Source organism: Lolium rigidum, chromosome 3, assembly GCF_022539505.1.
Source record: "Lolium rigidum isolate FL_2022 chromosome 3, APGP_CSIRO_Lrig_0.1, whole genome shotgun sequence".
Taxonomy (NCBI): Eukaryota; Viridiplantae; Streptophyta; class Magnoliopsida; order Poales; family Poaceae; genus Lolium; species Lolium rigidum.
Genome location: NC_061510.1, coordinates 306,977,589 through 307,034,789, shown reverse-complemented (window position 1 = coordinate 307,034,789; position 57,201 = coordinate 306,977,589). Strand labels below are relative to the sequence as shown.

Below are 57,201 nucleotides of genomic sequence, written 5' to 3'. Positions count from 1 at the left end.
GCTTTGCGGCGTTCCAAACCTTCCGAGATGAGCGGTGATGGCGGCCAGAACTTCAACCCAGGTCGTGGCTCTTTCAGCCACGGCCGGGGTGGTTTCCAACCGCGAGGAGGCTTTGGTGGTGCGGGGCGTGGCGCTTTCGTTGCGCGCGGACGCCATGGTTTGCGAGGCAGGGGAGGATATGGTGCTGGACCTGGATATGGCTTTGGCGGAGGCCGGGCGGGACAGGCTAATACCATGAATCCCCATGGCCGTAACTATGGGCGTGGTGATGTTGTTGGAGCGGCCGGCAGATCTGGTGGTCATGGTGGTCAGGATGAGAATTGGGAGGCCGGTCCTAGCAATTATCAAAGGGGACCTAGGTATGGATTTGGTGCAAATCAGAGATGGAATAACAACAACAATGGTGCTCGCGGGGGCTACCAGAACCGTGCTGCTCCACATGGCGGAGGGGCGCGTGGTGGTTTTGATGCAGACTTTCTTCAACAAACAGTGCAAGCGGTGGTAGCAGCTGTGACTACGGCGCAGAAAGTGTCAGAGGCTGCTAGTGTGGCTCAGGTGCAAGCTACTCCACCATTAGAGCATGTGGATGTTAACCGTGAGGAGGTGGTGCCGGTTGCGGTGCCTACTGCTGGTCAGGAGCAAACGGTGGTTGCACCGCAGATGGTGGCTGATCCTCAGATTGTTGCAACAAAGGGAAAGGAGGTTGAGGGGCCGGGCCCTTCAAAGAAGAAGAGAGAAGAAAAGTCAGGTTGTTTCAGGTGCAAACAGCCAGGACACTATATAGATGACTGTCCTACACCCTTTTGTGATCTATGTGAGTCTGTTAATCATACCACTGCTTCTTGTCATCTTTTGCATGCACCTAAGCCCACTGCGATTTTGCATGGTTATGCTAATGAAGGCCTCATGTTTTTTGAGCTATCCTGTGGGTCCTTTAAAGCCAAAGTAGAAAACCCTAAATTAGCTAAGGTTACTGTTGATGGGGATGCCATGACTATTCCAGAGATTATAGAACTGATGAAAAAAATAGTTCCCCATGAGAAATTTAATTGGGAGGTTTTCCATCTCAAAGATAATATTTTTAGAGTCAAATTGCCAAGCAAGCAGGAAGTTCAGAGATTGAAGAACTTTGGTACTTACATTTGCACAGACAGGGAATCCTGTCTCTCTTTTGATGTTTGGTCAGTTCTAGAGGATCCTCTTTATATGTTGCCAGAGGTTTGGGTCAGAGTCTCAGGGTTGCCTTCTGATGTGATTACAGACTATCTGTCTCTATGGGGAGTAGGTACTCTGTTTGGGAAAACATTGGACGTGGATATGGCATACACTCGCAAGAACAAAGTTTTACGCATCAAAATTGGATGTTTGGATAGTAGACTTATTCCTGCTGATTGTGATATGTTCATTAGGAGGGGCTTTTTCAAACTCAAATTTGAAGTAGAAAATGCTCAGGGGACCCAAGAGGACAACATGTTTCAAGGTAACAATGGTAATGATGGCAGTGGTGATGCTAAAGATGGTGAAGGGAATAATGGGGATGACAGTGCTATGGATATGGATCCTAAGAAAAATGAGGCCGAGGATATATCGAGTAACAAAAGGATTGTTGAATCTAAGGGAGATAATGGAGGAGATGGTATGCAAGAGCAAATTGAGCATTTTGAGTCTATTCAAATTGGTTCATATAGTCTCAAGTATTCTCCTTCAGGTAGCTCTTCTTTTGACCCAAATATGAACAATTTGCATACACCATTTAATTCTAATAGTAACCTTGGAAATATGACAGAAAATGACAAGCTTTGCACTGATTTTAATGCAGATTGTATGCATGGAGGATCTGCCTCGGGATTGGCCCCAGCCAGACCTCGGGATCAGCGTGCTGCTGTCGCTGTGCAGGACAATGTCTCTGCACAGGATCTCTCATCCGAGCAGGCGAGACAGCGTGGAGGCAGCCAGCCGCAGCGCGACACGTCGGGGTCACCTACTGGGCGCGGCACAGCGATGCGGGACCGGCTGCCGCTCCGCCAGTCGTTTGCTGCCGCGTGGCCGTCGGCTACTGGAGGGAGTGCCCCAAGTGGGCTGACGCCCTGGTCGCCATGTGCCCTGGTCGGCCAGGTGCACATGGAAGCTGGATCTTCTGCGCCAAGTAAGGCCACGCCGGGTTTGCCTGCTGCGTTGCCTTCGCCTCAGAAGATCCGCCCGGAGGTTTTGGAGGGACCCGGCCAGCTTTTGCACAGGACAAATGATCAGGATCAAATTTCTGCCAAGGTTTGCCAATCATTGGAGATTCCAGGGGGATCTTCTATGGCTGCTAGTGCTGTAGCTTTTGGTATGGAGTTGCCCTTACCAAATTTTACATCTCATGATTTTGTTTGCTCTGAAATTTCTAATTCAGATTCTGAGTTTTTTGAAGTATCTAATGTTGCAAATTTATGTGATTTAGGTTTGCCTAAGTCTTTTAATGAAGGTAATAAGGATTTTGCGATGATGAATGTAACGAAGGAACAGGGTGTAGGTATACATGGATCGATGGGGATTGCCTCATCTTTGCAACCTCATGGTGAGTCATCTACATCCTCACATCCTGAATACTCATTGTCTCTGATTGAAAAGGACACTGAGACACATTATATCTCTACAGAGGAGGTTATTGCTTTTTGGGGGTATTCCAAAACCTTCGGCTGGGTTGCGGTCAAGTAATAGGTTGGGTGGTCAACCTAATGCGGATATGCCTCTAATGGAGAAGGCCATGAAGAATGCGCAGCTTTATGAAGATTCTTCTAACTCAGGTAAAATAGCAATCTCCAAGTATTCCATTGTTAATATTGCGGATGTAGACATAGTTAAGAGAGCTGAGAAGTTAGGTGTGTCATTAGGAGTTTCTCAGGAAGAAATTAATCAATCGATTAGAGGAATTAAAATGGTTGAAGAAGAGAGAATTTTAACTATTTTAAAGAAGAATGAGAATGAGAGAGAAAATAGAGAGGAAGGGTTGGAGACTCTTGTATTGTCAAAAGTATCCACCTTATGTGAGGATTTATGTGAAGATGATGACATACCTCTGGATTTTGATGTTCAATTGGAACATCTCAAACCAGTGGTCAAGGAAAAAAAATAGACAGAGAAAAGTATACGATACAAGCAATATTCGTAAAAGTACTAGGAAAAGAATTAAGAAAAAATTTTCATGATGCAAAATTTAAAAGGAATTTGTTGGAATTCAGGGGGTTTTGGTGATACTGCTAAACATCTGTTTGTGAAAGAGGCGATTAGAGAACATAAGTTAGACTTCATAGCCTTATTGGAGACTGGAAGATCTAATTTCTCTATTCCTTTTCTGAATCAATAAGCTGCGGGTTATAATTTCTCCTGGTTTTGTTTACCACCACACGGTCGTTCGGGGGGTATTCTAGTGGGAATAAATTCCGATACTCTTAATGTGTTGAAAGTAAACACAGGTGATTTTTGTGTTAAGATGCATATTAAATGTAAGAGAGATGGTTTTGAATGGATTCTGGTGCCGGTTTATGGGGCTGCCCAAGACGTGCACAAAGCAGAATTTTTGTCGGAATTAGTGCGCACCTGCGAATCTGAAACACTACCTATGTTGGTAGGGGGTGATTTCAACATTATTCGTAACAGAGAAGAAAAAAATAATGATAACTTCAAAGCGCGTTGGCCTTTTGTTTTTAATGCAATTATTGAGCATCTAAATTTAAGGGAAATTGCTCTAACAGGAAGACAATATACTTGGGCAAATAGGCGAGATATACCTACTTATGAGAAGTTAGATAGAGTTCTAACATCGATAGCATGGGAACAGAAATTTCCTTTGGTTACGGTTAGAGCTTTAACTAGAGCTGAGTCAAATCATACCCCCTTACTTATTGATTCAGGGGTGAAAGCACACCTGGGTAATCAAGCTAAATTCTCTTTTGAGTTACATTGGTTGCGTCAAGAGGGTTTTTTTGACATGATATCAAAGGAATGGAACTCAGTTCTAGATGAAGCTAGTCCAATGGAGACCTGACTAAATAAACTCAGACATATAAGAAGATACCTTAAGGGTTGGGCTAAAAATCAAAGTGGTAAGTATAAAAGAGAAAAAGAAAGATTATTAAATATCATTGAGAGGCTTGATTTGAAAGCAGAAACAACTTTGTTGAATACAAATGAAAGGGATGAGCTTAAAAAAGCAAACGAGATTCTGAATAAATTAAGAAGGGAAGAAGAGGCCAAATGGGCACAACGAGGGAAAGTTAAACATATTCAAGAAGGGGAAATAATACGAGATACTTCCACTTGATAGCTAATGGTAAACATCGTAAAAAAAGATATTTCAATTAGAACAGCAAGAGGGAACTATCGTTGGGGAAGATAATTTGAAGGTGTATATCACTGAATTCTACAAGAAATTGTTTGGTGCACCGGCACCAACCAATATCTCCCTGGTTGCAGAGGAATTTCAGGATATTACACAAATTTCACCTATGGAGAATGAGATCTTGACGGCACCTTTTACTAAAAAGGAGGTCTTCGAGGCAATTTCTCAGATGGAATTGAATAAAGCTCCTGGCCCTGATGGATTTCCAGCTGAGTTTTATCAAAAAAATTGGGATGTTATAAAAAAGGACTTGATGGCTTTATTTGCTCAGTTTAGTCATGGGGACTTGCCTCTTTAAAAACTAAATTTTGGAGTCATCACTTTATTACCCAAAAAGGAGAATGCTGTTCAAATTCAACAATACAGACCTATTTGTTTGTTAAATGTTTGTTTTAAGATATTTACTAAAGTTGGCACGAATCGCATCTCGGGGATTGCCCCTAGAGTCATCAAACCAACCCAATCTGCGTTTATGCCGGGAAGGAACATTTTGGAAGGGGTTGTGATCCTTCATGAAACAATTCATGAGTTACATACTAAAAAATTGGATGGAGTGTTATTTAAAATCGACTTTGAAAAATCTTATGATAAGGTGAAATGGCCTTTTTTGCAACAAACTCTGAGGATGAAGGGCTTTGCGCCTGAATGGGGAAGAGTAGTCCAACAGTTTGTTCAAGGGGGTAGTGTTGGTATAAAGGTGAATGATGATATTGGTCATTACTTTCAGACAAATAAAGGTCTAAGGCAAGGGGATCAGTTATCCCCAATGCTTTTTAATATTGTAGTGGATATGCTTGCTATCTTAATTGAAAGGGCAAAACAGGATGGTCAAGTAGGAGGACTAATTCCGCATTTGGTTGAGGGAGGTCTCTCTATACTACAATATGCAGATGACACCATTCTTTTCTTGGAACATGACCTTGATAAAGCGGTTAATATGAAATTAATTCTATGCCTTTTTGAAGAGTTATCGGGTCTTAAGATTAATTTTCATAAGAGCGAGATTTTTTGTTTTGGAAAGGCAAAAGAGGATGAGGCTCAGTATAAACACATCTTTGGGTGTGATGCTGGACAACTCCCCTTTAGATACTTGGGTATCCCAATTCATTACAAAAAACTTAAGAACTCGGATTGGTATCCGGTAGAAACACGGTTTGAGAGTAAATTAGGATGCTGGAAAGGAAAGTTACTATCCTATGGAGATAGGTTGGTTCTTATTAATTCAGTATTAACTAGCTTACCGATGTTTATGTTGTCCTTCCTACAAATACCTGTTGGGGTAAGGAAAAGATTGGATTTCTATAGATCCAGATTTTTTTGGCAATCAGATGAAAACAAAAAGAAATACCTCCTAACAAAATGGAATATTGTGTGCCGTCCCAAAGATCAGGGGGGTTTAGGTATTGAAGTTCTTGAAATTAAAAATAGATGTTTACTGAGTAAATGGCTCTTTAAACTTCTCAATGAGGATGGGGTATGGCAAGAATTGCTACATAACAAATATCTTGGACATAAGTCGTTGTCGGAGGTTCAAGCCAAGCCCTCTGATTCTCCTTTTTGGAAAGGATTGATGGAGGTGAAACATGATTTTTTCTCAAGGGGCTCTTTCAAAGTAGGTAATGGTATGACCATCCGCTTTTGGGAAGACATCTGGTTGGGAACTACTACATTGGCTCAGCAATATCCTTCATTGTATAACATTGTCCACCATAAAAATGTCACTGTGGCACAGGTGCTTGCTCAACCACCTTTAAATATTACTTTCCGAAGAGTGTTGAATGGTAATAAATGGACTGTATGGCTACAATTATGTCGGAAACTAATAGCGGTTACTTTGAAAGACGAGGATGATAAGTTCTGTTGGAATTTGACATCTAACGGGGTATTTACTGTCAAGTCCATGTATGAAGACCTTATGTGTGATCATACCCCCTTCTTGCGAAAATATCTATGGAAAGTCAAAATACCCCTTAAGATTAAGATATTCATGTGGTTCATGAGTAATAAGGTTTTGTTAACAAAAGATAACCTAGCTAAACGCCAGTGGAATGGGTGTACAAAATGTGTATTCGGTGGGGAACAGGAGACCATTCAACACCTGTTTATTGATTGTCCGTTAGCTAAACTTTTATGGCGTACAGTAAATTTCACTTATGATCTTCCACCTCCTACCAATATTACCAATATGTTTGGTAATTGGCTTAAAGGAGTAGATAGAAAATCTAAGGCGTTTATCCGAATTGGGGTGTCTGCCTTATGTTGGTCTATTTGGAGGGTCAGAAATGATATTATCTTTAATAAAAAAGTCTATTTTCATTTCTTGCAGGTTATTTACATGGTCTCCCATTGGGTCCAGCTTTGGGCTCTACTATCCCCGGAGGGATTGCGGGATACCATGGCTTCTGGATGCACACGTCTTCTGATGGTCGCTCAGGATATCTTGTGCCAGGCTGGTTGGCGGCATACTAGAAGACTATGTTGAGTTGTAGTCGTAGTATGCTTTTCTTTCGGTGGTTGATTCTTGTATCAATCCTCGAGCATGTGTGATTTGTAAACTATACTTTTGGATCTTTTTAATAAAGGGCCGTGTGCATCGTCATGATGCAGAAGCCGGGGTACATCCCCATTTCGAAAAAAAAACCATGAAGTTGGCAATAATGCATCTTAGATCGGGTCTAGTGGGGTAAATGACATTATAATCCTCGTCCAATTCATAGTGATTGTGTAGCTGCTAATTTTCTTAGTGCATTAGATGATATTTTACTATACTTATATAGTTCTCATATAGTAGACTAAAGGACTTCATAATCCTCACCTAGTTCATCGTGATTGTTCACTTTTTGTTCTAAGTGTGTTAGATGATGATTTATCATTATTGTGTACTTGTTTTTCTAAGAGTCTTATACAATGATAGTTCATCATGATTGTGTACTTGCTGTTATGAGTTTGTTAGATGATGGTTCATCGTGATTGTGTACTTGTTATTCTAAGTATGTTATACAATGATAGTTCATCGTGATTCTGTGCTTGTTGTTCTAAGTATGTTCCATTAGATGATGGTTCACCATGATTGTGTACTTGTTCTTCTAAGTGTGTTATACGATGATAGTTCAGCCTGATTGTGTACTCGTGTTCTAAGTTTGTTGGTAGATGATAGTTCAGTGTGATTGCGTAATTGTTGTTCATAATGTGCTAGAAAATAATTTAAGAATCCTCGTTCATGTATGGCATCAAAATACACTTCCACGACGTACATTTTTGCCCTGAAAATACAGTAGTGGCGTGTCTCACAGGTGTCTCCGTTACTAGTAGCGTCCCGGGACATGCCACTAGCAACTGCTACTAGGGGCGTAGACGTACCGTCACGACACTAGTATGTCTGTTAACATTTGTGTGTCAATTTGAGACACGCCGCTAGCTTATGGCTAAAATAGTGGCACATTAGCAACATGCCAGAGGTGTCTCCGTTACTAGTGGCTTTCCAGGAGACACCACTACCAACTGTGACTAGTGGCGTGGAGGTACTGATAAATCACCAATACGTCTGTTAATAATGGAATGTCAATTTGAGACACGCCCGTAGCATATGGGTAACTACTGGCACGTTAGCAGTACGCCACAGGTGTCTCTGTTATTAGTGGCGTTTCGGGACATGCCACTAGCAACTGTTACTAGTGGCGTGAAGGTACATACACGACACCTTCATACTAGTGTATCCTTCCCACAACACTAGTTACTAACTAGAATATACCCCGTGCCTTGATGCGGCAGTTTTTGTCTTTTATAAATGGTTGGAAACAACATGTACACCAAAAGAATGAAAGAAATGGAGATGAAATTGAATTGAAAATCTTGAAGCTAACATTTTGGATGTTGTAGAAACACAATGTAGCTGCATGTTTGTATTTAGTTTTTGGTCACGAAGCAAGTGTTAATTTTCTCTATAATCTCCTGTTGAAGACCAAAATCTCAATCCATTACGAAAATGTCTAGCTTCCATAAAGTAAATAGTAGAAGTCTAGTATAATTTGTTGGAATAGAAACAAAGCAGATCCTATTATATATAAAACTTATATTGATCAGAGGGTTGCTCATGCGGGAAAGAGATTTATCCGTAAGCCATTTATACCTGAGCATTTCTCGGGCCGGGCCGACCACAGCCCGACGTGCAAATTCTTGGCCCAGGCCCGGCCCGGCCCGGCCGTCGGGCAGGAAATCTTGGCCCAAGCCTAGCCCATCACAGGGAAAGCCCATCGGGTTGGGCCGCTTCACTAAATCGCACAAAATCAAGGCCCATGCCCGGCCCGGCCCAGCCATCGGGCCAGAAAATCAGGCCCGGCCCAGAGGCATGGTCGGGTCGGGCTTGGCCCGGAAATTTCGAGCCAGGCCGGGCCAGGCCAACCAGGCCGGGCTGCCCATGGCCTGGTCTAAAGCCAATAAGAAAACTTCAATAATCAGAGAAGATATCATATATGATATTAAATCAAGCGCAACATACCATTTATTCAGCTTGTACCAGTGAGTAACAAAGAAAAACTATTGTTTGCTTAGCTTCCATCAATGAGCAGCAAAATAAGGGTGCCAATATATTAGTAAATCGATAATCAATCATTCCACTAATATCGTTTGTTAATTTGAAAGAACTGCACCATTTGTACCTGTAGGAAAGAAAGACAATGCAATGGAAAACCCCATACGATTCAACTATCAAGTGAATTTTTCTTTCACATACGCACCATAATCAACCCAGTTTTTAGGTTGTCTACTCCAGGACGAAATCTTTGTTAAACACATCTCGTGTTAGAACTTTATGAAGCACTTACCAAACACAAAAATATGAAAGAAGGAAGATTACATTAGAAGACAAAGGAAGATTGAGAGGTCAATAACCATATGAGTTGGATCACGTGAGAAGGCGGAAGAATTTGCTTCTCTAATCACAATTACTTCAGTTCGAATGGACAAAGAATCCTTACGAAGAAACTGGGGATCCAGTGCGTTGGAGCGTATAGAACTTTGTGGAACTCTGGCCGTGGCGATCTATAGTGCAAGCCGGCCTCTGGCTGCAGCAATCTGCGATGACCGTATCCAGTGGAGTAGACCTAGAGGTGGGTGACACAGAATGCATGCCGTTTGCGTTGGTGCAATGAAAGAGACAGAGGTGTTTTTGCCTTGGTGCCCTGGAGACCTAGTTTGCAGTGCGTAAACAACAAAAATAGGATTATATGTAGCCAATAGCTTTAGAAAAGGAGATGAGAAGGCACCAGCTGGCTGAGTAAGAGACGAAGACTGGTCAAGTTTGTGGAAGGTGAAGCCAAGGCGTTCAACTCCAAAACAATTAAAAGTAAATATGAGAATTGGATGAGGTGGCAGTAATATGCAGACAAACCTGATGATGTGGATGGCTTGCATGTTGAGAGAATTACTTTTAGTGGGTTAGTTTCTCCAATTTAGATATTATAAGATATCAGCTGCGCGATACTAGTGGCGTGTCGATACCACGTAACTAACATCGATTGAGCCACACTAGTTGTAGCTATTTCTGTATTGGTCTCTTGCTCTCGAGTGTTCAGGCCGGCATCGCCACCGTAACATCGAGGAAGCCGACATGTTGATGTGGTTGAAGTGGGGGCATGACTTCATTATTCTAGAGCAGGAAGTTATCCCTCCCGAGTTTCTCGGTCAGCGAATTGGATTGGGGACTCGTGCGAGCAAGGGAGGAGGTCGAAGCATCGCTATACATGGTGGAGGAAGGAAGACATCAATCAGACTTATAGGATTGGGTGTTCAGCTACAACTCAAAGGGAAGCCGTCGGTACTCATATATAGTCCTTGTGGGAATTAGTAGATTAAATATATAAAAAATGCGAGAGTAACGGGGATTACTTGGAAAATACATTCATGCCCATGGGTGCCAATCACCCCATACATCCAAAACAAAATACAGTAATACAAAAATGTTTAAAAAATCTGAATCCTTTTGGGAACTCAAGCTGATCAAGTATTGTACTTGTATAAAAAATATTTCGCGAGGGAATTACTAAAATTGTATCTTGGGTAACAAAGACAAAATTCAAAAGCCACATATCCATATACTATTCACACTTTATTCGTCATGATTTTTTCTTTGCCCGGATACCATGGAAAATCATCGAGCCCCAATATTTTTATACGAGTACAATATTTGATCATTTCTTGTTTCTAGAACAAAAGGATTTTTTAAATATTTAAAATTACTACGAATTTTGGGGTTTATAGGGTGCACAACACCCATGTGCCAAAAATTGGTGCCCACCGGTTCTGATATATTCCGGGAAAGCTAATAGAGCTTTCCATAGAAATTAGAACTAGTGTTATTTGGAAGGGAGAAAAAGGCCGAGGCCAACGCCCAGCAAGTAAAACAATTACATCAGATTACAATCGTGTTAAATTGATACGATCCTATCTCTGGCCAACCTTTCAGTACAAGCCAAGTATGTTAGGTACAACAGAACTGATACACAATCCTAGCCAAACGTACAGCTAGTTTAGCAGTGGCCATGGTGTACACGCGCTTCTGTAGATAATCACATCTTAGTTTTATTTTATAACAACACGCTTGAGCCTCGCGTGTCTTCAATCATTAGGAGAGAGATAGACATTTTTGAATTACAAGAGCTCAGATCACATACCATCTGGTCTCACACTCCACACTCGCCCGAAACTAAGAGCATCTCTATTGTAACTATGTATTGTAGATGTCGTATCATAAACTAGTATCATACATATAATACTAGTCTATGATACATGACTAGATAACCATGGCGTCGATCTCCTTGCGCGAGGTGCTGCAGAGGCCCTCTAAATAAGAGCACTGAAGGGTGAGGTGCTTGATAGTCTCCTCTTCTTGGCCGCATAAAGGGCAGAACCACTGAGAGTGCTGCAGGCCTCTCTTAGCCCGTCTATGTGATGTCCAAAGGCGATTCTCCATTGCCAGCGACATGTGAATCTGATGCATCAAGGGGGGCCCCAGCAGCCCAGAATCATGTCTTGTTTTTGCTCTATGCTCAACAGCATTATATTCGCTTACAGTGAACTATAATGCTTATATAATCTGCTACTACTATGTAAGACAGAAGCTACAGAATCTTACTTATTCCTTTTGTGTTAAACAAAAGCTACAGCGCGCCCCATGTGGACACCCCATTGAAATTTGGAATTAGGCGCAATACTTTACCCATACTTTATATGATTTTGTCGTCAGTACGGTGCACCAGTCACCGGAGTCGATGCTTATATGGTCCTACGTACGAATCGGAGTCCTCCATCAAACCTGCCTCAGCCTTCCCTCGCTAGCTCCCGTATTTTCCAAAGTCTAGACCACAAAGCCTTTGCCAGAGTCCATGTACCCTTCCTGTGAGGCGCCGCTTCTGCTCACCAAGGAACACGATGAGAAGGGGCGATGGTGGAGGGAAGCCGCGGAGGAGTCCGGCCGGTTGGTGGCTGTGGCACTGCCCATGATCTTCGTGGCGCTGCTGCAGTTCATGATGCAGCTCATCGCGACTGCCATGGTGGGGCACCTCGGCGAGGTCGAGCTCGCTGGTGCGGCCATGGCCAACTCCCTCAGCATAGTCACCGGCTTCAGCATCATCGTGAGCCCACTCTATGTTTTCCCCTTGCATATTTTCCTTAGTTGTTTTTTCGGATGCGAGTAGCAATAGCAAGCGAACACATCCTGAAGATGCAGCCCAAGCCCCAAAGGCAGCTTCACCGGCACATGCATATCAGCAGGACGATATATGATGTGGCTGGCGGAAGGTGTCGTTCCCCTTACATCGTGTGTTGATTGTAGTTGCGGCAGGAGTTCTCATGTTCTCATCAGGGTTCACTTCGGGTGAACTGTGTCGCCAAGGTCCAATTAATTTGTCACTTTTTGCATATCAAAAATAATAACGAGTATTAACTAATTATTCGGCTGGCTACTGCATAATTGCCACAGCCTACAAGCAAATACTCGTCCAACATATGCTAGCTACTAGCTAATTTAATTTTTTTTTTGTTTTGTCTTGTTTAATTCCACAAATATTGCGGAATTTTCAATGTTTTTAAAAATATAGCGACATTGGCCTGGTTGACCCCTACCATGGTCTTTCGGGCTTGGCGAACCCAAAAGATTGGGATTCCATTAGGCCCGCCAGCCGACAACCCTAGTCGGGCTAACCGAACCTGGCTAGGCCTGGTCGGGTTGGCTTAACCTGACTAGTTTCATCATTGTTTAAATTGTTTTTCGTCGTTACCACTTCGTAGGAGGCAGCGATGCAGGGGACTCGCGATGACGACGAGAGGGAGAGGCACATGTGAGGAGCAATGAGTAGTCACATTTTGGTTGATGCTAGCATCGATTCCCTCAAAAAAGAAAGAAAAGGCTAGCCTAGCTTTTGTATGCTATCTCTATACAATACATTACCTGAATGTTTTTTTCCAAAAATCCACCAATCTATTAATAAACATTAATGGTAGTACACATAATTTCAAAAGTAATAAAAATTACAAATAAATTCTTGAACCAGCTAGCGAAGACTACAAGCATCCCAACTCTCATGCCTCCTTGGAGTAGATCCACCTACATCCGCGGTAGCTGTCCTGTGGAGGAGATCCTCTTCTTTAAATAACCGATTGTAGCACATAATAATTAACCTGGCTCCTTGGGCAGATGGTAGAGTTGATGCTAGCTAGTAGTTTGATCGGCAGTTCTTTTGCTTTTCTTTTTACGAACTACTGGGCAGGTCTACATAACTCTCGAGCTGGTGTTGCCAGTCTCCTTCAACTTGTTGCTGGTGCTTCTGCTGCTCCACCGTTGTCTGATGGGCAACCTGGAGGAATTTTCCGTTTGACAGATGCTACTATGACTGACCCTGCGGAAGACGATATGGAAACTGGTGATGGAGAGGGCACATAGTTTGCTCCAAGAAAAAGCTGCTCCTGTTGATAGTCCTTCTCCCCGCGCTGGTTGCTTGGTTACTTAGTTCCTGTGCCCTTCCCTGGATGAAGTTAGTTTTTGGCTGGCGATCTGGCTGATAGCCTTTGGTGGTTTCGTTTGGCTATCTGGTTACAAAACAGTTTGTCTTGTAATAGTTTCCGTAAAAACGGTAGCAGTAGGCGGCGATCCCCCCCCCCCCTCCCCCGCTTTTACTTTCTGCCTTTAGTTTTTCGTCTCTTGAACATAACTGTCGTATGCCGTTTTCGTTATCTCCATGGTAATGAAAATGGACCTTGTGAGGGGTCGCTTGAAAAAAAAGTTTGATCGGCAGTGCATTAGTCTGGTTCATCTAGGCCAACCAGTTTCAGTGGGGTTAGGCCAGCCCGACCGCTAGGCCTGGCCCAAGGAATCTGGGCTTGTCGAGTTGGCCCAGACCGAAACCTACTTTGGGATATAGTTAAGCGGATAGAAATTCAGATCGAAATAACAATGCAATCCGAACGACCAAAACCAGAAATTAAGATAAAAAAAATCTTGGCTATGTGTTAGTTTAAACCATGTATACCCTAATAATATCATTATACGAAAAAGTTGCATGTTCTTGCAAAAAATGGAATTGTTGCCCTCCTTTCGCAATCCATCGTCGTTACTCTTGACACTTTTTAGCACTATCTCTGCACTTTATCCTACTTTAGCTTCGAATTATTCCTGAATAATATGTATATTATTCGTTAGTTCATTACTGATGCAATTTTTCTTCAGGCAGGACTGGCATGTGCTCTGGAAACTATTTGTGGGCAGGCCTATGGAGCAGAACAGTATGATGAGTTGTCCTTATACACCTACAGGTCCATCATTGTACTCTTTCTTGTGAGCGTGCCCATCGGTATTCTATGGCTTTTCATTCCCGAAGTGCTTGCTCTCATAGGCCAGGATCCACAAATAGCAAATGAAGCTGGAAAATTTGCATTATGGCTTATCCCTGGTTTATTTGCCTTCAGTCTTTCTCAGTGCTTTACGAAGTTTCTGCAGTGCCAAAGCTTGGTCTTTCCTATGGTTCTTAGTTCCTTGATCACAATCTCCGTATTTATTCCTTTGTGTTGGTTAATGGTTTATAAAGTTGGCATGGGTTCTTCTGGAGCTGCTTTATCCGTCACAATCTGCGATTGGGTTGAAGCGATTGTTCTCTGTCTTTACATTAAGTATTCACCTTCTTGTGAGAAAACACGAGCTCCAATCTCGTCTGAAGCTTTTAGATCGTTCGGCAGTGTGATGCGTTTGGGTGTACCGTCCACCCTTATGCTTTGGTAAGTAAATTGTTTTTCCCGTGTTGTGTATTCTGGGCACCTAAAATTCATCCTATATATGAGTATTCTATACCATTTTTTCGAAATGGAGATATATGTTAGAGTACGTCATGGGCCTGGGCCCGTTAGTCTTATGGTTTGCTTAGGGGTCAAGTAAGCCTTGCTTAGGGGTCAAGTAAGCCTTGCTTGGGAGTCAAGTAAACCTCTCTATATAAGGAGCGGAGATGTATCAATCTAATCAAGCAAGAATTAAGAAGGAAATCCCTTCCCTCTTGCCACCGGTCGTGGGCAAGGCCCCCGGCCGGCCCTCTCGCACCATCGCAGCCATCTCTCTCCCTCCCAAACTCTAGCACCACCATAACATTTGGTATCAGCTTTCCCGGGTTCGATCATGTCCAGCCCTCCACCGAGTTCTTCCCACCCACCGCCGCCGCACTCCGATGTCCCCACTGTTCTCTCCCCGGCGGAGATCAGCGCAGCCCTCCGCGATCTCACCACTGCTGTCCAGGAGATCCGCCTCTTCCTAGCCGATCCCTACGGGCTGCTGCAGTCCCCGCTGCCGCTGTCCATCATCTCCGGGTCGGGCCATACCTCGGCGCCGGGGGTCCCTCTTCGCCAACAGCCAGCCGCCTTCTTCCCCACCGGGACGCTACAGCAACAGCAGCTGCTGCCGCCGCCACCAACGCCACCGCTGCAGCTGCTGTCCTCACCGTCGCTGTCGTTCGGTGGGCAACTGCAACAGCAGCAGCTGCTGCCGTCGCCACCAACATCGCAGCAGCGGCTGCTGCCGCCACCAACGCCGTCCCTGCCTTTCGGCGGTGTGGGAGCGACCTTGGCCCCGGGCTCTACATCGACACCGCCCGGGATGCCCTTCCACCAGGTCTGTTTCCCTCCGTCGCCGTCACCGCTTCCGGCTTGGATCGCTATCCGCCACGTGTCGGCGGCGGTGAGGCTGCAAGCTGCTGCGCGCGGCCTCCTTGTGCGTCGGCGTGTGCGGGAGATGCGTGATCTCGCAGCCTGCAGCTCCTTCAAGTTGCGCTTCATTGCGCAACGGACCTCGATCTCGTCCGCTGCGTCGGGGATCTTGGGCGTACGGTTTCCCCCACGGGCGGCGGACATGCTGTTTCTCCCGCGGGCAGCGACCTCAAAGTCTGCGCCATCGATAGTCATCCGGCGGGGAGAAGGCATGGTGTCACCGACAGGAGCGCACCGCGTAGCACCACTGCATTCCGTCGCCGGCCGCCGCACGGGCTCCTTTTGCCCCGCTGGTTTCCATGGGATCCAGGTGGCTGTACTAGTGCACGTCCGACGGGCGGATGGTGTCCACTTTATGTTCAGGGGTCAACAATAAAGCGTCCCAGTCCATTTCAGGTTGAGAGTAATAAAACAAGCCGAGATGTAAAAGGCTCGTTTTTAGGTGTTAGGTTTGTGTTGCGTCGAGTCATGGTTTGTTTAGGTTGCAGCTCGAGGACGAGCTGCGTGTCCAGTGGGGTGTAGTGTTAGAGTACGTCATGGGCCTGGGCCCGTTAGTCTTATGGTTTGCTTAGGGGTCAAGTAAGCCTTGCTTGGGAGTCAAGTAAACCTCTCTATATAAGGAGCGGAGATGTATCAATCTAATCAAGCAAGAATTAAGAAGGAAATCCCTTCCCTCTTGCCACCGGTCGTGGGCAAGGCCCCCGGCCGGCCCTCTCGCACCATCGCAGCCATCTCTCTCCCTCCCAAACTCTAGCACCACCATAACAATATAACCCCGGCTTTGCATCGTGATGATGCACAAGGCCATTTATTAAAAAGGGTTCAAATTCGGTAATGTTTACAACTCCAACATCGCCAAGAATTAATACAAAAAAAACCAGGGAAAAAAGCAAAACATACTATGACTACACATCAACATAGCTTCCTAGTATGTCGCCAGCCAGCATGGCACAAGATATCCTGAACGACTATCTAGAGCCGTGTGCATCCAAAAACCATGGCATCCCGCTGTCCCTCCGGCGAAAGGAGGGCCCAAAGCTGAACCCAATGAGACACCATATGGATAACCTGCAAGTAGTGAAAATTTTTTTTGTTAAAGATAATATTATTCCGACCCTCCATATATACCAACGTAAAGCAGAAAGCCCAATCCGCATAAAAGTCTTAGATTGTCTATCTACTCCATTCAACCAGTTATCAAACATATTAGTAATATTGGTTGGAGGCGGAAGATCATATGTAAAATTAACCGTACGCCAAAGAAGTTTAGCTAAAGGACACTCAATAAAAAGGTGTTGAATAGTCTCCTGGTCTCCGCACAAAACACATTTCGTGCACCCATTCCAGTGACGTTTAGCTAAGTTATCTTTAGTTAACTCAGGACCATGTTACTAAAAAATCACATGAAAATCTTTATCTTAAGGAAAACTTTAACCTTCCAGAGATACTTTCTCCGAAAAAAGGGTATGGTCACTCATAAGATTCTCATACATAGACTTCACCGTAAACAAGCCATTGGATGTCAGACCCAGGCAAAACTATCATTCTTTTCATTCAAGTTTACCATCAACAGTTTTCGATATAATTGTAACCATGAAGTCCATTTGTTACCACTCAACACCCTTCAGAAAATAATATTCAGAGGGGTTTGAGCTAACACATGAGCTACTGTTACATTCTTGTGATGTACAATATTATACAAAGACGGATACTGCTGAGCTAACGAAGTTTTTCCTAACCAGGTATCTTCCATTACCCACTTTGAAAAAACCTATAGAAAAAAACTCCTTCTTGACCCCCATCAATCCCTTCCAGAAAGGATTATTCTATACCTATGTACTCTTCTTTCTTGTTTATGTGACATTGAATGGTCTCGGGTAAACAACTTTTGGATTTGTTAGCCAACTTTTGACATTACCTGGACAAAAGTGCACGTTGGTGTAAATGTACTATGTAAGTTTGAAGAAAACTATAAATTTAGTATGTTTAGATCTCCTACTAATTATAATCCTTTAGTTGAATTTAGTGGAAGTGTGGACATGCAATTTTAAATAAAATGCAAGTTCTTTTGATAGAACCTAAACCTACATTATGTCAGAAACCAAAAATATGTAATAAGGTAAAACTAACAAGCTACCACTAAACAATATGATAAGAGAATGGATAGAAATAACCAAAGTGGCACAAACACGATATCTTATCCTCCTAGTTCAAATCGTCATAAAGATTGTTGTAAGCCTCTTTGGGAGATGGTGGGACACAATGTGCCATCAGTCACAATGGCAAGGTCTGCCATCGGCACAGGCCCTGAAATGGTCCAAATGGCAGGTCTGGGTGTCGGTACAGGTCTTCCCGGAGGGGCTGGATGGCGGCCGCGACACGAATTCTGGGACTCGCGGCAAGAAATCTGGTCGTCGGCACAGTTTGTTTCTGGGCTAACGGCCGTTAGCCCTTCGCCAGGCCCACCTTGCCCTGTGCCGACGACTAAGTCTGGCTGTCAGCATGGCCGCTATGCCGACGGCGACAGTTGTGCCGAGACCAGATGATGCCGACGGCGGTGTGCCGACGGTCTTCCTGGCCGTAACGGTAGATCTTGATGTATTCTGTAGCCTTCACAAGCTTTTCAGGGGAAACCCAAGAGGTTGGATGCTTCCGTACTACTCCAACCTTATAGGAGCCCCCACACATCTAAGAGTAACAAGGCTCTCTCAAGAAAAAATTAAGATATCCGATCCTACTTTTACTTGACAATACAAAAAAAAAATGCAACCATGAATATGACGAAATACACCCATACCTAACAGGCTGTAACCTCACATTGACCATCAAACAAAAATAAATCCTAACTTGGATTATAAATTTAGTTGTATTTATTGATTTTATATCCGCACTACAAAAGGCACGTATATTTACTTATTCAGTCTTTTTTGTGGCAACATTAGTTATTCTTCTAGAAATTACATACTACCTCCATTTTAATGAATAAGAGGCACGCATATTTCAAGACAAACTTTAACTGACAAAAACAAAAACGGGATCTTCATTATATTGTACACAATTAGTATAGTTGGATTCATATTGAAAAACACTTTCTAAAGATGCTAATTTTGTACCAGCGATCTTTATATACTTAAGGTAATTCTTGCTTAAAAAAGACACGGAAAACAAGGGGGCCTTATACATTGGAATGGAGGGAGTATGATTAAAGATGTCTCCCGCACAAGTAACTATTATTTAGCATAATATTTATGGTGAAAATTAACAGAACCATTTTAATTCTAAATCGCATGATACAAATTATATATAAGCATAAAAAGATTTTTTCGACGTATTCATGTGTTGGCGTCGCCCTCGCATTTGCAAGGGCCATCATACTAGTTTGTTATTAACATCAAAACCAGTTAGAGGCAAAGATGCACTTTAACCTACATTCCTAAAATAGTAAGGTTTTATGGAAGATGCAACCCCTGTTCATGTGAAGGTTGCGAAAATTTCACCTCAGTTAAGCTTCAAATTTTGTTAAGCTTCCAGACATTAATCTAACTTTTCTTGAGCACAGCCTTGAGTGGTGGTCTTTAGAGCTGATTGTTCTGCTTTGTGGGATCTTACCAAATCCAGCACTTGAAACTTCTGTGCTTTCTATATGGTATGTATCAGTAGAACTTGTAACTAAGATATCCTTGCATCATGTGTTATGACGCTTACCAAAGTAATGTCCCTTTCAACAGCATATCTGGGCTACTACTGTTGAACAATATCCCTTTCGGTCTTGGAGCAGCTGCAAGGTACTTGTTGCTATCATCTTCCCATTTTATAGCTGTTTCTACCGAATTTCTCACGCTAACAATGTAAAATCAATGTCCCAGTGTGCGTGTGTCAAATGAACTAGGTGCTGGCAACCCAAAAGGGGCTCGGTTGGCGGTAGGTGTTGCATTGTCTTTTATAGCATGCTCAGCGGTCTTGGTGAGCACAACACTTCTAGCACTGCGCCACTTCATTGGAATTGCATTCAGCAAAGAGGAGGAGGTTATAAGCTATGTCACCCGAATGGTACCCTTGCTCTCCATTTCAGTTATTACAGACAGCTTCCAGGGAGTCCTTTCAGGTACGTACCCATGTCTCTGGCGACATCATAAGGTAAACTAGATGAAGTGATCCATCCTAATCTTTCAGGTGTTGCTCGGGGCGGTGGATGGCAGCATTTAGGGGCTTATGTTAACCTGGGCGCCTTCTATCTTGTCGGATTGCCCGTCGCTCTCTTTTTTGGTTTTGCAATGCAACTAAGAGGGATGGGGTTTGTGTTTGGCATGATAGCTGGTGGAGCCACGCAGGTCATTCTCCTATCTGTGATTACTGCTACTACTGATTGGGAAAAGATGGTAAGTTCTTTCTCTATTTTAAGCCATTTTTTACTCATTGGTTAACCAAATCGAATGTGTAGTGGTCAATAAGATGGTTTTTTCTTGTTTATTTCATCTTTTTCTTGTTTATTTCATGCCATCAAGAGAATGCGAAATATTGGTGTATTTCTAATTGTCTGTTAGTTTATCTCTAACAGTAGAGGTTGTGCGTTCCTAAAATGACGGTGTTATTAAATTAAACAAGAAAACATGTGAGCAAGATAAGATAAGATATATGGTGCAGCAGAGAAATTTTCTTACTTTTTCTTAAAAATAGACCATCTATTAACAAACAAAACACAAATATCTTTTTCTTTTCTGGTTTCTCTATTACAACTCATCAATTATTACACATGGCATTGTAAGATCCCAGGGTTGTACACTCCTGGGCGGTTTTTATAGAGGGGGAAGGGGATGTGTTGGCTGGCGTTAACGCTGATGCGTGCCCCTTCGACCGAACGCGTCAATGTCGCTGGCGCTGAAGGCAATCATGCCATTAACACGACGCAGAAGGCGAGGAGGAAGAAGACGACCGGTCCGTAGCAGCTAACAATGTGGCCCACGACGATCGGGTGCTTCACGCGTTCTCGTAGCATCCTCCTTCGTGCCAACACGCGGCCATCCGGAGCCCCAAGTGAAATTGAGGGCCACACCGGCACCCAAATGAAATTGGGGGCTGGCTGGGCACGATTTTTAGCGCCAGCGCCCCCCATAGCCCCTTAGGGGGCCTTTAGCCCCACCCCCCCTCCCCCCCCTCCCGAGTAGAGATGCTCTAACAACGGTTCACCGGTTTGGATGGGGGTCACCGGTTTTGGAAGGGATGAAGCAGGTAGAGACGAGGATTTAGGGTGTGTTCTTTTTTGCGAATGATTTAGGGTGTGTTGAAATGTGTCGATTCCTGCAAATATGGAAAGCACAAAATCTTGCATCCGACTATCCGCTTTTGATGATTAGGCCTCTTAAAGAATAATTTATTTGATGTGGCTCCCGTGTGTAAGAATGGGCTAGAAAGTACTCATGGGGCTAGGCGTGGAGGCATTGCCAGCTCGATTCCCGCGCACGATCACCGCTCCATCCAGGATTATGACTGGGAGCTTGGTGGCCAAGACTTCGGGATGCGTGATCGTGAGCTGACATGGTGTTCTGCTTCATCCAAGACACGCAATCGTAGAGATGGGCGAGCCTTTTTTGGCAAAGTCCGGGACCGCGATGGTGACTGTGATGGGAAGGACGGCTAGAGTAGAGGCAACAAGAGGTACGCCACCAAGGGGAGGCACAATGGCAGATTTGGAGGTGCGAACTCCTACATGGTGGGTCGTGCCTCGGAGAAATTGCGATATGATGCCCGCCTCAGGGTCGGTGGCCCTATCCGTTTTTCATGTCAGAGTCTAGTGTGCCCACGCACTCCTCCTAAGGTGGTCAACACGACTACAGCTTTCTTTCCCTGCTTCGGGTTATGAGGAACTATGATGATTAGCTCGTTGGATCTCTATCTCTCTCACTCTTATCCTCTTTGTCTTTCTCTTAGGGAGGCAAAGGCGATCTCTCTCACCGGGGGTGGCCTTTCTCTCTTTTCTAAGGACATGGTCCTCCTGTTATAGCTAAAGGGGATACCATAGTTGCTTAGGATTTTCTAAGCACTCTCATGGGCATCGATCCACAGCGTGATGGGCCCTGATGGTACATAGAGGCTGGCTTTCTACCTTGATCCCCAAGCTTTATCCCCTTTTTGTTCTGAAGGTGTGTCGCCATGGCATGCAACTTAGGGGGCCACTCTACACCAACCTAGGTCTAGTCCTCCTTCAGTTGTAGCTAAGATAAAAATGTCCTTCCTCTGATCCTTGTCTTGTTGTATCTACACTATGGGGGAATGCTTACACATGCTCATGGTTGGTCATTTCCATACCGCGTCCGACACTGATACGACGCAACCCCGTCCGATCCTATCACGACCAGTCCAAGTCGTAAAGCAACTATGATTGAATCATGGTTGACGCAACCCTCCCCACGGTTCGGAGCGAATTGTCATTGATGACGCAATCCTCCCTAGGATTAGGAGCGAATCATCATTGATGATGATTCCTTAATGGAAAAGGTGCTACGTGGTCCGATCCTATCACGACCAGTCCAAGTCGTAAAGCGACTAGGATTGAGTCATGGATGACGCAGCACTCCCCGGGGTTTGGAGCGAATAGTCATTGGTGACGCAATCCTCCCCGGGTTTAGGAGCGAATCATCATTGATGACGATTCCTTCCTAGAAAAGGTGCTATGTGGTCTTGTCGGGCGGGGGGCTCGTGACTCTTTCACATGGCTGGTTGGCCTTCTCCTCATCTTTTCGACGGCCTTGAGGAGGATCTTTGTAGCTCCCTTGGCGGGGGATATGCTTGGCGGCCCACAGTTAGTCTATCCGAGGAAGCATGGTTTCCCCGGTAATTATCAATGCCGCATCCAAGTACTAGTCAGTTGAACCACGTGTGGGGAGGATTCAACGGAAATACGTCACACAAAGACACAAAGAATACTTGTAACGGCAATCCTCAATGTTGAGCCTTGGGCCTCGTCCAAGCCAGCTTGGGACATTGATCTGGTATTCTTCTGGATGTATGACTGCAAGGAAATTTTGGCCTACACAAGTTGCTTGCTATTTTTTGTGTTGCCAGTGATCGCCAACATTATCATCCATCAAGTGTTGATATAGAGAGTAAGCTCTTGTAGAATCATCATGGTGGATACACTTAAGAAAATGCATGTCTTCAGATCCTACACATACGATTATCCCCAACCACTTACATTGTGTAATACCCATGGCGCACAAGCAAAGGGGACAAATTACATTGCCCGTAACATTCTAAGACCGAGACAACTTCAGCATCAAGCAATGCATCTTCAAGGTGGAATATTTTCCAATGGTATCCAATGCATTTCTTGGCATGCCTTAGATTGTCCAGTATACAGGCATAAAATCAATACCTACATGATGATTAAGTGCTCGGTTCCCAATGGAGTGATAACAGTCAAGGCCTTGCTTAGACATGTGATGGAGTGTGGTCGTCGTATCTATGAGACGAGGATGATGCCGCATAACCATAACAACACATTGTTGCAGGATCTAAGAACAAAGTCAAAGACGCCAACATGATGGAGGCTGAACACACAATTGCGCCTTCTAAATATGGACGTGCTCACCCCACAGATCATGCCAACATGGGGGGTGAGAGGACCCTGTGAGAAGGCATCAACATCGGATTCTTGGGGGATTTTTTTTAATGTTGGCGCATGAGTGAAATAGTTTCTTCCCATCAACCTACACACTTTCAAGCAATGCTACCATCGGCCTCTCCCGAATTTCGGACATAGCTCATTGATGCTAGCAACATTGGCACCAGAAACACGACCTATGTGTGTGGCTAAATAACTGAACCTCCTAGCCAAGTCTTCACTGGTGCTAAGTGGAATATCAAGGCTCGAGCGAGGAATATACGTGGACAACTTAGGCCTCTCACAAGTTGCATGGAAAACCTCTGAAGAGAAGAATCGCTAGGTCACCAGAAGACAACACTCAACATTTATCGTTATTTAGGAAGTGTACATAATACATTGTACACTGGTGGACTGCGCATACAGGAGACCCAAGGTCCAAGGACAACGACCTAGCATGGGATGTTTATGGTTGTGCATGTCACGAAGGAAGGGAGACACTATCTGCGTCAAAAACTAGAAGCTACATACCCAAACCCATTGACGTGAAGCAGCTCAGTCACCATGATGGATTGCCCCGAACCCTCTTATAAATGTGAAATATAAGCCCCTTAAATTTATATAAAAAGAGGTACTACCCTCGTCATTATTCTTATCGAGTCATCCACACTTCGATAAAAAGCGCCATTTGGTACCAACGAACACTTCTTTCATGGATACCCTAGGGCTACACATATGCACACTACCTTCATGAAAAGCAAGATTTTTCGTTGTATATAGCAGCATCAAACTACACCTGCGCCCACCTGAATGGATGGAACTAAGATGTGCAAGGGCATCATGCCCCTCATTATATGCTGCCCTACTCACTACGTAGAGGGGACGTGAAAGACCATACATAGCATTGTGCTTCTTATTTATACAACCGGCCTCGGTGTGGGCCTAATCACACTCTGTGATGCCAGGTTATCCGCTCATTGCACCATCCACTGTGTTAGGGGGAGGGGCCCAACAAGCCACCTAAAACCCATCTCCGACATTACACCTCATTAGGGCAACGAATAATTTCCCAAAACCCGAATGATAATCCATATTAACCTCCATAGCTCACCTTTGATCCAAACTTGTTGACCCGATCCAATACCGAACAAATAAACTCTCTTTCAATCTTCGAAAGTGAGATTGCCATGGCAGCGTGTAAAGAACCCCTTATCACTAACAACGATAACTGAGGTGGCATTGAAAGGAGAAACAATCATTGGGAGCATGCATAATAGTAGGGTAATGATGTCAAGAAGCCAACACATTCAAGAGGAGGTGGAGTAGGATCCAATATAGGAAATCATGAGAGGGGGTAGGAGGGAAATGGCAGCGACAATGAATTTGGTTTCATGAAGAATAATAGACATGTTGGTTCGGTAAGGGCTACGGTGGCTAAACATCATGGTCAGAGAAGTGACCCAAGTGTGATGCAAGTGATGAATCTTTTTCTATCCTGCTGTAGGGGATGAACCAAACAGTTATCAATAGTGTGGCTAATGCTATGCCAAGGAATGTGCCATCCTTCATAAAGATGGGTGAAAGTTAATTATAAACCTTGAAATCATGGTACTAGTGGGGATTCAAATCTAAACGTGAAATCCTTGAAATTAACATCATGTAGTACTTAATACCACTGGCCAATCTCGGCCATGAACCAGTTTTGTTCACCGGGAATATAGATATCATACACTTCGGACATGTTTCCTCCATGTAACTAAGTCAATCATTCTCTCGGTCCATCACATCTCTATCCTTCCAAGCGCCATCAAACTTCTCACCCCAAACTACACCTCTTCTTATCCCTATCCTCCTTGCAGCACCACCACCAAGTTTCCCAAACCCTCCGTGCTCCGCTTTTGTCCGCTCAAAGCTAGTGCCATGTTGTCGAATCTACTTCTAGCCATTTACTACCATGGAATAATAGAGTATTCGGCTCCATATGTCTGAACTCTTAATCCAACATGACAACAAGGATGGTAATGTTGTTTTGCATTGAAGGTTTTCAAATCAAAATTCCAAAAAATAAAATGAGCACCTCATTTTATCAATGATATATGATGATATTCAACCCTCAAATTTATGACAAATAAATGCGACGAGTTTAAACTTACACCAAAAACATTGAGGATGTCCCTTATAGTGATATTACAGTCATGGACTCCGAGGAATCACACCTACGCACACATGTCGTCATCCCATGCTCCTATCACCTTGCGTTCTCTCTTCCCGATCCGCGTAGGCCCATGCCACATTGCTCGCTTTTGTCATTGCCCACCGCAGCTCTACATGCGCCATAATCGTCCTCCTCCATGTGCGATGATGAACGTGATCTTGAGACATTGGGGAAGGTTATAGTGAGCATGTTGCTCCCTTTTCTCTATTCCCTCGCCCACATTTGAGCCTGCCATGCAAGCACTATCAGCACCAGGATGCAACCATGCCACCATGCCACCATGCGTAGTCGGGAAGAGGGTAGCTACTTTCTGTTCCATGTCGCTCCTTTCATCATGATTTTGAGTGATCCTGCACGTGTCTCGCACCACTTGGGTGAGGATGAATTGGATGCAAAATCCTGAGGCACATGTCTCGCTTTGGTCGGTCGGTGGTGCTATGGTATCGATGGTGCGCCTCTCCTCCATGGATCTAGATTGAATAAATGATATTGGCGAAGGCAAAAAAAACTGGGAAGATGACAAAAAAATCTCAAGAGGGATACGGGAAAAGGAAGATTGATATGACATATGGACCCTACGACCAATGAGAGCAGCAGTTGATCTCAAGTGGAATCTTCTTTTCCTGAGACACAAACAAGTATCTACTTCTATAAGGTCTGGATTGTTAGGTTCCGGAAATATAGGTGACAATTTAATTGATTCGAAGTTGATGTTTGATTCCAAGAAAGCTCTATAAATTGATGGTTTAAAAAACACTTTACCATGTAACGATTGGATAACTACTAGGATGTATTTAATCCACATAGTTAAAGTGTTAATCCATGCTGAGTAAAACGTCACGCCATGAGGGAAATTCTCTTGTAACTGTTAGCGTATATAGTAGTTCTATTACTTTTGTACCCTAATTGTATTGTACTCTAACTCTTGGCCTTTGGCCCATTATATAAACACCTGGAACCCCACGTATTACCGTGAGAGGCTTCCCCCAAACCCTAGCAACCTTTCTACATGGTATCAGTTTGATCTCTCCCGATCCAAAACCTAGCCGCCGGCTTCACCTTCCGCTGCACCCCACGATGGCCCTCAACTCCACCTCTGGAGCCATCGTGTCGACCACCGCGGGCGCTGTGTCTCCCGCCGGTGCTGCCCGCTCCGTCTCGCCCGTCGTCCTCTCCTTTGACGCTGGGAACTACACCAAGTGGGCGATCTACCTCCGCGCCTCGCTCAGCCGTGCTGGCCTCATCGGCCACATCGACGGCACCACTCAGGCCGCTCCAACCGACGGCGCATGGATGGCGGAGGACTACACCGTGCTCAACCATCTGCACGCGGCCATTGACGAGGACGTCGCCGATATGGTCCTCGCCAGCAACCAGACAGCCCGCCAGCTCTGGCTGGCCATCTACGAGCTCTTCTCCGCCAACAAGGCCAGCAAGGCGATCTACCTCGACAACGACTTTCGCCAGCTGGTCCAGGGCACGTCCTCCATCACCGAGTACTGCCGCCGCCAGAAGCAACTCTCCGACGCCCTCGCCGACAACGACTCCCCGGTCTCGGCCCGCGCGCTCGTCCTCAACACCCTGCGCGGCCTCGGGCCTGGGTTCTCCTCCGCGGCTACCGTGATCTCCATGACGGACCCGCTGCCCACATTCATCCGTGTTCGGAGCATGCTCCTCATGGAGGAGATGCAACAGGCCAACGTGGCTGCTAACGCCGCCTCCACTGCACTCGTCGCCCAGGCCATGTGCCCGGCGCCTCCTTCTCCAACGTGCACGGGTACCGCCTGTCAAGGCGGCTCGTCCAACTCCGGCCGAACTCGCAAAGGCAAGAAGAAGACCGCCACAACCCAGGCTGCTGCGCCCTATCGCGCGCCCAACCCTGCGCCTACGGGTCCCTGGTTCTGTATCTCTCCTGGCGCTGGACAGTGGCGCCCTCCTACGGGCGCTGGCATCCTCGGTCCCCGTCCTCAAGCCTACACCACCATCAACGCGCCCATGTTCCAGTCCGCGCCCTCGACCTCCACATCGACATCGCCTGCCTGGGACAATGCCGGCCTCATCGCTGCCCTCAACTCGTTGTACCAGCAGGGTGGCTGGGTCATGGACTCTGGCGCCACGTCTCACATGACGAACGACGAGGGTAACATCCAGTTCTCCGCTCCTCTATCTTCTCCTCACTTTGTCACTGTTGGGAACGGTACCTCTGTACCAATCTCTTCCTATGGCTCTACCTCTTTCCGCTCTCCTTCTGGTCATGTGTTTCGACTCAACCATGTTCTTCTTGTCCCACGTTTAATTCGCAATCTCCTCTCTATTCGCAAATTCACTCGTGACAATTCATGTTCTGTTGAGTTTGACTCCCTTGGTTTTTCTGTGAAGGACCTGAAGACTCGTCGCGTGATCCTTCGCTGCAATAGTGAAGGGGATCTCTACACGTTTCCTGGCACCCCTCGTCGAGCACCACCCACCACCGCCATGCTTGTCTCCACCAACGCCGATCTCTGGCACCAACGACTTGGTACCCCGGTCACGATGCTATGTCGGCGCTCCAGAGTCTATCTTTTATAAAGTGTAATAAACTTCGGCGGCCCCATGTATGTCATGCTTGTCAGCTCGGCAAACATGTGCGCCTTCCGTTTAGTTCGTCTACTTCTGCGTCTAGTGCCAAGTTTGAGTTGATACATTGTGATTTGTGGACATCACCAATTATTAGTAATTCTGGTTTTCGATATTACATTGTTATTGTCGATGATTATTCTCACTTTTATTGGTCCTTTCCGCTGCGACAAAAATCTAGCGTTTCCAGCATTCTTGCTAAATTTTTCGCCTATGTACGCACTCAGTTTGGTACCACCATCCGTTCTATGCAAACGGACAACGGCACCGAGTTCCTCAACTCTGTCGTTGATGACCTTCTTGCCCAACACGGCACCACTCTTCGTCTGTCGTGTCCTTACACTTCTCAACATAATGGCAAGGCTGAGCGTGCCATTCGTACCATCAACGATACAATGCGCACCATCATGTTTCATGCTCATATCCCTGAGAGTTCTTGGGCTAAAGCCCTTGCTGCCGCGACCTTTCTCCTTAATCGTCGTCCTTGCAAGGCTATTGGGTCAATGATTCCTTACACGCGTCTGTATGGTCGCCCTCCCAAATATGACTCGTTGCGTGTCTTCGGATGTCTATGCTATCCCAATGTTGCATCTACGGCTGCACACAAACTTCGCCCTCGCTCGGTCCCGTGCGTGTTCCTTGGCTATCCGTCTCAACACCGTGGTTACCGCTGCTTTGATCCATCCTCCGGGAAAATTATAATCTCTCGACATGTTGTTTTCGACGAAGGTGTGTTTCCGTTTCAGCTTGCAGCATCTACTTCGGGCGTGTCTTCTGCCACGCCCACACAACGGCGGCTGGACTTCCTCTTCACCGACATACGGGCGCCAGCCCCGCTCGTGCCACCAAGCACGTCCGCACGCTCGGCTGCTTCTCCACCCGTGGCAGCGGGATCGCCTGTCGCTGCCCCGCGGCAGCCACGGCAGCCTGCCCCGGCCACTTCGTCTGCCACGGCAGGGCCTAGTGCTCCCGCGCCTACCTCGCCTCGCTCGCGAGCCCCTGCCCGGACCGCGCCTTCTGCACCCAAGACGACACGCTCTGGCCGTGTGTCTCGCCCCGTCAATCGCCTGGATATTTCTGCTGTGGACTCCGTGGCCACGCCCGTGCCCACGACATTCCGACAAGCAATGCAAGATCCTCTCTGGCGCCAAGCAATGGCTGAAGAACACCAAGCTCTCCTGGACAACAAAACTTGGTCTCTTGTTCCGGGTCCACCTCAGGCAAATGTGGTCTCCGGGGAGTGGATTTTTCGTCATAAGTTTCACTCCGATGGCACCTTGGCTCGCTATAAGGCTCGTTGGGTTCTTCGTGGGTTCTCACAGCGCCCCGGTCTGGACTACGATGAGACTTTCAGTCCGGTTGTCAAACCCGCTACGATCCGTCTAGTTCTTCAGATTGCTGTTTCTAGTTCATGGCCGATTCGACAGCTTGATGTGAAGAACGCCTTTCTTAATGGTTACCTGGTTGAGGTTGTCTACTGTCAGCAGCCTCCTGGCTTTGTTGATCCTGCTCATCCCGATCATGTTTGCCGTCTGCACAAGTCCCTCTACGGTTTGAAGCAAGCTCCTCGTGCCTGGTACCAACGATTTGCTGCTTATCTCTCCACCATTGGCTTTGTTGCTTCTGTGACGGACACATCACTATTTGTTCTTCGGTCTGCTGCTGACACCGCCTATCTCCTACTGTATGTTGACGACATCATAGTCACTGCATCATCATCTGCGTTTCTGCAGCATCTTCTAGACAAATTACATAGTGAGTTTGCTATGACTGATTTCGGAGACCTACACTTCTTCTTGGGCATTGCTGTGCGTCGCTCTTCTACTGGGTTGTTTTTGTCTCAGCGCCAGTACGCTGTTGATCTCCTTCAACGGGCTGGCATGTCTGATTGTCATCCATGTACCACACCGATCGATACTCAGGCTTTCTGACATTGAAGGTGAGCTCATCACTGATGCTACGGACTACCGGAGTCTTGCAAGTGCTCTACAGTACCTCACTCTGACGCGTCCGGACATTTCATACGCGGTACAGCAGATATGTCTTCATATGCATCCTCCCAGACAGCCACATCTTGCTCTTGTGAAGCGTGTTCTACACTATGTTCGTGGGATATTGGATCTCGGTCTTCATCTGACCGCGTCCTCCTCTACAGCTCTTACAGCCTACTCCGATGCTGATTGGGCTGGATGTCCTGATACATGCCGTTCTACTTCGGGGTACTGCGTATACTATGGTGATAGCTTGATTTCTTGGTCTTCCAAGAGGCAGACTAATGTTTCTCGCTCTAGTGCAGAAGCTGAGTATCGAGCCGTGGCACACGTGGTTGCTGACTGCTGTTGGCTACGCCAACTCCTGCAGGAGCTTCATCGACCCCTCAGTTCTGCGAAAGTTGTCTTCTGTGACAACGTCTCTGCTATCTACATGTCCTCTAATCCGGTGCAGCACCGCCGCACCAAACACATTGAGATCGACATTCATTTCGTTCGCGAGAAGGTGTCCCTTGGGGAAGTTCGTGTTCTACATGTTCCCTCTGAGCTTCAGTTTGCTGATGTGATGACAAAGGGGTTGCCGACTGTTACCCTCCAAAACCCACCGACGGGCAATGGCTAAGCAACACGAAGAGCCGGGAAGCTCCCAGGGCCGCTTAGTGGACCCTGGCACCTCGCGTCGTCCCGCAAATCTTCCAGCCATGTCCTGGCGGTTGCTAGGGCGTGCCACCCGACCTAGACCCGATCGGGAAGGTGTTAGAGTGCTTCGATTGTTCCTGCATGGTAGACACGTAAACATTAAATACGAGCCCTATCGGCTCATCATGTTTCCCTGTGGATCGGCTCAAGGAGCCGATCGCCCCATGTTTCACGTTGGATTTACAATGGCATGGGGATCCTGCTTGATCAGAACAAAGCTAAAGCGATCCACGACAGTTTAGGGTTTTCACCGCATAACCGGAACGTCCTACGTGTGATCGGGCCTACCAGCTACGGAAGATGATGCAAACTACCCCTACGAGAGGCCTAAAAACCAACATAACGTTGATTCCCGGAACATCCCTTGCAGGACGGTGAACAACACCTAACGCACTACCGGATCGTCCGACCCCAGCATAAGGCCTAACTATGCAGATATTAAACTAATCCCTGCGGAGCAAGGAGCAACTATAACGGATCGGATCTACTTAGTAACGAACAAGCAAGATGCTGCCCTTACACCTGGTGTCGAGGGACGGCATTGCCACGCAGATATGCACGCGAAAGCATCAATGCAAGCCCCTAGACACCTAAGGATAAATAGTACTGCTCGCCATCAACAAGGCTTCAGCACGAGCAGTACAAGGTAACGAATAAACGTATACTGCCTAGATCGCTAGATGCGATCTAGGCAGCATGGTGCTTACCCGGGAGAAACCCTCGAAGAAAGGGGTGGCGATGCGCCTGATTTGTGTTGGTTGAACGATGATTGTCCCCCTTTTCCGATAACCCTAGATACATATTTATAGTCCAAGGGACTTTCTAATTGAGGCGTGCACCTAACCGTGCACGGGCCAGACTCTATCTTTTTAATTCTAAACACGATATGATCTAATAATATTACAGATACACGGGCCATTTAGCCCAACTCTTAGCGCAAGGCCGCTTCGAAGATACTCCACGTGTACGTCCTTCAAGCCCATCTTCACTTGCGGCCCATCTCCTGATTTGGCCAAAATCGGGTGGTAACACATGCCCCCTGGTTTTGATAATGATAATTGCAAAACCCTCTGTCTCCTTCGAAGGGTCATGTCGCGGCAGAGCAGAACCGTCGCAGTATTCTTCATCACGACTCTTGCCTTCTCAACTTCTCTGCACGGTTTGACGGCTCTGGCACCACGTCCTCGGAAACTGTTTAAGCATTAAATCGTTATATCCCCTTTTATTTGGCCACTTCCTGTAGTTCCCTTCTTCATCCTCCTCGGACTAGTACTTCCAAAAGCCCTCCTCGGCCAACATGTCTTCTTCCTCTTCTTCTCCCTCATCGGGTCTTTCCACCCAATCCTCCACTTCTCGCGAGCCGACGCCGGAATGGGACCCGCAGGAGGCCCATGCGGCCAACATCCATCGCGCCATAGCCGACGGGGACGAGTCGACCCACGACTCCTCCGTCTGGTCTGAAGATGACCAGTCCCTAACGAACGGGGAGAGCGACCTTCGCTTCCTCGCCATTGGATCGTCGGAGGAGGGAAGTGACGACGACGGCTTCTCCTGGGATGGTCCCTCCTCCGCTGAGGAGGTGAAGGAGGAGGAAGAGGAGGAGGACGATGCCTCCTCTGACGAGCCGCCGGCCAAGCGTCTCTGCCCGTGGCCGGGCAACATGAGCGACTTCGACAGCGACGACGCCGACGCCGACGAAGAGGACGAGGACAATGAAGGTCTCGCCGGAGGTCGCTACAGCAGCGACGAAGAACAAGCCGGGAGCAGCACCGACGGCGGCGACGGCGACGACGAGGGCAGCAGCGGCCCTTAGATAGGATAGAGCTAGGAGTAATAGATTAGGGCAATGTATCCCTCCAGCAGCTCCTTTTGAGAGTAATCAGCTCCTTCTTGTAAGCAATCCCCTTTCATCAATGAAGAATTTCTTCCAATTTGATTTTTTCGATTTTCCACAAGTTGATTTAGCCGATTCTCCCTCAACCAATGCTTAATAAGCCGATGTCAACGCATCGGTCCTACGTAATCCATCCTTCCATTCCTCAACTGATGACTTTGAGACCTGGTAATCTTCAAGAATTCATCATTTGTTGAAGAAAGTCGCGGCGAAGGATCAGCCAATGATATCCCAATCGGCTTCCAAAACAGAATATCCGCCAGACCAGCTGCCCCCCGAGCCTCAGTCAAGGCGAGATTAGTGGTGAGGATGCGCAGATCGACCAAAGGGCCTTGTAGATAGTTTGAGGCAGGCACTATGCAGAACCAGCCAAACTTGCCCCCATTGATTACCTTCCCTCCGCTGAAAGCCGATGTTGTAGATGAATCACCAACAGCTTAACTGATGCTTCTGACAGTACTGCCGAATTCGCATCTTGAACATGCAGCTGGTAGCTCTGGCGTAATTGTACTAGAGTCGACGTCCAAACATCGGCTATCGCTGAAATCCTTCGTACTTCCTCGATTTTTACTAGCCGACTAATTTCTGAATCGGCTCACCTGGGTACATTTTCGCGGCCTCGTACACCTTGTACCTTTTGTGTATATGCCCCCCGAGCTCCTTCAATTCAACAATGCAGCTTCTGGCGAGAATATTGAGGTCGTTACCTTAGTCAAGCCTCTGCTAGCACTGCTACACTTGAAGACTCGCAAACGAAGTTGAAGGTCCTCGCGGAGAAGACCTAGGTCACCAAACGGTTGGAGAGTAGAGCCTCGCCATGTAACTTTGAGACTTCCTCACCAGGCCTCTTCTTATAACAGCTCCTTGAGTCGATGGCCGTGCATCGGCTTTGAATTCTTAAGTCGATGTCCGCGCATCGGCTGTGCTCAAAATTTCTGAATTTTCCATTTTTTGGATTTTCCATTTTTTACGGCCGATTTGTTTACCTATCGGCCCCCATATTTGAGCTGTTCCGCTGGGCATTTGATATCTACTCCGAGCTTCGTATCCTCGTGTCTCATCCATCTATGTGCCCCCCGAGGATTCTGTCAAGTAATTGATGGTATCGGCTCTTCAGGCATCTGTTGGATCAATGCTGAACACAGACAAAGGGATGTTGAGGATAATTTTGGCCGATTGCCCGAATCGGCCTCCCTTTCCATTGCAATGTTTGACGATGGTTTGCAACTTCTCGGATTTCCATTGTAGCTACGTGGCGTGCTGGAGATAAGATCCTTTGCTTTTCATTTTTTGAGGGCCGACCTCAGGGATCGGCCTTGCCACGTATGTCCAATGTCTTGGACCTGCTACTCTGTTAGGCCCACGGATACCATTTTTGTATCAGCCGATGCCTCTGCATCGGCATCAGCCGATGCCTCTGCATCGGCTTTCGCCTGTTTTGGGCGCCATACTTTCTTTGGCGGGCGCGCCTTCGTTTCCAATGTTTGCTGAATTTTCACGGCCAGATCGGGCCGTGCTCTTCTCAACGTGTACAGGTACTATGCCTCGGCTTCTTCCAGGTTTCACAGCCGTTGCACTCTACGCTTCTGAGAATGGCTGAGTCCATCAGGGAACCACCTTGGCCGGTGATACCTATCTTCTTCTCCATCTGACTCCTCGAAGTCTTCTTCTTGAGATGACTCAGCTCGCTTGTTATGAGGTGGGAGAGGTCTTAGACGCTCGAACACTGAAACTTCGTTTGTCCTTCTCCTTTGCTGTTTGCATTCTGGGCAGTTCTCGATTGTTGGCAATCGGCTCATTCCTGAGTCCCAGCAATGTTTGAAGAAGGGACAGTCCCAGTGCTTATCCATGTTGTCTTGCTCCCTTGACCTCCCTCTAGCGCGACGTTCGTACCCGTCGTTGCTTCCATCATACTGACGATACCTTCTGGCTGCATCAGACCGACGATATCTTTCATCGTCTTCGCCGTGGTGCCGACGTCGGTCGTACTGCTGCTCATATTTGTTGAGGAGGTGCACGGAGAGTGGGCGCTGATACCGTATGCTTCTCACCTCCTCCTCAGTTAGGTACCGTCTATCATCATCTTGGGGCCGGTCGCGTGGAACGGCTTCCTCTTTATCCTTGCCACGAGAGTGGCTGCTCTCTGCTTTATCTTTGCCATGGCGGATCACAAACCCTGCCATATTGACATCAAAAGAGAACCCAGGCTCCCTTATGGAGTGGCTTAGGTCCACCATGTTGACGTCCGGAAACGGACGCATGTCTACCTTCATGGCAAACTGTCCGAAAGTTAATCGGCCTGATTCTATCGCCATCTGAATTTGTGAGCGTAATACTTTGCAGTCGTTGGTGGCGTGCGTGAACGTATGATGCCATTTGCAGTATGGCCTTTTGTTCATCTCTTGTGCCGTAGGGATCTTGTGGCCTTCAGGGAGCTTCAACTGTTTCTCTTTCAGCAGTAGATCGAAGATCTGTTCAGTTTTGCTCACATCAAAGTCCAATCCTCTTGGAGGTCCTAGCGGGTTCACCCATTTGCAGGACACAGGTACTGGCGTCCGAGTCCACTCGGCTACTGCGACTTCCTGATCTTCCGCAGGATCTTCATCCTCATCAGCGTTGACCAGGGTTATCGCGCGCTTGAACTTGTCCTGGTACAGTTCTGGATGGCGCTGTTCATATAAGGTCAGCCTACTGACCAGGTGCGTCAACGAGTTGTACTCCACTTGGAACGTCAGATCCTTGAATGACGCTGCAAGGCCTGCCACGGCCAGCTCGACTGCTTCTTTCTCGGTTAAATGAACCGAATAGCATCGGTTCTTGACAGTTCTGAATCGCTGAATGTACTCAGACACTGTCTCTCCTCGCCTCTGCCGAACCTGTGCTAGTTCGGCAATACCAGCTTCAGTAGCTTCTGAATGATATTGGGTATGAAACTGTTCCTCCAGCTGCTTCCATGATTGTACTGAATTCGGCTGCAGCGAGGTGTACCATCCAAAAGCTGGACCGGTGAGGGATTGCGAGAAGCACCTCACCCGTAGCTGATCCGATGCCGAAGCCATGCCCAGCTGGGCCAAGTATCGGCTCACGTGCTCGATGGAGCTAGATCCTTCGACCCACCGAATTTGTTGAAGTCCGGAAGCCGGTACTTAGGTGGTAGTGGGATCAGGTCGAACTCATTGGGGTACGGCTTGGAATAGCCGATTATCTTCTTCTTCGGCAAAATGCCGAACCGATCTCTCGGGACTGCACTGATCCGATCTGCGGTGGAGGTAGTGGCAGCTCGAGCTTTCCTGGACCGGTGCGAGTGGTATACTTGGCTAGCCACGCCTGTTTCTCAGCTTCCGCTCCCAAACTCCCCGCCTGCCGCAGTCGTTCCTCTCCGCCGGAACAATAGCTCCTGCTCCGGCAACCCCTCCCGTTGGAGCCCGGATCGCCCGTGTCCGGCTTGTTGCAGTCCGGCACAAACGTGCACACGTATCCGTGTGGGATCTCCTTGGGCGGCTCATATAAGAACTGGTAGTCGCCCGGATCACCTCCAACCTTGTAGACAACGTATGCCGGTGAACCTTGTTGCTGTGGAGCTGCCATCGCGTACGGCAATGGTGGTCTGGTGTGGAGTTGCACCTCTCCTTGGTGAGTCCCTAGAGCAGGTCCTGACGGGGAGTACCGACGCTCCATGATCTCTTGGACCACCCGGAACGCAACGCGCTCCAAAGAATTCACCAGGCTCTCAGAATGCCGATGTAGCGAGTGAGCCACCACGTAGTTGATTTCCTGTCGCAGGGCTCTGGTACGTTCATCTGAAGGGAGAGACAGATCTACCCCTTCAAGGACGCCTTGTGGCGTGAATCCTTTGAACCTGATGCCGTGCGAACAGGTTTTCTCAAAGGAGCCGATGAGTTCGGCTTCAACGATGGCCTTCAGCTCATCGTACTTCTTCTTATGATCAGGAGGGAGATCCTCGTATGTGATCTGTTCCTCTGCCATCTCGGATGTCGGTGTTGACGTGGATGTTGCAGAAGATGGTCCCACCGGGCGTGCCAGAATGTGTTACCTTCCAAAACCCACCGACGGGCAATGGCTAAGCAACACGAAGAGCCGGGAAGCTCCCAGGGCCGCTTAGTGGACCCTGGCACCTCGCGTCGTCCCGCAAATCTTCCAGCCACGTCCTGGCGGTTGCTAGGGCGTGCCACCCGACCTAGACCCGATCGGGAAGGTGTTAGAGTGCTTCGATTGTTCCTGCATGGTAGACACGTAAACATTAAATACGAGCCCTATCGGCTCATCAGGTTTCCTTCGTGGATCGGCTCAAGGAGCCGATCGCCCCATGTTTCACGTTGGATTTACAATGGCATGGGGATCCTGCTTGATCAGAACAAAGCTAAAGCGATCCACGACAGTTTAGGGTTTTCACCGCATAACCGAAACGTCCTACGTGTGATCGGGCCTAGCAGCTACGGAAGATGATGCAAACTACCCCTACGAGAGGCCTAAAAACCAACATAACGTTGATTCCCGGAACATCCCTTGCAGGGACGGTGAACAACACCTAACGCACTACCGGATCGTCCGACCCCAGTATAAGGCCTAACTATGCAGATATTAAACTAATCCCTGCGGAGCAAGGAGCAACTATAACGGATCGGATCTACTTAGTAACGAACAAGCAAGATGCTGCCCTTACACCTGGATAGGTGTAAGGGCAGCTAGGTGTCGAGGGACGACATTGCCACGCAGATATGCACGCGAAAGCATCAATGCAAGCCCCTAGACACCTAAGGATAAATAGTACTGCTCGCCATCAACAAGGCTTCAGCACGAGCAGTACAAGGTAACGAATAAACGTATACTGCCTAGATCGCTAGATGCGATCTAGGCAGCATGGTGCTTACCCGGGAGAAACCCTCGAAGAAAGGGGTGGCGATGCGCCTGATTTGTGTTGGTTGAACGATGATTGTCCCCCTTTTCCGATAACCCTAGATACATATTTATAGTCCAAGGGACTTTCTAATTGAGGCGTGCACCTAACCGTGCACGGGCCGGGTTCTAACTTTTTAATCTAAATACGATACGATCTAATAATATTACAGATACACGGGCCATTTAGCCCAACTCTTAGCGCAAGGCCGCTTCGAAGATACTCCACGTGTACGTCCTTCAAGCCCATCTTCACTTGCGGCCCATCTCCTGATTTGGCCAAAATCGGGTGGTAACACCGACTCAGCTGTTTCTTGATTTTCGATCCAGTCTCTGCGTTCGAGAACCTGCCGCTGTGACTGCGGGGGGTGTGAGCGTATATAGTAGTTCTATTACTTTTGTATCCTAATTGTATTGTACTCTCACTCTTGGCCTTTGGCCCATTATATAAACACCTGGAACCCCACGTATTACCGTGAGAGGCTTCCCCCAAACCCTAGCAACTCTGTATGTATTGTTTGCAACTTTATATTGTCCGAGTTTCAACAAGAATGTATGATGTGGATGACTCTCTCTCTCACTCTGATTTCCAAAATGAGTTAACGTACATGTTAATTTGCAGGCTGAGGAGGCTAAGGAGAGAGTATTTGCAGAACGACTCCCAAAACCATGAGCCTTGGAGAGCACCCCAAAAAAATAAGCCTTGAAAAGGGCAGCTTGTCAAAAAAAAAAAAAAGCAAAAGATAAACAAGATCTTATTATAAGTAGTATAGCATGCTCTCATTTTTGTGGCTAGATTTGCATGCTTGATATTATAAGTGACAACTGTTTGCTATTCCACTAAAGTTGACGTATTTCAAATCTATCTATCTATCTATTATATACTAAAAGCAATATAAAAGGATATAATAAAGACTCTACGTTAATTCACAGCATCCTAATTATTTTGACTAGTCATCATTCCATGTAGTTACACGGGCTAGATATTAAAGAAATACCTAATTATTAAGATACATAATGATTTGTCTACTATTATGTATGAGCATTTAGTCAGGTTATAGCGTATCCATGGTATGTAGTGTAATAAGTAAATAATAGTCAATAGATAACATGTTCATATTTTTTCCTTATTGGTTTGCCGAAGCAAATACGGACAATGTTGCTAAAACCAATACGAGAAATCTACTAAAGCCATTCCTCAATCTTTTTCCAAGCACAGTCTTATGTTTGCCAAATATGATCTATAGCACTTCACAGCCACTAAATCCTCCATGCTTGAATTAAAAGACATTCTTGCATGCATGATCGATCTGAAACGTCAGATAATGTGTGGTTGCAACATCTGTCCTGCAGCTATGGGACACGCTAGGCATAGAAATATTTTACAAAAAAAAACTTAACAATGAAAGGAAAAAATAGAAGATGAAGAAATCTCATGTAAAATTAAAAATAAAGACAAACCGCCCGTAAACGAGATTCAGGCGTACAATCCTTTAACATGCTCATATTTCAGATTTTCGATTTATGTTTGATACAAATGGTATCATGACAAATAACAGGAAGGAACTAAATTATAAAGGATAATGGAACATTTCTAAACTGTTTCTAGTGCCAGCAGGAAAACACCATTTGATAAATTACATGAACGTAAGGATTATATATATTTACTTCATTGGTAGTTTCCTCGAAGATTTCACTACTTCAATGCATGCAAGAGTAGAACTAGAGTTGTGCAAATTGAAAAGCTACTGATACACGTTAATTAGAGAAACATATAAAATAAAAACGGAAATAAACATGGGAAGTTCAGAAGAGTAAAATGTAGCAACCTGTGTACTGGTCAATGCTTCTAATTAATTAACTATGATTGCACAAAACAAAGTGAAATGCAAAATGAGGGAGCACACCTATCCTATTCCTGGCAATGTGAATGAAAACTTTAAACCATCAGTATTCCCATTTGCAGAAGACACCTTGTTTTTTTCTCAGCAAACATGCAAACTACTGTTATGAATCCCAATTATTGCTGCAGCAAAAATATCCCAATTATTGCAGGCTGTATGCATTTAGCAAAATAGAATGTGAAGGTACAGAGTAGAAACAAACCTGATGGATCATAAAACACTAGATTATACATATACAAATGATCGATTTCAGTTCCTTGTACATAAGCATGATATTTATGTTGCTTCTTTGGTACCATAAAAAAGATGCTTCTTTCTTGGCAAAAAAATTTAATAGTAATTTTTTTCTTTATTTCTAGAAATAATACTGATTTTCCAGAATTTGCATAAATAATACACAGCCGAGAAAACGAAAGCCGATTGGATGGAATCAGGGACACCTAACCCGAGTAGTAGGGAATTTGGCGACAACCGCACGCGCGAGGACCTGTCGGTCCCATGTTCCCTGAGTGGTTGTGTTGGGAATCGGCGCCCCGAAAAGTCGTGTCGTAGCTGTCGACCTGACCAGCGGCAGGGCGGTCGGGCGACGGCATCCCGAGGCGGCTAATCAGGGTAGGCTTCCCCGATTAGTCCTAGGCAGCTTTAAAATCGAGCGGATGCCCTGCCGACGCCCTTGCCTCCTTCTTCTTCCTCCTCGTTTTCTCTCAACTCTCTCCTCGTTTTGCTCTCAACTCTACTGCTATTTTATATCATTTAACATCGATTTGTTGTTCGTTTGCTTGCTATTTCACCACCAAATAGTAGAAACATTTGATTTGTAGATGGGTTAGTTTTGGGAGCATTTCGGTGGAGGTGATGTTGATGTTGATGGTGGTGTTGCTGCTAGTGGTGGTGGTGGGTGCTGGTGGTGGTGGTGGTGGGTGCTGCTGCGTGGTGGTGGTGGTGGTGGTGGAGCTGCTGCAGGTCTGAAGCTTGGCTTCTAACCGAGTTGTTTCACACGCTTCAAGGATAAACCATAATCCTTGCTTGTTCTATGTTAGTAGGCTTGTGTTTAAATCAGGTATAGTAATGCAACTATGTTTGTTATCTCGTCGGATTAGATACTGATTTAGGTTGCTTGTAGAAAACATTTATTTACTTGGTCGTTGTTCGTATTTTTATTTATTTAGGAGGTCGGTGCTCGTTTTTATGACGAGTCTGTATTTTGTATGGGTGAGGAGACATATCTGATTTAGTGAAATTTGTTGTTTACTACGGTCATGACATTGTACGAACAACTCCGATGGGTGCTGATATGAGCGAGTTTCAGTACGAATAGTTCAATTTGTCCACCCCAAAAACATGGCGCGTTTATCAGTTGAAGAAGTGGTTGACCATAAATTTTGGGCTTAATCCCGAAGCATACATTATGGATGTGCATGCTTTGTGGAGCAGCTCCAGTACAAAAATATTTTGAAGCCGATTGAGCGGACCTCTTAGTTGGTGCACTAGTTAGAAGCGTGCGAGCGCAGGGGAACTCACCCCATCGCCTTAATGATTCCCATGGCGAAGGAGGTCACTTACCACGAAGGTGAGGGTGAGTTCCATTCAGACCAGAGTTGTCAAACTTCTGATGCTGGAGGCAACAGTTTACAATCTGGGCAGAGTAGTCATGCAGGAGGTGGACATGATGGTAGTGGCGAGGTTGATAGCGAGGGGGAAGAAGAGAAGATGCATAACAAGATGGACGAGGAAGACCAAGATGGAGTGGAGGATGTGCTTGATTCTGATGAATCCGGTGAATCCAATAATTCAGATGAAGATGAGAATGAGGAGATGTTCCAATCCCCTCTTTGTGGAACAAGGATTTGTTGGAGGCAATGATCGTGAATGACCGCCATGATTCTGCCTCGGAGTATAACATGAACATCATCTCAATTAGGTCAACATATTCTGACAAGAGACATAGCAATCACTCAGTAAGCAATGAACACGCAAATGGTATTTAGAACCACCGTTTCAAGACAAAAGTTTTTGACAGTGGCATGCATTGATGACAGGTGTCCATCAAGGGTGCATGGTTACTCTATGAAGTGGGATACAAAGTGGATTGTGAGCGAACTTGTGTTATTCAGAATATGCTGCTGGATCACCGAAACCTTACTTCCACTCCGCTTGCTCGCCTGTTCTACAAAGAAATTGTAGATACAAAATCATGTAGCCATGTAGCTTTTGCACGCCTGTTGGAGTTCGATGCAAGAGTGCGCCTCCGCGAGCTGCATGATGCTCTCCACGGTGCCATCTTGGAGGAAGCGGCACAGCCTGCTGGCGCACATCTTCTTCAACCTCTCCAACAGGTACATATCGGCGGCCACGAAGAGCTGCCGCGTCGCCTCCTCGTCCGCGGTCGCCCCGTCGGGCAGCTGGTCGTTGTAGATGTAGTGGAGCACGGCCTTGAACACCTCGGGGCTGGTGCCTCCGATCTCCACTACGCGCGTGTCGCCCCAGTGGCCGTAGAGCAGGCTGTCGAACCACGGCGACTGGCTCGCGAGCACCAGCCTGTGCGCCTCCAGGACGACGCCGCCGACGTTGAACTTCACGTCGAACGGGGCCCTCCCGGTGGCGAGGAACCTGGCGGCGTTCTCGGCGAAGCAGGACGGCGGCACGGGCACCTCGACGTTGCCCAGCAGAGCCACGCGGGCCTCCGGCTTTAGGACGCTGACGGTGCAGCGCACCGTGATGGAGTCGTCGTGGAGGGCGCCGAGGTCTGCCCCCTCGAGCCGCTTCCGCGATATGAACCGGCGAAGGCCCCAGCAGTAGGCGTTATAATCGAACGTGGCCACGGCGAGGTTGACACCGTAGAGGACTTTGCCGGCGCCGTTGCGGGGGCGGGGGTCGATGAGCTGGAACTTGACGGCGGCCTGCAGGGGCGTGACTGGCATGCGGACCAGCCGCGCGAACAAGGCGGGGTCGCGCCAGTCGAAGAAGCTGCAGCCGTCGGGGTAGAATTCTATATTCCACTCGTGGTCGTCGACGGTGAAGTTGCCGGAGTAGATGGGTTTGCCGATGCCAATGCCTTTGGTCCGGCTGTAGTTGCGGATGGTGAACTCGTGCGTGCCCGACACTCTCGGCGCGTCGGAGTGGACCGATCGCGTCGTCTCGTGGATGCCGCTCCCCATGGCAAAAACTTCCCCAGTAATCTTGGCGACAAACCTGTACGTGGAGGATTGCTGTATAAAGGGATCGATATATTAATTGTTCCGGAGCCCAACTACGGCACGTCGGACACCCGGTGCTTCTAATTAACAACCGATCGTGCAATAAGGGCCCTGTCAAGATATGTGTCTGAATATTTGTATACTTGTTTGCTTTTATAGTTGAAAAACTTGTAATTACGCGGGTCTTTGTAATAACCCAATAAGGAGTACTTGGTTATAGTTGGAGTTGTAATTGTATGGTAGGTTAGTTGTTTAATTCAAACACTTTTTTTAGGGTGGAGTTTTATTAATATTAAAACACAGTTACAACGTTCACGACATTATCTAGGATAAAGCTAGGGGTTCATCGACCCTCTAATACCAAAAAAAAGGAAGATAAAAGGTTTTAGGCTATACATAAGATTACTAGGAGACGGCTCGGTGCCCGTGGCAGGAGTGGTAAGACCGGTCGTGGCGGCCATTGTCTCGTGTGTTTCTTGGCCTCGATGGCCGGCTGTACTGATTAGTACATGGGAAACGCGCTCGTTAAGTATGTCCCAGGAAGTAGCCAAGAATATCGAACCTCGTTAACAAATCTTAGTGTTGTGCTATGATTGTTTATCCTGGTATGATCGATTTCCTGCCTCTTTCCCCCCGACTGGTTGATGATAATTTCCAGAAGAAAAATGGAAGGAGCTAACATGTGAATTTTTTGTCTAACAAGACAAACGCATCTTGTTTAACCTATTACAGAAAGAGTGTAAAATCGTCTATTTATTTACTCCGTGTGATGGACAAGTTTTAAGCATAATTTTAATCCTTTTTCAAGCTATTGCTACATATTCATTATGATTTTTGTTTAAAAGATAGGATGCTATTATCCAAGATTCTAACAGGAGGATAGTATTTCTTTATGAAAGCTTCTTTAAGATCATCCAGAAGTTTATACTAGTAGTAGCTAGAGATAATAACCACACTCTTCAGATTTGCCTCTTAAGTCAGAATGTGAATAATTTAAGTTTAACAATATCATTTCCACATTTTTAAATTTTTGCATATCACAAATTGCACAAAAGTCATGTAGATGCATTGAAGCGTCCTCACTAGCACTTCCCTCAAATTGTTCCTTAGCAATAAGATCAAGTAGTCCATGCATGGCTTAATTTCAGGATTTGTAATTGGCCTTGCAATAAATTGATCATTAGAAATGTTCGTGTAGTCACATAGTTTTGTGGTTCTTTCTCCCATGTTTGCAAGAAGTAAAATTAGACTGTTTTTTATGAATTTTTTTGTATAAGGAAAAAGTGAAAACAATACTTAAAAATAAATAAGCAAGGGGAGAAGAAAAACTAGTGGCAAATCTAAATAAAGAAAAAAAAACAAGACAAAAGTAAATTTCTTTGTAAATCTAAAGGAGAAGAAAAACTCATAGTGGTTCCGCTTCCCCAAGCAGTTGCCAGAAAATGCTCTTGCAGTGCATTGGAGTTGAAGATGTGCTCCTAGCTTGACGATGATGCAGTTGTGATGTAGTTCTTGCAATTCCCCCGCAATGGCCCGGAAAAATGTTCTAGAAGTTGCCGTGGGAATTTAACCATACTGTAACCACTGTGAGATGCTCTTCCAACTCCCCTGGCAACAACGCTAGAAAATTGTTCTTGATAGCAACAACTCCGTATGTACCAACTTATTGGGACTCCAAGTGCAGATTGTTGTAGATATCGTTTTTTCCCACAACTCTTGGTGGCGTTGCCTATTCGACGGTACTCCAGAGGAGGTATCCTCATGGAGGGAAGAAGAAGTAGGGGCCATTGGGAAGAGAGTCCTCGGGAAGGTGGTACGCAATTTACCCAGCTTCGGAACACCTGCACGAGGACAGGGCCTACTGCTGCTTGTCTGGAATTATCTGGGTGCTTTTGCGTTGTTGCAATGAGTTGTGGTTGTGCCTCTAGGGCTCCCAGGATCGGCTTATAAAGGCGCCAAGATCTAGGGTTTACACGGAGAGTCCTAGCCGGAATACAAGTCGCCTAACTACGGTATGCTATCTTGCCGTGCACGTCAAGGATCCGTCCTCCCTTACGCATCGTACCAGATCCGGTTACCCCTGATAGGCTAGGCCGGATCTGACCTCTAGAGTTAGTCGGTGGATCCGGCTCCTTGTTCCTGGGCTGGACTTCATCCATCTTAATCTACAGCAACTGGGTCGCCCGATGAGCCATACTCCACCATCACCGTCTGTGGGCCACCCGAGCTTGCCGGATCTAGGCACTGTCGATGGTACACCCATGAAGTATACCCACAACAGTAACCCCAGAGTTTTCCGAGATTCACCTCTTTGTTTCTGCCTTGCTCGAATCATCTTTGCTTCCGACAATCCTCTCGGTAACACGGGGAAACTTGAAGAACTCCAACTTCGTGATTCTTCCCTTTCCAGTGCTGGAAATATCTTCCATCCCGCGGGACTTCATCCATCGACCTCATTTCTACAACGAGTCTCCGGGTTACTCCCCTGCAGAGATAACGATTTGTCGTTTTCAATTCTTACCCGAAACCTTGAAAGGTTCAAATGGTTCCGCCAATCTTGACGCCATTTTTGGGTAATTTGAGCGGTAACTTATCCTTAGCCATTTTTACCGCTAGGGTTTTCGACACGTGTCGACCATCCAACGGCGCGACGCTTGCATTCCGACCACAGGATGCGGAGCAAGAATCTCATCCCGCGCCTATAAATATCCCACCGCACACTCCTAATCACTTCATCCCCCCATTTCACCTCTCCGTCGAGCACCGCCACCGAGCTCCAGTCTTCCGCCATGTCGGAGTCCGCCTAAAGTTCGCCGGAGCTAGCTCCACTGCACCGTGTTCATCCAGTTCTTAACTTTGGCGAGCCGCCGCAGCAAATTCCTCGCCGCCGGCGTCTCCGACCACCGCGGAAACCATCTCCGGTAAGTCTTCAGCTCGAGCTTCTTCACCGGCATTGGTAGAGACGATTAGTGTGTAGCGGTAGTTCTGACTAAGTTAGTGTACTCGCAACTTATAGATGTCTTCTTTGACTCCGCCTCCATCGCAGACGGAACCCGTGTCAGCAATACCCATTTCCTCCGCCCCTCTGCTATTCAGCCCCGTTCAGCTGGATCCTCCTACCAAGGGACCCGACAAAAACATCGAAGGGACATCGGCCAACCCGGAGGATCTAGCCGGATCCAAACAAATGGAGAAGAAGGTGGAAGAGGTCGCCACCAAGAAATCAAACGCCCGATCTCGCGAAGGCGAGGTCAAGGGGCAATGGTGGCCCTGCACCACCACTGAGGACGAGCTCTGCAGCCTCGAGGCGGAGGGTTTTTTGCAACTCGGATGATCCCGGCGCCCGAAGCCGGAGAGTGGGTGATGACCAAGGCGTTGGTCGAGCGCGGGTTCTTGTTGTTGCCGAGCGACTTCTTCACGGAAATTCTCAAGAGTACAACTTGCAACCTCACAACATCTCCCCCAGCAGCATCCTCGCCATCATCAACCACGTCACCCTATGCGATGGTCATCTCAAGGTAACTCCAGACTTGCCCTTGTTTCAATACTTCTTTTCCGTCAAGAAGGAGACGGTCCCGCAGACGTCGTCGCTCGCCACCTGCGGGGGCATCACCTTCAAGCTCCGCCCCGGCCGCGTCTACCCCCACACGGATCGCCATGAATCCGTCAGGTACTGGTCCGGGGGATTCTTCTACGTGAAGGATGTCTCAGATCCGGTCAGCTCAAAGACGCTGTTGGAGTTCAAGGACGGGCCCGCGAGCGAGACCCCCGCCTGGACCAAGTGCCCATATTTCCGAGACACCTCAGTTGACAAGGGCGGTCAGGCGGATCTGCAAGCTGACGGAAGACGGCTTGTCGGGGAAGGACCTGACCATGTCATGGTTCACCAAGCGGATCCAACCACTACAACACCAGGACCGCTTGATGTACCAATACATCAGGCGCGACGACACCATGCGCGCCTCCAAGGACAACCTGTCCTGCGACACCCTGGACAAGCGGATCCGGGTGATGATCAAGATTCCGCGTGACGTTCACTCTCACGTGTGCAATCTTGACATACACACAGATGGCGCCGACACCACGGTAAGTCTTCCGACTAGTTTCGTCTTTCCCTTTTTGGTTCCAACGATTTTGTTCTAAGGACTTTATCTCTATATGTTCAGCTCGAAGCTCTTGAGGAGAAAGACCTCAGGAATTTAACCCGGGTCCCTCACTCTGGCAACACTCACCCGGAGGCCGCGTCAGACGCGGAAGCTCCTGAGGCCCCTGCTCCCGCTAAGCGGAAGAGAGCCACAACCTCTGGCCCGGCCGGCGCCAAAGCGAGCACGCGAGGCTCCGAGCACCGTGGCCACCAAGAAGGCCGAGAAAGAAAAACAGCACCTCAAGCACATCGACACCAGCAAAAGCTCGCAAGCCAACATTGAGAAGTTCTTCCTTTAATCTAGGTGAGTACTTGGTTTCCGGCTTACTTTATGTTCGCCAATTAACTCGAAATCTGCTAAGTGTTAAGCTCTTATTGTCGTGCAGCAAAAGTACCGGAAGCAAGCCCCCCAAGAAGAAGTCCAAGCCCTCTCCTGCGTCCATTCCTATTACTCCAGAAGTGGAGGTTCCGTCTAAGGCCTCCTCCTCTACAGCTCAAATTCCAAAGGATGTCATCAACCTTGATGATATTCCATAGGAACCGACTGCCGATTCCGGCAAAGGCGCCTCCTCCTCTAAACCTCCACCTGAAGAACCTGAAACCACATCGGCTGAAGATCTTGCTAATGATGCCTCAAAGAAGTTGCTGCTAAGTGGTGCTACCGGTACGCCCAAAACGCGCCCGCACTTCTTTCCGGTTCTTCAGAAAGTTCCCCTGTCACAACGTCATGCGGAAATGACGAAATTAATGAATGGAGTGTGGGGGAAGCCGGAGACGGAGCAGCAAGACCTGACAACCCTTGAGGACAATCTCTGGGTCTTCTTCGCCAAACACAAAGTTGTGCGCCAGGTAACACTAACCCCCAAGCGTTGGTTTGGATATTTCCGGGTAAATTTGTAAGCCGATGCTTGTAGCTGTATAATCTTAAATTGCTCCTTGGCAGAAACTTGAAATTTCCAATCACAAGAAATGTTTCTTTAACTTCGCGGCCAGCCCCCAGATTTTAAGTTTCCGGCTAACTAATCTTATACGCTTCACAGAACACCCGTCAACTGCATGAAGATCTGCGGACGTTGGTGCTGGAACAGAAGGCGGAGATTGAGAAGCTGACCAAGAAGGGGGCGGAGGTCCAGCAGGCTATCGCACACCTTGAGACTCGTTTGAAAAATAACGAGGGTAAGTGTTCCGCCTTACTTCAAGTTTCCTCAACGCACTCTATCATTTTGAATGTGTCTTTTTAATTTGATCTTGCTTTCCGCCTTACAAAGCAACTTGCCAAGCGCCCCTCCGTCGACTCAATCTCCGCCGAGCTCGAGGTGCTAAAAGCCGAGCATGCCTCCTTTCAGAATTTCCTCAAGGAATCAGCCGAGAAAGAGACCAAGGCCAAGAAGGAACTGGAGGAGAAACACGCGCAGGCTATGTTGGAGCTAGCCGAAAAGCTGAAGACGAGCCACCAAAGAGTCAAGACTCTGGTGTCGAAGGCGAAAGCTTACGAGGCGGAGGCGGCGGATATTGATGAGCTGATATTCCGTAAGGACTTCGTATTTCCGGCATCTCCATTGCACGCTTTTCATCCTATCCTGGAAACTGACCAAGCATTTGTTTTGTATGACTCAACATGTCTCGGTTTCGAATGGACGAACAAATCTACCCTTTCCAGGACATATGCGTATGAAGAGGCTCGGAACTCCATCGATGATCTCTTCCAGTCTTGCCGTGGCATCGCCCAGACGCTGTCCCTGAAGAGAGCCCACACTTTGCTCATCGACACGATGACAAAGATGATGAAGATGGTGCCGGATCTGATCATGGACTAGCAAGAGTCTTCAGCTCGCGGAGCAACCTCGATTGCCCTAGCCATGTGCAAATCGTACTTCCCCACCATGGACTTCGCAACGGTCGCACGCGGAGTCCCCAAGGGCACCAACGTCAAGAAGGCTCTCGCGGAAACCGAAGGCTTCGACACGCTCTTTGCCCTACGAGTGAATCACTCCGCATGGTATAAGAAGCATGCTCCTCCGCCCGGTTTCTCTGATGATGAGGATGACGAGGAAGGCTCCGGGTCCAGCGTGCACCGATCAGATGATGATTCCGGCGAAGGTTCCGGCAAGGATGGCACGTATCAAGCCTCGGAGGATGATGCAGAATCCTCCGAGTAAATCCTGAAAAACAATCAGACACATCATTTTGGCCCCTTTGTGGGTTTGTAATAAAACTAAGTATTTGAAGTAGCTAGGATGAAACATGTGCATGCGGGCGGAAAAAACTTATCCTGCGATCCGTTTTAATTTATGAATGCATGTTTCGTTCGTTTGGAAAGCAAGTGCTAGTTTCTAAGTTTTCCGGCTTACGTATTTGACCTTCCGCGCGTCGGAAGACCTTTAGCCGAAAAAGACTCGCCGATGGCGACGAAGCCCAATGGCGATCCGTCAATAACCGTGGAAACAAGCCCCCAACCAAGGTGCCGGAAGTCGCTACCAGGAATCCATAAGTTCGCAACAAAAAACTCATCCACCAGAAAACTTAAGCTTACGTCCTCCTGGACGATTTTGAAAATCACAACTTTTCTACACGGCTAGCCGAAAACATCCAGCTCTGCGGTTTTAGTCGGAAAACATACATGATCCAAAAATAAAAAACTAAAGGAGGTAAAAGACTCAAAGAGTGAACCATATTCTTTATTTAATTGATCATGTATTATAACTATTACAAAGTGTAATGCGGAAATTGCTAACTGTGGAAAGGACGTAGCTGTGCTATATTCCAGGGACGATCTGTTTCATCGTATATGTCATCCGGATCCTCCCGCTTGCGTTTCCGGTACCAATTGACAGGTATGTCCTTTAATTCACAGAAATCAACAAGATAATAAGATCCATTGTGCAACACTTTGCTGATGATGAAAGGTCCTTCCCATGGAGATTACAGCTTGTGTTCTTTCACCTGCCGAAGGCGGAGGACCAAGTCACCTTCCTTAAACGAGCGGTTCCGAACTCGACGGCTATGATAGCGTCGGAGTTTTTGCTGGTAAATGGTGGAACGTTGGTCAGCTAGGTTCCAAACTTCTTCGATCAGGTCCACAGATAGTTGTCGAGCCTCGTCAGCAGTTTCTTCATTGTAGGCGGAAACTCACGGGGAATCATGGATAATGTCAGAGGGGAGCACAACTTCAGATCCGTATACTAGGAAGAAAGGAGTAAACCCAGTTGACCTGTTAGGAGTAGTTCGTAAACTCCACATAACAGAATCTAACTCCTCAGCCCAAGCTCCGGCTGCACGACGCAGAGGTTCTTCAAGGCGAGGTTTGACTCCGGCTAGTATGAGGCCATTGCCTCGTTTGACCTGCCCATTTGATTGTGGATGAGCCACAGATGCAAGTTCAAGCCGGATCCCTACGTCATTGCAATAATCCTTTAGTTCTCCCTGTGCGAAGTTCGTGCCATTGTCTGAGATTATGTTGTGTGGGATGCCGTATCTCGTTACGAGGCTGCAAACAAATTTTAGTGCCGTAGCACCATCTTTTTTTCTCACTGGCTTTGCCTTGATCCACTTACTGAACTTATGAATAGCAACCAAGAGGTACTCAAAACCGCTTGGAGATGATTTCTTTAATTTTTCGACCATATCGAGCCCCCAGACCGCGAACGGCCAAGTGATAGGGATGGTCTTCAGCTCCTGAGCTGGAACATTTGGTTGAGTAGCATAGTACTGACAACCTCGGCAAGTTTTCACTATTTTCTCAGCGTCTTCTTTAGCTGTTAGCCAGTAAAAACCTTGTCGGAAAGCTTTTGCAACGAGGGACCTGGGAGCGGTGTGATGCCCGCAATCCCCTGCATGGATCTCTCTGAGGATTTTGATGCCATCTTGATTTGAGACGCACTTCAGAAATACCCCGTTTGCACTCCGTTTGTAGAGCTATCCATCGACTATTGTGTAGGATCTTGCTCATCTGATGACCTGTCGTGTGAGGACTTCGTCCTCCAGCAACTTTTGGTCGATGAGGTAGTCCAGGAAAGGTCGGGTCCAAGCCGGAGTGATAACCATCACTTCCTTAGCCGGAGACACCGCCACATCTAGGTTTTCCGGGTTAGCGCCCTTTACCGAGGGTGTCCGTAGATGCTCAAGGACAATTCCAGGCGGAATGGATTTCCTACCGAATCCGAGTTTGGACAGCATATCTGCCGCTGTGTTGTCATCTCTCCTGACGTACTTGACTTCATATCCGAGGAGGCACTTGGCGATCTCGTCAACTTCGTCTCTGTAAGCCGCCATAACAGAATTTCTAGCGTTCCAGGTTCCGGCTACTTGTTGTGCCACCAGGTCGGAATCTCCGCAGCATATGATGTGCTTGATCCCAATTTCCTTAGCGATGCGCAGACCGTGTAGTAGAGCCTCGTATTCCGTCATATTGTTTGTAGCTTCGAAGTGAATCTGCAGAACATACTGCAATTCTTCTCCGGTTGGTGACTTCAGGGTAACTCCCCCCGAGCCTTGATGTTGCTTGGATCCGTCAAAATGCATGACCCAGGCTTCAGGTTCCGGCACAGGTGTGCCCTCCGGTGCTTCAGTCCAACCAACGAAGAAATCCGCTAATACTTGGGACTTGATCGAGGATCTGGCTTTGTAGTTGATGTCGAAGGCAGAAAGTTCTATGCCCCACTTTGCTACGCGTCCTGTTGCGTCAGAGTTGTTGATGATGGTTGATGATGGTTGACAATGGAGCCTTGCTCACAACTGTCATGGGATGCTCCTGGAAGTAGTGTCTCAGCTTCCGGCTACCTAGGCATACACCATAGGCTAGCTTCTGAAAGTGAGGATATGTTTGTTTGGATTCCGTCAGTACCTCGCTAATGTAATAGACTGGCCTTTGGACTCCGTACTCATGACCTTCTTCCTGTCGCTCCACCACGATTACGAGACTGATGACCCTGTTGGAGGCTGCCAGGTAGAGGAGCATAGGCTCTGATTCACCCGGAGCTGCCAAGATAGGTGGGGAGGAGAGTATGTCCTTCAACCCCTGAACTGTTGTGTCTGCTGTGTCATCCCAGACAAATTTGTCTATTTTCTTCAGCAGTTTATAAAGGTAGTGCCTTCTCGCCAAGACGGCTAACAAATCTACTGATTGCAGCGATGCAACCAGTTAATCGTTGCACATCTTTGAGACAAGTTGGCCTCTTGATGTTCAGGATAGCCTTGATTTTATCCGGGTTTACCTCAATGCCTCTGTGAGAGACTATGAAGCCAAGGAGTTTTCCGGCTGGCACGCCAAAGACGCACTTCAGCGGATTCAACATCATCTTGTATCGTCGGAGATTTTCAAAGGTTTCTGTGAGGTCGCTGATCAAGTCGTATCCTTTCCGGGTCATGACCGCGATGTCGTCGATGTAGGCGTGCATGTTCCGGCCAATTTGGTCCTTCAGGCATTGCTGCATCATACGTTGGTAAGTAGCACCTGCAATTTTCAAACCAAAGGGCATGGTGACATAGCAATAAGTGCCAAAGGGTATGATGAACGAGGTTGCCTTTTGGTCGGATTTCTTCATTCAGATCTGATGGTACCCAAAATATGCGTCAAGAAAACACAGAAGTTCCGCCCCTACCGTCGAATCAATGACTTGGTCAATGCGCGACAAGGGGAACGGATCCTTCGGACAATGCTTATTCAAGCCGGAGTAATCGATGCACATTCTTAGTAATTCAGAATTCGTTTTGGGTACAAGGACGGGGTTTGCGACTGACTCGGTATGGATAACTTCTACTACAAAACCTGCCTGTAGTAACTTTGCTAATTCCATCCCTATGGCGCAGCACTTCTTGTCTCCAAAGCGCCGCATAGCTTGCTTCACTGGTTTTGCACCCGGATTTATGTTGAGGTAGTGCTCGGCGAGTTCCCTTGGTACTCCGGACATGTCAGAAGGTTGCCATGCGAAAATATCCATGTTAGCTCGGAGGAACTCGACGAGCGCGTCTTCCTATTTGGGATCCAGGCCAGCTCCGACAGACACTTGCTTGGATCCGTCGCCTACTATGAGGTCGACCTTCTTGGCGTCTATCGCGGCCTTGAACGAGTTCTTCTGTTCGGAGATCTGCTTTTTGGTGGTTTGCATCTCACTCGGATCCACCACGGCCATGTAGACTTGCAGCTCCTCTCCAGATATCGCAGATTCTGTAAAGGCGGCTTCGCCCTCCTCGCAGTCTCGAGCTGTCTTGTAGTCTTCGGATACGGTGATCATACCGTTAGGACCCAGAATCTTGAGTTTATTCTAGATGTAGCATGCCCTTGCGTGGAACTTGTGGTAGGTGGGCCTGCCGAAGATGACATGATATGAGCTCTTAAAGGGCACAACTTCAAACGTGATCATCTCTTCGCGGAAATTGTTGACATCACCGAAGGACACGGGAAGTTTGATGCTGCCCAGGGAGTTTGCCTTTTTACCCGGAACCACGCCATGAAACTCAGTGGTGCTGTGGTTGAGCTGTTCCTTGGTAAGGTTCATCTTCTCCAGAGTCTCCAGGTACATGATGTTCAAGCTGGCTCCGCCATCCATAAGGCACTTGGAGAAGTCATACCCGTCAATGCGGGGACTTACAACCAAGGCCTAGCACTCTTTTGGGATGATGGCCGGGTGATCCACCCCGTCGAAGGTGCAGGGTTTTTCCGACCACTTGATGTACTGCGGCACAGCCGGAACTGTGGCGTTCAGGATCCGAAGGGCCGATTTCTTGGCCCGGACCGTTGGAGTTCTGAGGAAGGTGTGGTATGCACCAACACTCTTTTTGACGAAGGGGTAGGATTTGTTAGCTGTGGAACCCTCTTTGGGATCCGGTGAAGCGTCATCCTCATCCATCGCCTCGGAATTGTCCTCGTCCTTTTCCTTGTTCTTGCCCTTGCCTCCTTTGCCGCGTGGGCGGTGCTTCCAGGCGCGCTTGTATCCTGCTTCCGGGTCAGTTTTGAGATCGTTGACCCACTTGCAATTGTGATTGGTGTGGGAGGACTTGCCAGTAGCCGGATCAATATAGGCTAAGCATGGCATATCCCCGTACTCTTCGTAAGACTGGGGAGCGCGGGTTCCGGCAATGGTGACCTCGTCAGCGCGCTGTTGGCCCCTGCCGGCTCCGCCACCACGGCCGCGGCCTCTTCCGCCTCCTTGACCTCCGCGTTGCAATGTCATGGCAACCATGTCGGATCAGCCGCTCTTCTGGTCGTCGGAGGGGTTCTTCCGCTTGTTATTGTTGATGCCGCCGTTATCGCGGTTCTTCTTTTGCTGGTGCAGGGGTGGTATGGTTGTGGTTGTAAGTTCTCCACCTGCATCGTCATCAGCGGTGGTGTGAGTACTCGTAATGCCGATCATGTCATCTAAAGTCAGATTGTTCTCGTTGATCAGGCAAGTGAGCTTGTGCCGGAGCAGTCCTCCCCTCTGCAAACCACCTATGAAGGCGTGCATGGTTGTGCGGTTATCCACGTTCTCGCACTCGTTTCTTGTTGCTAACCACCGGGTGAGAAAATTCTGAGAGGTTTCACCCTTTTTCTGGATACATGCCTGCAGGTTGCTTGTTGTGGTAGGCCTCTTGTAGGTGCCCCTGAAGTGTTTCTCGAAGGCGATCTTCAGGTCGAACCAGCAAAAGATGGAGTTTTCCGGGAGGTCACTGAGCCAGGTACGTGCTGGACCAATAAGGTACAACTGGAGCATGCGGCAGGCTATTTTCTGGTTCCCCCCGGCGAAGCTGACTGCATTGAAGTAATCCTCGATCCAGGTATCGGGCCTTTCACTGCCATCATAGTGCTTCAGATTTCCGGGTAGCTAGAGGTTCAAGCCTTCTCCATGATGGCGGTCGCCTCCCTCGTTCCGGCTTCTGCGGGGCCCAGTCTCGCGTTCTTCGTTCCGGCTCTGACGAGGCTCCGGCGTGCGCTCCGTGTTCCGATTCCTCTGAGGTACCACGTTGTCATGGATATTAATTCCACCAGGCCCATGGGGTCTAGTGTTTCCGGCTGGACCACGGCGGCGAGGTGGTGGTGGAGGACGCTGGTTCCGGGGCGGAGGTGACGGGTTCCGGTACTTGTACCTGCCAGTGTACATCGGATCCTTTCCCTTGTTTGGGTCCGTCGGAGGTGTTTTCGAGGGTACGGGGATCAGATTTGGATGTTCTCTGGTTATCCTTCTGTGCTCCGTGGATCCGGTGCGCTATTCGTCATCACGATGTTCCCTTCCTGAGGCGTCCTTCTACGCGGTGAATACACATAGTTCCGGGTTGGATTCCAACCTGCGCGAAGTGTCTGCCTTACTCGGTTACTTCATTGCTGAAGCTACGAGTGTGCGGAGGTGGTTGATGTCGATTTCCTCATCTTTCTTGTCCAAAAAGCTCCGCAGCCTTCTTCATGTTATCCTTTGGAGTTGTGAGCGGCTGCTGCTCGGTGGGGGTCGCGAAATGTATCTTGCGGGGAGCAATGGCTTCCCGGCAGATCCTATCTGCCTCCTTACTGGCATCTTCTATGATGGTTTCCCACCTTCGCTGGCCTCTTCCAAGTATTCTACGGCTTCACACTCTCTTTTGAGGAAATTCTCCATCACCTCCTCTGCATCTTGCCTTTCCTCCAACATTACCACTGCAGTGTTGGCGAATTTTTCGGCGGTGGCCAGCAGTTCCTTCCTTTTGGCTTGTAGAGCCTTCGGGTCTGCGGCCTCCTCCGGAGTGATTGGCTTGTTCAGGATTTCCGAGTTCGCAATAGTGTCCCGGCCTACCTGTCTAGTGAGCTCTTCTATAGACATATCCTCTCCATGTTCAAGGACACGTCCTTCTCCGGGATCCGACACCACGCGGTAACGCGGCCGCGAGGGCGGAGTCTCCGTATTGGACGGGCCTAGAAGTCCGGCGTCGATCGGAGTCGCTTCTACCTCAGTTCCTTGCTCCAGCCTAGTTAAGGTTACAAGAACCTCCTTTGGCGGGGCAGATTCTGCCTCACCTTTATCCTCATCTTCCAACTCCTTCGTAAGGCGGTTGTACTCTTATGTGTCCATAGAGGAAGCATCATCGGAAGTTGGGCTTAAGTTGCCAAGGATTGATTCTTCTTTGTCTCCGACATTCTCTTGCTGATCCGGAGCGTCATTGTCTCCGGAAACCTCTTGCTGATCCGGAGCATCGCTGTCTCCGGTAGCCTCAACCTGCATGGGTCAGGCTCCATCATGAGGGGGCAGTTCCTGTGGTATGTGCGAGGAAGTGCACAAAGTGGCTGACGTGGGCATTACCCTTCGGTTAACCAATATTGCTCTACCCTATACGGTCCAAGATGAAGGCCCATGAAGGTACCCGAAGGGAAGATGGGCCACTAGGGTGGTGCAGCGGAAGATTACTTGAAATACAAGACGCGGAAGAAGCCGAACAAGGAAAGATTAGAGATAGATCTATTGTAAGCCTACTCGTACTCGATTAGACCTCTCGGGACCTGGCCACCTATATAAAGGCCAGGAGAGGGGCTATCGAGGGACACAATCAATCTTAGCGATCTTAGCCAACAGAAACTTAGAACTAGATAACCCTAGCGATTAGCTATCTCGACGAGATCACAGCCGAACTATTCGGCACCCCATTGTAACACTGTTTTCATCATAATCAAGAACAGACAAGCCGGACGTAAGGGTTTTACCTCATCGAGGGCCCCGAACCTGGGTAAATCGCTCCCCCCGTTTTTCTGTATACCGATGCCTCGTATCAGCTTGCAGGATTCCATCAACCCTAAGTCCCAATCGGAGGACATTGTCGAGGAACACCCCTGTTGTGGGTATACTTCATGGGTGTACCATCGACAGTGCCTAGATCCGGCAAGCCCGGGTGGCCCATAGACGGTGATGGTGGCATGTGGCCCATCGGGCGGCCCAGTTGTTGTTGATCATGAAGGATGAAGTCCGGCCCAGGATCAGATAGCCGGATCCGCACCGACCCTTGGAGGAACCCGGATCCGTGAAGGCCCATGAGGAACCCGGATCCAGTACGACGTATAGGGGAGGTGGATCCTTGACGTACACGGCAAGATATTGTAACGTAGACTAGGCAATCTGTAATCCGGCTAGGACTCTCCGTGTAAACCCTAGATCCGTGCGCCTTTATAAGCCGGATCCCGGGAGCCCTAGAGGCACAACCACAACCATTGTAACAACGCGCAAGCGCCCGGATAATTCCGGCACAAGCAGCGAGTGGGCCCTGTCATCGTGCGGGTGTTCCGAAGCTGGGTAACTCGCATACCACCGTCCCGTGTGCACTCCGCCCCTATGGCCCCTACTTCTTCTCCCCTCGTGAGGATCCCTCCTCCGAGGTACCGTCGAATAGGCAACGACAGTTGGCGCCCACCGTGGGGCCTCGAGGCGTCGGAGGCCGGAACCGGGAGGGCTCCGCCATGGGAAGC

General features: G+C 47.5%; 1 protein-coding gene across 1 annotated transcript; it reads left to right on the top strand.

Moving 5' to 3' along the window:
- Nucleotides 1–11,711: 11,711 nt before the first annotated feature.
- On the top strand, nucleotides 11,712–38,261 carry LOC124703679 (protein DETOXIFICATION 12-like). The gene is made up of 7 exons (XM_047235901.1): nucleotides 11,712–12,015; nucleotides 14,106–14,650; nucleotides 19,185–19,271; nucleotides 19,354–19,410; nucleotides 19,492–19,730; nucleotides 19,799–20,004; nucleotides 38,180–38,261. Exons 1-7 carry the CDS (start codon nucleotides 11,767–11,769, stop codon nucleotides 38,228–38,230), a joined length of 1,434 nt encoding a protein of 477 aa, XP_047091857.1. The 5' UTR covers nucleotides 11,712–11,766; the 3' UTR covers nucleotides 38,231–38,261.
- Nucleotides 38,262–57,201: the final 18,940 nt, after the last annotated feature.

Coding starts and splice junctions, on each gene's coding strand:
- LOC124703679 (XM_047235901.1), top strand. CDS start 11,767: ATGTACCCTTCCTGTGAGGCGCCGCTTCTGCTCACCAAGGAACACGAT. Junction 19,272..19,353: donor ACTTCTGTGCTTTCTATATG/GTATGTATCAGT, acceptor CCCTTTCAACAG/CATATCTGGGCTACTACTGT. Junction 19,731..19,798: donor CTTCCAGGGAGTCCTTTCAG/GTACGTACCCAT, acceptor CTAATCTTTCAG/GTGTTGCTCGGGGCGGTGGA.